The sequence below is a fragment of the Prionailurus viverrinus genome, chromosome C1, assembly GCF_022837055.1.
Source record: "Prionailurus viverrinus isolate Anna chromosome C1, UM_Priviv_1.0, whole genome shotgun sequence".
Classification (NCBI taxonomy): Eukaryota; Metazoa; Chordata; class Mammalia; order Carnivora; family Felidae; genus Prionailurus; species Prionailurus viverrinus.
This window is the reverse complement of record NC_062568.1, coordinates 127,202,314-127,274,402: the sequence shown is the minus strand read 5'-3', so window position 1 is coordinate 127,274,402 and position 72,089 is coordinate 127,202,314. Positions and strand designations below refer to the sequence as shown.

The window sequence follows — 72,089 nt, the reverse complement described above, 5'->3', positions numbered from 1 at the left end:
ATGGGATATTTGGCAGGCTTTAGGGAACTCCATTTAGCTGCTAAGGAAGTTATCGCCAAAGAATACAAACTAGAATAAAACTGTTCCAAACCTTGATTAATTTTTTGTGGTCTGCATAGAGCTGCCTGCTCATTTATCTAATTCCCTGAGCTGAGTCTCCTCTGTGGTTATTTCTTCATTTTTGCAAAGATCACACAGCAAACATGCTCAGATTCCTCTTTCATGCACACACGCACGCAGCCACAATGGCTCACTCAGGCTTTGTGGTCCCTGGTGTGGAGGCAGATGCATGCTGTAGCTCCTTTCAAGCTGAAACTTTTCATGTTTGGAGTTGAGTGATTTTTAGCTTCGAGTGAGTTCTGTGGATTAAAGGAAGTGGTTTGACTTTGGAAACCAGACTTATCTTAGAGTAGGAGACCAAAAGTGGGAGCAATTTCCTTGAAATCTGTTTTTGCAAAGAAAATGCCTTAAATACTAAAGGCAATCTCAGTGGTTTAGACATTTGAATATGAACGTGAGTAAATCAGAAAAAACTGAAATAGAAATTCTTAAACCATAAATATGGGTCTGATAAAGATAATAAGTATAAGGTATTGTAAGTATTAAGTATTGTATGTCAGACACAGTTCTAAGTGCTTTCATATATATTGCTGTATTAAGTTCTGTACAAAACCCCTCAAGTCTCTTCATTCTATACAGAATAAACTCCAAATCCTTACCATGTAGGTTAATATTCATCCACATTTTTAGTATTCTCTCTTGCATATACCATATGTCCCAGACAATAGCAAGACTTGGTATTTTTAAAAAGCTTTTTATTTTCTCCATTGGGCCAGACACTGCTTAGGTACTTCGAACACAAAAAAATAGAAATTACTTTGCACTTTTGAGAAGCTTACTGTATCACTGGGGAAATAGCTATTTCTAGACTTTAGCCTCCATTTCTTCCAGTTGAGTTTATAAAGACCTATGTTGTACCCTCAAATAGTTAACTAGAGAATCAGAGCAATGATACTATATATTTTGATCTTTTCATTCAAATCTTACCTTTCACTTATTACTTGAATGCTTTCCAAGGTACTATTAGGTAGAATACATGCTAAAAAAAATTTAGTTTTTTTTTTTTAAGCTTGTTCATGTTAAGGGAAACAGAGGAATAAGCATATATGGAGAAGCTTTTCCAAATGTAGATGGAGTATTTGCATAAGAGAAAGGAAAGCTACTAGAATTAAACATATGGTTAAAAAAAGACATTGAAAGGATGAAAAAGAATGAAGACTGAGAAAAAGACCCTTTAATCTGTCAAGAAAGAGATCTTCAAGAAAGCATTTTTAGCAGATTAGTAGTAATAGAAGACAGATGTCTAGTAATTACAGAGGAAACAAGTAAGCAGATCCTACCATGTAGTCATTTAAGTAGTTTACAGTGAATGGAATTAGCCCGTAGTAGCTTTAGGAACAATAGACGCTTGTGATGTCCAGACTTCAGAGTTGCCATTAGTTACCTGCATTATCCCTAGGAGGATCCTTGGCTCTGTTTATATTAGTGTATCTACACGAAACATCAGCATTTGAAAAATTTCTTATTTTGATACTGTGAAGTCACTCTGGTCAACAGACAGAGTCTATTTTTAAGGAAATGAACCCTAATGGACCTTTCAAATCATTTTAATAATCCAAAAGCAACTATCTTTGGGGATATGCAAGAGTTTGAAGCAGTCCATAGAAAACCTAGAAGAAATAGGATTATTTTGAAGGCCAGTCTTGGCTCCTTTTTCATGGGTTCATATACCAAAGAGTTCTTTGTACCAATTTTAAGTTACAAATATCATTTTTAATAAAAGTGTTCTCAATTCTTAAAGAATATCATAACTTTAACACTTATTTACTTACCAAACACAGAGAACATGCAGGTTTCGGATAATATCAGGTCTATAACTTGGGCCTCTTTCCTTAATTCAAGCATAGTCTGATTTAGGAGCAGAGCTGGCATGATGACTGAAAGTTCCTTTTTCCTTTATTCTCTCATTTTTGATAGGAGTAAATTAAAATTTAGATCAGAGACCACATTTTTAACATCTGGTCTGCCTTTGTATTTTAAAATTTTGGCAGGGGGAGTTTAATGGACATGTTTGGATATTAGTGAAGAAAAGTTCGATTTTGATGTATAAATGAGAAAAAGAGCAGGCAGTATCACACTGTTTATTTTGCTTAGACAGTTAATTAACTTTGCTTAGATTTCCGAAGATTTTTATTACTACTTAGTAGGAATCATGAAATTTTACTCAATCTTAGGGCATGTAGTCTAATACAGCAATTTCTAGCTTTGAGGATTTAAGGGAATTATAACTTTTTATGAAAGTTAAGAAACGGATACAGCATTATCAAGGCATCATTTTGGCAAGACTAGTGGATAGCTGATGTTCTGTTTAACTCAAAATTATTTACCTTCTCTCTGGTAAAGTGTACCCTGATTTTCTTAGAGGGTCACCTCTTCCTCATGACTACTCCATTTTGTTCAGAGGGTCTGACTCTATCTTTGGGTTTATGAGCAAATGGACCATTGTTAAAATGATTATATATATGTATAAAATTTATATTTATATATATATTTATATATTTGTATATATTTGTATATATATAAAATATATATAGAATGTTATATATAAACACAAAATATATATATTACATATTCTATGTGCCAATAAATTCTGTTTAGCTTAAACTAGTTAGAGTGAGGTTTTACATATGTGCAACAGAGGGAGTTGAGACAGATATAGCAAGAAAGACCATTTCGAAATACAAACAGCTACCATTTTTATCACAGTCACTTAAATTTTTTAAATACATTTTATTTATTTTACTTTCTAGAAAGCATGTAAGTAGGGTGCAGAGGGGTGCTGAGAGAGAGAGAGAAGGCAAGTGAACATCTCACCACAGCACACCTAGGGATGGCTGGTCCATTAGGATGGTAACAGATCTGAGACTCGAGAGCAGGGTTAAGTTTCGCTTCTGTGAGTAAGTATTGTATTTTATCATGGAGTTACTTAAATTATCTTTATCTTTACCCCTCAGTTTTTAACGTGAGCAAGTGATTTCTGTATAGCTACCTCATATTCTATTTGTGAGGGGAAAAGTCGGCTAATTTATAGAAGAATGTTCCAAAGTTTCTAATCACCATAGTGCATAGTTATTACTTACCTATGATTATGACTTGAGAGCTAGAGAAGTTTTAATCTCTAGTGACTGGCAAACTAAGCTGTGTCTCTGCTTTTGTGCAGAAGTTTTCAAAGATTAAGACATTCATACCAGTCACTACAATATATGGTTTCAATTTTTTTGCTAATATTTTGGGTTCAGTTTTGCTTTGATATAAAACGCACATCCATTGAGAATGTTGGAGTTAAATAAAATATTTTTCAAGAATGTTCACATTGTGTGAAGAAATGAACATCTGTTTTATAGGCTAATTATGTGACGTGGAAGGCTTTTTGTTGTTCATAGCTATGGTTTGAAGGATTGGTCAACGAGCCATATCATAAACACTGTTAAAATGGGATTTTGGTGGATGAATAAATCAAGTTCTTTTCTATATTCTCAGCAGATTTTTTTAAAGAGCCCTGTTTTTAAATGAATTTTGTAACCAGAATAAAACAACTGACTTGAAATAATTTCAGCAGATTAAAAAGTCTGATTTAGTGAAGCCCAGTGCTTCTTTAAGAGGGGACTATTCTCTTTGATTTTTGTTATTTTCAGTTCTGGACAATAAACTGAGTTTCTGTGAATTTGGGGCCAATGGAGAGATATGGGGTATGTTTCTGTGAAAGAAAACCTTCATAGTGGAAAATTTGCATCACATCCAATCACATTTGGCAGAAGAAAGAGGAGAAATAGGAAAACACACAAAGCCGTTGCTCAGAGGGGTCTCCAGGCCACCAAGCCCCCTCTTTCCCTGAAGGGACACGGTGTGTCAGTTTACATTGTCGGCTTACTGGCAGCTTGTCATTCAGATTCGTGTTTCTCCTTCTCCTCTCAACTTGCCTTAGAAGTTGCCTATTGTAGGGACCAGAAGTAATGGGCCATTTTGCACAGTTTATAGGAGCAAAGTGAAAGCAGCAATTTCTCCTTCAGAAAGCTACTGAAATGTCACCTGCAGTGAGCATATGTTTGGCAACAAGAAGGTCATGTACTTGGCCATTTAAACAGTATGATCAAAACAAAAGAGTCATAGGTTTTTGGAAGGGCTACAACTTTATTGGAGGTATTATGACTCGGCCCAAATATGTCAGCACCTTTTTTAGGCTGGCAATCAGGTGGACACTACTTCAATATTTTTCCGAATTGAACTGATCCACTGATTATACCTGTGCTGAATGTCTTCCATAGCTGTGGCTTTGCTAGATAACATCGATTTACCTGCTTCTAAAAAATACGGTAAATGAAGCACGTGGACTCTGGAGCCTGACTGTCCTGAGGCTCAAGTCCTGGTCTGTCATTAGTTAGCGGTAGGACTTTGGGAAACTTACCTAACTTCCCTGTGCCCCTGTTTCCTTACGTGTAAAATAGGGGTAAAATTTGGTTGTGAGGATTAAATAAATTAACATAGGTTTAAGTGCCTGGCATATTGTAAGCATTCTATCAGTATAATTATTACTTTAAATTATGATCATGATCCTTTTGTTTGTTTTACTAAGAGAGAGTGTGCACACTAGTGGGGGAGAAGGGTAGAGTGAGGGAGAGAGAGAGAGAATCCCAAGCAGGATCCTGTCAGCACAGAGCCCGAGATGGGGCTTGTTCCGATGACACTGGGATCATGACCTGAGCCAAAATCAAGAGTTGGATGCTCAACCGACTGAGCCACCTAGGCACCCCTAAACTTTGATACTTTACTCAATCCTTTTTTTTTTGGCTGACCCAGAAAAAATAATGGTATTGCAAAATTGATTCTGAAATACTTATTGACCATTAGTTCTTGAATATCTGTGGTGATGTCTGACATAAGGATGTGTGTGACAAAGAATAAACATTGGCAGCTTTCAAGAGACCTTTGCAATTTGTTTTGACTGGATCAGTTAACAAGCAAGCAAAACATGTATAGCACTTGATGCTATCTATATTGAAGGCACTAGGCAAGGCATTGGAAGGTCAAATAAGTTGAGTCCTTTTTGGATGATTTGAAGCACCTTGAATCTTAGGGTCACATTTCTGTGCATCTAGGTTTAACATAACATCTGGTTTCTAAGACAGTGCCTGACACATAGTAAACATTTGTTGAGTAACTATCATTTTAATTTACAAAGTAGTTTCACATATAACATCTCATCAAGAGTTTCTCAAGCTTGGAACTATTGACTCTTCTTGGCCAGATAGTTCTTTGTTGTGGAGGGCTGTCCTGTGCTTATAGGAAGTTTGGTAAAATCCCTGGTCTCTGCCCACTAGATGTAGCCTTCCACTTCACCTCAACTATGATAACCAAAAATAACTGCAGACTTTATGAAACCTCCTCTGGGGGTCAAAATTACCCTCATTTGAGAACCACTGATTGTCATTTTATCCTCAAGCTTTCTTATGGGAGTGATGATCATTATTAGGTTTCTAGTTTACAGCTAAGCAAACTAAATTTTAGTGTTTAAGTGGCTTATGCAGTATCCTTTGGCTAGTGATCTATAGAGCCACAGCTTGAACTTGGAAGGGGTTTTGACTGAATCCTATGCCCTTCTGACTTAAATGATTGTACACAGCATAAAGGTAAATTCGATTGAAGCAGGTAGAGTTTACATGGTTCAGTAGCATTCAAAGGCCACCTGGCTGAGGTGGGTCTTTCTGGTGTAGGGACCATATAGCAACTCTTCAGCTAGGTTTCCATTCTCAGGGTCATCTTTGGCAAGAATAAAAATAGCCACAGTGATTGCTACCCTGTAGTATAAGTAAAGTAGACAGAATGTCCCCTTTGGGAGTATCCCCAGAAACAAAGTGTCTGTCTTGTTTAGAGAGATGGGAAGAATAGCTTACTTAAGTTTTCTTGGTGATGGACACAGCTTGTTGATATGAAAGGACATTCTGATTGTTTGTATTTATAGTAGTCTAATTTCCTTTCCTTTCTCTTAGAGAACAAAATATTCAAATCTTTCCTGGGGGAGGGAGTAAGGTAAGGAAAAGAGCACCTGCTGTCTAGAGTTTGGTCTAAATCATTTGTGCAGACCAACCTGTGAAATACAATTGCTGCCTCTTCCAGGTGGGTTGTACAGACACAAGAGATCTAAATTTTACATAACTGTGAAAATAAATTAGGGCTTCTCCAGATGATGCTCCCTGAACTATAAATCTCCTTTGCAGTTTCAAATTCTATCTAAACAACTTGGCATTAAAATTCATTCAGTATGATAAGCTGGGCTACAGCAGGTGTAAGCAATGATCACGATTCATATAAAGAGGCCAGAGAGAAAGAGAGAAAGTGGGAACAACAGACATGGAGTGAGGAAGCTGAAGAGAGAGTTGGAGGATACCATGAAAATGAACGCATGAAAATGATTTATATGAAGAATTTGGTTAAAAAGAGAGAGCTCTCTGTTTTTAAAATCAGATCTGTTTATATGCATCACTGTGAACCTAAAGACACTCAAGACAGATTTTAACTAAGAAAGTAGACAGTGACAGAACATGATTCGACAGGTTTATTATTTCCAGAGTTATTAACATTATCAATAAAACATTTATTACATCAACACCAAAATCAAGGTAGTTAAAGCAAAGATGGAACTCAAAGCGTTCAAACCAAGGCTTTGCCATCATGACATATAACTTTATGAACTTAGACCAATGGTTCTCAGATTTTAGCTTAACATGAATTATATGGAGGACTTGTATAAACATATCACCAGGCTTCAACCCAGAGTTTGATTCAATAGGTCTGGGGTGATGACACAGGATTTGCCTTTATGACAACTCTCCTGTGAAGCAGATGACAAGGAGGCCATACTTTTCCAATCCTGGGCTTAGGTCGTCATCGGACCTACACAAACGTTGTTCTCCTTGCACATAGAATGTGACTGAAGACTATCTACCACCACAATATTTCTGTGTGGGGAAGTCTTTTAAAAGTATAAATTAAAAACAAAATTCTTTCAGCTGCAATCTAGGACTATTCCACTGGTTTGACTTATTTTAGTGGGAACGTAATCAGATTATTCTAGCACACCAAGCCTAGCAGCGATAATTTTATTTTTTAAAGTTTTAATTAATTTTGAGAGAGAGGCATGTGTGCAAGGAGGGGAGGGGCAGAGACCGAGGTTGAGAGGGAGAATCCCAAGCAGGATCCTTGCTGTGAGTGCAGAGCCTTACGTGGGGCTCTGTCTCACAAATCATGAGGTTATGACCTGAGCCCAAATCGAGAGTCCAACACGTAACCACTGAGCCACCCAGGGACCCCACCAAAATGGATTTAAATTTATTTTGGGGGAACAGAATATTGGCTCTCAGACCTTTTAAGATAGCACACCTCTGGCTATGTTTTCCTTTTGCTTCCTGATTACTTTTGACAGTTAGAAAATGGGAAACACTTTTGTAACAGACAGAATATGGAAATAACCCTTCCACAGATTATTGATAATCCATTTTCAACTTCTCAGAATTCTAGAATTCTAGATAGCACTAGCAAGTGCTATCCCTCTATATAGTGTTAAGTTTTATACTCATATAGTAACTTATAAGCTCCCTTTACAAATGACCCACAGAGACCCTTAATTGAGAGAGAGTAGCTAACCTGAATTATATGCATTTCCAGAAGACAAATATGTTACTAATTAAAACGTAATGGTGATTTGAGTAATTTGTAATCTCCTCCATCCTTTATGTAGTTACATAAACAAGAAGACACACTTCAGACATCTGGGAAATTAAATTATTATTCACAAATTAGGAAGAATTCCTACATGTTTAAACAAACATATTGAGTCATGCTATGTTCTAGGCACTATGCCAGTTGCTGGGGAAACACATTTAAATGAATAATTGATTCTAGTTTTTAAGAAGCTTACAATGTATGAAGAAGACAACTTACAAATAACTAATTATGTATAATAAATACAAAGTGAAAACTGCTGCAATGGGAATACATACAAAAAAGTATGAGAACAGATAAAAGGGAGTAAACAATAGAGTATGAATGGGAAACTGTTTCTAGAAAAAAAAAATGCCTCATAAGTTACCAAAGAAGCTTCTAAAACTGTTTAGCTGTTTAAAACCATAAAAACTATATCTTCAATAGAGCTAATTAGCAGAAATAAACTGCCAGAAATTTCTAAGATTCTTGCTTTACATATTATTCAGACCCGAGTAAGTATACTCATACTCTATTATCTTTCCATACATCCTTACATATTCTGAATGGTTCTAAGTGGTTCACTGTATTTGAAATAATGATCATTTGCTGATGAGTAAAAGGATATCCTGAGGCTGATAATCATTTACTATTATGTTTTACTACTGTTCCTCAAATACATATATCAAAGTGCTTGTTTTCTTTTAATCATAGATATTTTTGAATCTGGGTTTAATAAAACACTGAGGTTGGAAGAGAAAGGTTATAGTGTCACCGAATGTGAGAGCTGGGACTCAGTTTCAGATCTCTTAATATGAGTGACATTTCTGCTACATGATATTGCTTCCCTTTGAAAGCTGAAATGGAGCTGTGTTTTGAACCTACTGAAGGAGGAGTAGGTTTCAGGTGAGGAGTTTCCTCGGCTTGGAGTGGCAATTGTGTTGGTGAGTGGGTCTGGGTAGGGGTACATGGAAAAGTGGAATTTAAGTTAAACAGTGAACCCCAGAATTCCTTTTAAGAGAATAAAGATTTTAAAAAATGTTTTACATGTGTATATATGTTATGTCCTTCCTGATAAGAGTCATCCCTGTGTCTGTGGTTTCCTGGACATAGCAGTAGGGTCTTTTCTGTTTTATTGACCAAGATGGAAATTACTTGTTATTGGCTGAATTGGATCTCCTCAAAATTCATAGCTGAAGCCTTCACCTCCAATGTAACTGTATTTGGAGATGGGGTCTTGAAGGTTAAATGAGGTTCTAAGGTTTGGGCCCTAATCTGATAAGACTGGTATCCTTGCAAAGAGAGGAAGAGACCTCAGATATCTCTGCACACAGAGAAAAGGCCACGTGCGAACACAGCAAGATAGCAGCCGTTTGCAAGCCAAAGAGAGAGGCATCACCAAAAGACAGCCCTATTGTCACCTTGTTCTTGGATGTCTGGCCTCCAGAACTGTGGGAAAATAAATTTCTGTTATTGACCCAGTCTGTGATATTTTATTATGGCAGCTGGAGCTAATACCTTACTTAACAGTAAGAAATCGCATATCTTGATTCTATCCCTTTGACCTTATTGGTCTCAAAATCTATACATCATGTAACAAGATGAAACTGGAAGTTACATTTTTTCCAAATGGATTTTTCTAAAATATTACTTTTGAAAGGATGTATAAGCTCATTGTCTGAAAGGTTAGAAAGCAATGGTCAGAAAATGCCTTGTGACAAAGATGGAGTGATTCTATATCCTAATTTAATACGATGATGGACTGTTTGCCCTTGAAGATGTCTAAATATTCATTTAAATCTACAGATTACTTCCTGGTATATTTTAACTTTGCTCAATACGCTTCTTAAATTCATGTGTGGCATGTACTGTGACTAATGCAAACAGAGCAGCCATCAGATCCATTTCATTAATAGAAGATTAGGTGGAGATTCTGAAAATTTCCCATGAAACTTTGCACGATTTATTCCTTAATTAAAAGCAAACAGTGTTGCTTTCTGGGATTAGACCACCTAATTATGTCAGAAAAAAGAGGGACTATGTTGATAAAGGAGTGTTTGGGTAAAAATGAAAACATAACCAAAATTTGCCCCAAATGAATGCCGTTCAAGAAAGTGTGATGCAGAAATGACAACCAGAAGCATTTTTGAATAATCTGTGGTTCTTCTAACTCCTGAAAAAATAAGATCTCCAGTGCTCTAGCAGCAGGTAGGGGTTGAGCTGCTAAGACTTAGGCAAGAGTGCAGAGACTTAGAGACTCTGGCTCGAGACTATAGAGAACAATCGGGGTTTGTTCCCACCTCCACTGCTAACTCACCACATAACCCCAGGCAAGTGAGTTAATCTTTCTGTGACTTCATTTGCGCCTTTGTCAAATGGAAATAATAACACCTACTTCATGGGAGTATTCGGAAGTTTAATTAAATTAGTGCTTTCAGCTTCTTAAATGAAAGTTGCTATAGAAATGCAAAGTGCAATTATTGAAGTCATTTTTTTCCCTTTTCTTGTGTGGAACATGATGATTGAAACACATTTATTTTAATTGGCAAATTGACTAATTGCCTAAAGGAACCTTCCCTCATGGCATGTAATACATGTGACAATAGGTCATACTTCTTTATAATAAATTGGATCATAATCTAATTCTTAATTTAACCATAAAAAATCTAATCTGTGTCAAAACAGTTACTTCAAAAATCAGTTAATAGGTAAAAAATTTTACACTTTGAGGTGGTAGCAGTGGAATCTGGCTTATAGTCTAGTCTAGAAATGTGGTGTTTGTGTCTCCCATACCACTATTTGGATTGGTTGAATTTGCCAGCTCTTTTTCTGGTGAATTGATTAATTTTTGCTTCGTGGTTTAAACAAAGAAATGGTGGTGCTTAAGAAAAAAAGGATGCCAACTCTTTGAGGAGAGGAAATTTCTACCAGAAAACTATTTGTGTATATATAGTCTTGTCTGGGGTATGACCATGTGGGCAAGTGGCTCACTGATGGAAAAGAAGTCAAGGAATTGAGAGGCACCAGTATTGGAAGATTATCTAGAGTGGCAGTGTTGGAGACAGTGATGATAAGCCAGGGCGCAAAATTCTGAAAACAAGGAGTGGGACCTGAGGGTCTACAGATGATTCTATAAAGAGGTGTAATGAGTAGTGAGGTGTGATAAGAGACTTAAAACTGAGTCGTGGCACCAATTCCCACTTGGGCACTTAGTTCCCAAGAACTAGGACTGCAGGCAGGTTTCAGTTAGATCAAGAAGGCAAAGGGAACATGGAGAGCAGAGGTTAGAAAGGTTTTGCTTAGATGGATTTTGAATACTAGAGGACACTTAGTGGGAGTGAGAAGTCTTAAAATTCTGAGATTTCTGAACCATATAGAGGTTAGACTTGATGACCACAGTTGTGAACATTGCATAGTGGGGTGGGGGGTAGGCAGGGAGTCCTCCCCAGGGGTGTGTAGAGTTCTCTGGCCTCCCTTTCCCTCTTCACCATTAAACACAAGGAGGATAGGGGAGGGAAAAACTTTGTTCTTAGCAAGAAAAGCCCTCTTGGCTGCCAGTGAGACTGGTGATGAGTACAAACACAGTCCAGACTACCCTTTTATTGATTTTGCTTTATTTCCAATATGTTTTGATACCTAAATATCAGTCTTGTTATGTTTTTTTTTAATTAGCATTATTAATATACCTTATAAAAATTGTGAATTTTTGTTGCATGGTCATTTTTTATGCTTAGAAAACCTGTCTCATGCAGGTGAGTACCTTAGGCCTTTTTAATATATATATATTTTTAATTTTTTTTTCAACGTTTATTTATTTATTTATTTTTTTGGGACAGAGAGAGACAGAGCATGAACGGGGGAGGGGCAGAGAGAGAGGGACACACAGAATCGGAAACAGGCTCCAGGCTCTGAGCCATCAGCCCAGAGCCCGACGCGGGGCTCGAACTCACGGACCGCGAGATCGTGACCTGGCTGAAGTTGGACACTTAACCGACTGTGCCACCCAGGCGCCCAGTACCTTAGGCTTTGATGAATGAGGAGTCAGTGGTGGCTAGTATATAGATGACATTCAATAAAAGTGAAATCATCTTGACACAGCCTGCCTGTTAATGACAGAAAGGTAGAAGCAGGCCTCTCTGGGGGGGACTAAAACAATATGATTCTTCTGAGGCTCAAATTCTGCAGTCTGGCCACTTGAATATCTGTAAGTTGCTGGTAAAATGAGACTTTACGACTCCTGTGTCTTGGTGGAGAGAGTAAGTTAGAGAGAGAAAAATCTACATCTACATGAACTGAAGACTCTATATGTTTGACTTAAGAATTTGGGAAGTCAATAAAGTGAACATACCATTTATATGTAGAGGATAACTTTATGGGACTTAAATTTTCTTATCCCCTTTTTAACACTACAGTACTTTTGTGGCATTTAGGAAAAACAGAACTTACACAGAATGAGAATCAGGAAATGTCCCAGTATATCTAGTTTAATCGGAATAAAACCTATGTCATATACACCACTGCAAATGTTATCCCTTCTTTACCTGACTATATTCTCTTCCTTGAGACCATTACATCACTCTCACAAGGCATTTATCTTTTCTTGTTGAAGCAGTGGGTGTAGGCAGAACTCTGAAGGATGTTCTGGGGAGACTCTAAAGGCAAGTTACTTTTGACTGCAACAGATGTTGCTGATTTTTAGGGAAATGCTGACTTTATATTGTGAATCTCTATCTCTCTTAGGAAAAAATAAGGAATTTCCAATGGCCTGCTAGCTGTAAGAACAGAAGGGCTAAACAGCCTAGCTATAAAAATGGAACACTAAAATTCTGCAAGGAAAAAAAAATGAAGACATCTTAATGCTTATTAGGAAGCAAATTTCTCTCTCAGTAGTTCGTTAATTTGGTAAAGGCTCCACGAATATGATTAAAGAAAGAGGTAGAAATTTAACCCTTAATTCAAAATACTTGTCCCTATTATTTAAAACAAAAGTAAATATAAAGGCTGATCGTAGAAGTGCAGACAGACATGATCTTCCCTGCTGTTAGTCTAGTGTTATTAGTAGTAACAATTGTTGTAGTAGGAGTTGTTACGGAAAGTCTAATAAGCATACTGTTCTACTGTTACCTCATAGGTAAAAACATGGGGTATTTGGCTTGTGTTATTGCAGACTCGAGACTTGGAATTTCTCTTAACCAGTTAATCACTGTGTTTAAACCAACAAATATTTGATCTTATGGATATAAATATAAAAAAATTGAAAGCAATTCACAAGTTATTGAGGAAATAAGCAGCTACTATCATGTTGAAATATACAATCTGAAGTTCTGAGTGAGATAATTGTTGATATTTTTAGACAATTGGTGGTTTCGTTCATTCAACAGTTACTTATTGGGAAACCACTTTATTCCAGGTACTGATTTAAGCACTGCAGATAAAAACAGGTGTAAGACAACCATAATCCCAGCCGTGATGGAGTTTACTTGCTGTTTGGCACTATATGAAAATTAGAGGAAATAAGCAGATACAGGGCATGAAATTGAATCTTGCAGCTGAGTCAGAAGCAACAGCATTTAAGGAAGTGAGGAATGTCTACTTCCTGTTCTTAAGAAATTCAGAGCACACCTAGCCAAGTACTATGGACTGCAAAGTTCATAATAGGGCCTAAGTTGGCCTTTAATTTCTGCATCCACGGTAACTAGTACCTAGTTACCTAGTTAACTGAGAATAAACTTGTGTATAACCTAAACTTCTTGTTTTATTATTAAAAGCTTTTTTTTAGGGGTGCCTGGGTGGCTCAGTTGTTTAAACATCTGACTCCTTGCTTTCGGCTGATGTCATGATCTCCCTGTTAATGAGATTGAGCCACGCGTCAAGTTTCTCGTGGACAGTGAGGAGCCTGCTTGGATTCTCTCTCCTTTCTCTGCCCTGCTTCCACTCTCATGCATATGTGTGCACGCTCTCTCTCAAAATAAACACTAAAAAAAGTGCTTATTTTTTTTTATCTTACCCTATTGCCTGCTTTCTTTCCTTCCTTCATTAAACATTCGGATTTGAACTCCCTTGTTTGGGAGGAGTTGAAATACTCAGGTTCCAAGAAGCTTTCATTGGGTATAAGTTTCAAAATCAGTCTAAAGGACATCCCAGGGAGGTTAAGGCTCCCAAAGAGGAATTTCAACACAGTTCAAACCAATTTATGCTATAATAAATACTCAAATTTCCTTTCCTTCTATTTCTCAGGAGCACTAGAAATTATATCCTTCCTCCAGGGTAACATACCCAGTGGGAATTCATTCAGTGACATGTTGGTTCAACTATGGGGTTTATTGGAGGAGAGTTGATAGCATCATTAGTCAGCTTCTACAGAGATTTGGTCTAACAAAACAGCTCAAACATATTTGGGAAAGTAATTAATTGGACTGTAGGGTCAAGAGCAAGGTCTTAAGTCTGTTTGTTTTATAAACATATAAGCTAGTCCTTCCCTTAAATTTATTTCACCAATACCACTATATACTTCTGCAGAGACAAAAACCACATGTTTCCTTGAAAATTTCTGATGCCTATTTTCTATTTTTTTCTTTTTTTAGTTGAAGTATAGTTGGTACACAATATTACATTACTTTCAGGTGTACAATGTAGTGATTTGACAAGTCCATACATTATGCTGTGCTCATCACAAGTGTAGTTAACATCTGTCACCCTACAACACTATTATAATAGCACTGACTATATTCCCTATGCTGTATCTTTTATCACTGTGGCTTTTTCCATAATTGGAAGCATGTAGCTCCCACTTTACCTCACCAATTTTGCCAGCCCCTCTACTCATTCTCTGGCAGCTACCAGCTTTCTATATTTATGGGTCTGTTTCTGCTGTTTTTTTTTTCTCTTCGTTTTTTTTTCTTAGATTTTACATATAAGTGAAATCATGTAGTATCTGTCTTTCTCTGTCTCATTTCACTTAGCATTTCATTATACCCTCTAGGTCCATCTATGTTGTTGCAAATGGCAAGATCTTATTTTTTATTACTGAGTAATGTTTCATTGTTTATGTTCACCCCCCATCTTCTTCGTTTATTAGTCTATGAATGGACACTTGATTGCTTCCATATCTTGGCTATTGTAAATTATGCTGCAGTATACATAGAGGAGCATATATGTTTTTGAATTAGTGTTTTCATTTTCTTTGGCCATATGCCCAGTAGTGGAATTACTGGATTATATGGTATTTCTATTTTTAATGTTTCAAGGAACCTCTATGCTATTTTTTTTTTTACAGTGGGTGCAATAATTTACATTCCCCTAAACAATGAGTACATGAGGGTTCCTTTTTTTTTCCACTTGTTACTACTTATCTTTTTGATTTTATCCATTCTGATAGGTAAAGTGATATCTCATTGTGGTTTTAATTTGCTTTTTGCTGATGTTTAGTGATGCTGAGTATCGTTTCACATGTCTGTTGGCCATCTATGTCTTCTTTGGAGAAATGCCTTTTCAGGTCTTTCCCTTTTTTTAACAGATTTTTTTTTTTGGTGTTGTGTAAGTTCTTTATATATTTTGGATATTAACCCCTTATCAGATATATCATTTGCAAATAGTACCTTTCATTTTGATGATAGTTTCCATTGCTGTGGAAAAGCATTTAATTTTGATACAGTCCCAATAGTTTATTTTTGCTTTTGTTTCCCTTGCCTCAGAAAAGTGCTTCTGTGGCCAATTACAAAGAAATTATTGCCTATGTTTTCTTCCAGGAGTTTTATGGTTTCATGTCTCATATTTAGGTCTTTAATCTATTTTGAGTTTATTTTTGTTTATGGTATAAGAAAGTGGTCCAGTTTCATTCTTTTGCACGTAGCTGTCTAGTTTTCCCAGCACCATTTATTGAAGAGACTTTTTTCTATTGTATATTCTTGTCTCTTTGTTGTAGATCAATTGACTGCATAAGTGTGGTTTTATCTCTGGGCTTTCTGTCTTATGCCACTGATCTATGTGTCTGTTTTTGTGCCAGTGCCATACTGTTTTGATTATTATAGCTTTGTAGTATGGCTTGAAATGTGTGTTCTCTCCTACTATCTAATATTGATGCTCCTTATGGAATTATTTGGGCTGAGTGGGCTTTATCTTGGGCTGAGAAACATAAATAAATTCAGAATGTGGATATAAGCTTACAGGAAAGAAAAGTTATGTATGTGGTTAAGGAGGGGCGCTTTATGACTGGACTAGAGAAGTATGTTAGGTAACAATAGAAAATAAAGTCAGAAATGTCAGGTGTATTAAGTCAGAACAGCCTGAAATTGATGCAATGGGAAGCAGAAAACTGTGTTGTGCTAATGAACAGGGAGTGTCATAATACTTCGTCAAGATGAGCCTGACAGAAGAATGCAGATTAGATTTTGTAAGGACAGGTTGGAGATAGAGCTATCTATCTGACAGTAGAATTTTGCAGTACCTTTTATAGATAGAAGATGAGACCTTGTATCACTGTGGCACTGGGGTGAGTCAGTAAGATGGAGGAAAAAGTCTTTTTAAAGAAGAAACAACTGATTTTTGTATTTTAGTGAGTTTGAACATAGGGACTGAAAGTGATGGAAGAATTAATGTCTAAAACAGTGATATATTGGTGAAATGTAATGGTTTGACTGGTCAAACCAGCAACATAGAGAACCTAAAATTTACCAGGGAGTAGCAGGCTAATATAGATGCGATGTATGACCTCAAGAAACTTATAGTCCAGGGTGGGAAGCAGACAAGGAAATGAATAATTTATTTGTAGGAAATGTGCTATAATCAAGGCAAGTACAAGGTAATAATGACAGTGTAGAAAGAGATCAGATAGCATAGCTTAGGGAATAATTAGGAAAACTTTCTAGGAGAAGCAACTCTTAAGCTTATCTTTGAAACACAGGCAGGAATTAATCACATTAGAAAGACACTACATGTAGTGCTGTAAGAAGCAGGAATAGCAGGAGAGGAATGATGAGAAGTGAAACCTAAGTGTTTCTATGTTGAGCATTATAGGTGGTTGTATTGTTGTGTTAAGGAGAGTAGACTTTATCCATCAGGGAAGCTATTGTATGAAAGATTAGCTCACTTATGGATATGTTGTCTTTAAGGTAATGGAGCATTTGTGTATAGGTATCATGTAGATAGCTTGAGATCCTCAACTTGGAAACATGAAATGGATTTGGAAGTCATTCAGTAATAGCTGAAACCATGTGAGAAGATAAGTTCTAAAAAGGAGTGTAAAGAGGAAAGAACCATGGGTTTTTAAGTGATTTGTAGAAGGGGGGTATCCCTAGATAGGTAGCAAGTTTTAGTTTTGGAAACTGAGTTAGTAAACTTTTCATTTTTATCTCTTTTCCTTCTTGTATTTTCCCTTTGAGTTTGAGCTATACAAGGATCTGAGTCCCAGTTCCTACACAGCCTTTATGGATCATTTAGAATAACAGATTAGGGGAAAGTTAGAGCTAAAAGGAACCTTGGGGACCATCCAGTTAAGTGGTTTTCATACTTTTTTTTTTTAAACATCAGAAAACATTTTCTTACAGTAAAGCTAATAACATAGGAACATTTTAAATGGTAAAAGTGAAGTTGCTTTTATTGGAAGTGGTAGGGAATGTGGTTCATTTTCCCACCTCAATTAAGGTTGTCTGTTTTTTTTTTTTTTTTGGTGTGGTAGACTCCAAAGAAGTCCATAGAAACCTCCAGCTCTAAAGGACAGCGTTTGAAAACCTCAGTGCTTTCCCGTACAGAAACCAAAAAATTTTTCAAAGGCGTACAGTTACACCTACTTTAGAACTAATATTCTGCCTCTCAAAGAGAGAATAACTCATCTTTACTAATGTTCCTTAGAATCACAGGCACATTAATGCACATAAGGTTTCTTGTTGGTGCATCCTTTGAAAACATAGGATAAGGAAGGGGGGGTAGCATTGAGAAGGGAGGAATGTCTCCTTTACTTTTCCCTGGCCTGGTAGCATTTACTCTTTTGAGAAAATCTTGTTTTGCCAAAGACAAAGTATACTTCTAAGAGAAGTCTTTACTTACAGAGGAAATAAAGGCAAAATAAATCATAAGTTGGGTAGGTGAAAATGTAAATGCTTTTTCCTTTAAAAAATGAATGTGAAGGAGAGAAATAATACAGAAATAACTATAGTAGCCCTCTAAGGTATTTTGTCCTATAATAAAATTCTATATCATGGAGAGAACAATTGACCTGAGAGTAAATGAAGCTATTTTTACCTTTTTTGTACTTCCTGTGTTTAAAAGCCTAATTTAGTAAGAGATGGGAATTTATTTACAATACAGTACATTTGGAAAAGTTAATTTCTCATGATGTTCTTAGAATGGAACCAAGTGGTTCGTGTTTTTAGGTATGAGAAGATATTCCATCTTCTTTGGTTGTTAACGTTTATTGTGGGATTATTCGGTGTTAGACACTGTGAAGATGTATAAGGGAAATAATTGCCCCTACACTTGAGAAGACCACACTAACTTGGAGGAAACAAATAATGTTATGCTATAATTTCAATAATACAAGATGAATACTTTGGGAGCACAAAAGAATGAATTTTTTTATAGACTTCAGATATAAAGTAATATTTTAAGTGAATTGTGAATGATAAGAATGTAATGAAAGAGTAGGAGGTCAGTCATGAATGTGGATTATGAAAGAAGGTATAAACTTTACTCTTTAGTCTGTTAGTTAGAAGGTGAGGGGCTTGCTTGGTCATGGAGCATTTCATAGAGCCATAGCTGATTGGAAGTGCCCTTGGCCAAAGCAAAAAGTAAAACTGGAGAGGAATCAGAGGTCAGTATTCAAAAGAAGCATTTCCAAACAGGGTACTGAATTCTGAGTCTAGAAATGGAGATGAGAGGGTGGATTGAAGAGAGCTAGGAAACAATGAGTGAACAGAACAAATTGGGAGGTAATCGTTGAGAACAAAACTGAAATAGGCATTGATTTAGATTTTAGACATGTTTAAGTTTTATCGTATTTTATTTATGGAAATGTTATATGAGTGAAGGTACATGTAAAGAGCCAAAGATATAAGAAGGGAGGCTGAGGATGGGATGATATTTTTGTTAACTGAGGTTAAGAAGGAAAAGCAGAGTTGGGGGGGGGCAGGCGAAGGAAAGCTAAGTATTTTGGTTTGGAACATATTTAGTGTAGAGTGGAATATCTGTGGAGAAACATAAACATTGAAACGTAAATGCTTTGTTACTTGTAAAATAAGGATAATAACGTTAGCCCTCCCTTTTCTATAAGGATGTTGTAAAGCCTTACATGAAAAATAGAAATGAAATTGCCTTGAAAAACAGAAAGCAAAGCAATGGACAATGGAAAGGGTTCTTTTGGTTATGGTTTTTTATTTACTTTTTAATTTTTTAGTGAACATCTTAAAAGAAGGGCAAGAAAAGCTAATTGCAAATTAATTACACATTTTAGCCACTTTGATGGGCCAAACTTTACCTGAAGGGCAGAAATATCATATAAATATAAGAACTCATTACTTATATAGAGACATGTTTGGTTTCTTTTTCAGCGCATACTTCGTATTCCAAGAGTAGTTTCTAATGGAGTTTAATAAAGACACTGGAGAGAGAATAAAAATACTTTTTTTATTATTTTGGTTCACATTGAAGTTGAAGCTAATGAATGTCTTAAGCTCTTGGGGGAGGGGAAGAGAAACTTCACTGACAGAATTGGCACTGACTCTATTTGTCATGACTTTATAAATGTGACTGAAGTTTTTTTTTTTTTTAATAAAAAATCCTTTTATTTTTTATAGCTGTAGATTGCATGCATATCTATTACAATAACGTCTGAACCAAAGCAAGTGTTAGAACCTTTCTTTTTTGCTATTTCTGTGTTGCTGCAGTTGCTAATTTCAGAAGAGGAGTTTGCAGTTAAATTTGATGAAGCACACCACATCTGCTCAATTTCAGTCAGATTCTAATGGGGCTGCCAAGAGGCTGCGTTAGAATTAAAAAGAATGTTTTCCTGACTCAAATAGTTATAGGAGCCTTATAATAGACACTCTGGGTCACTGAATCTGGCAAGAAGGTGCCCTAAAGACTGGATTGTAGAAAAATAGTAAGATTTGTAAAATATTAAATCCCTTTAGAGTTCTTACAGAGAACAACTGAATATTGAGTTCTGAGGAAAAAAAATAGTGATATTAGGATGTTGATAAAAGCAAGTTTTCCTCTCTGCTGAAATTCTTGGATTACAATACAGATAACAGACATTCAGTGCTTGTCATAAAGATGTTAATAAATTTGGGATTAAATTAGATTGCATTGACATAGTGGTGATCTTTTGGGTCATGGTTCTTTGAGAATATGATGAAAGTTGTAAATCCTCTACATGAAAGAATGTATAGCCACATATAAACAAATTTAGCACATGTTTTCAGGGTTCATCCATCCCCAGAAGTGTATCCTTAAACTCGGAGTTAAAAAAACAAACAAACAAAAAAACCTTCTGTAATAGAGAAATATTAAGAAATATTTGATCTATGGATAAACAGGAACATAAGGAAGAGGTTACATTTTGTATGGGGATGGGATTGTGACATTCCATTCTTTGACTGAATTTACCATGATAGGCTGCTTCTAAGAGAGATCTCTCTTCACTATTCCTCATTACATCACTTCCTACCCACCTCTGCCCTAGTAAACATCCACTCACTTTTATGACTTAAAGTATTTATTTCCTTCACAACAACTAGTACAATCAGAACTTATTTTTCATCGCAGCCTGTTCTAACTAAAATTTAAGCACATGAAGACTTTGTTGACAACTGTATTGTCTAGCACATAGTTTTGTTCAGGAATTATTTTTCAAATAAACGAATAATGCAGTATTAACTAGTTGGAAAGCCCATAAACTATATATTGGTAATATATATGAATTCATGTGAAGTTAAGAGTGATACAGGGGCACCTGGGTGGCTCAGTCAGTTGGGCATCCGACTTTGGCTCAGGTCATGATCTCGCCATCTGTGAGTTTGGGCCCACCGTGGGGCTCTGTGCTGACAGCTCAGAGCCTGGAGCCTGCTTGAGATTCTGTGTGTCCCTCTCTCTCTGCCCCTCCCCCACTCACATTCTGTCTCTGTCTCTGTCTCTGAAAATAACCTTAAAAAAAAAAAGTGATACAAAGAGCTTAGCTGGGTGTGTCTTACCAAGCTCAATATGATAAATTTCTCTGACATGCTTAAATTTAAAATGGTTAATGTTTCTTTTAGTCAGTCTGTTTCTTGAGATGTCTTCAAGACCTTTGTCATAAATATTCATTTTTTGGAAATGTCTGCTGATAATGTGATACTTCCAGGTCTGGCTGCAGTAGGGAATGATATATTATGGCAATATTTTAGTTTATTTTCTTTAAGAAAATGGGTGCAAGCTCTTCTAGGCAGACTATGGCACTGGTAGGGATGCAAATTAGTACTGAACTGCATTTGTGTGTATGGTTTATCAAGAAACTTCTTGCAGCACTAAGGTATTCCTGATAACTTCTCCACATTTACCATGCTGCTTCACATCTGTAACTAGGATTAATGTTTTAAGATGGTTGTAGTTATGAAAGGTATTGTGTACTTTTGGCAGGGTACAATTCTATGTCGTTATATCGTTTCCAAGTTGTGTTTAATAATAATTTATACTTGTAAAGCTTATATGGCAATCAATAAACTGAGCTTCAAAGGGGTTAAGTTTTCTGCCATCTGGTTTGACATTTTGGAGACAAAGCAGGCTCTAAACAGGATTAAAATTCCTCTAAGCATAATGGAATTGTTCAATCCAAAGGGGTAAACTGTATAACATAATTTTAAGATGGGAATCAGATAAATCAGCTTGGTAAAGTCATTTTGGGAGGCTTTCTTTCTGATTGGTTAAAGGGTAGAACAATTTTCTATTCAATAGACTGTCATCAGTTGAATTCATTATTGTATAGAAAAATAGCTAAAAGAATTTGAAGTTGGTTTTTCTCCCATATGCTAATGTTTTCATTGTATTTTTTTCCAGTGTAAGCTCAATTCAAAAGAATATATTTTATAAAGCCCCCAGACTTTCTCTGGAGAGTCACTCATTATGAAAAAATTTTAGTTAAGAGATTTATTTATGCTGAGCTTGCTTAATTGTAGAACCAGAAACCGTTCCATGATCTTAATTTCAGTATGGATACAGCCTACTGAATTGAGTGATATTTAGTGCCTCTGAGCCTTTTGAGAAATGACTATTTCTAGCTATGAGCAGTCAGAGATTAAGGCTTGGTGTCATCCTATAACAGCTAAATTTTAACTTAATGCTCCCTGCCTATAGTGAGAGGTAGACCACTTTATAGTAGTTCTTCTTGTGGTCGACTTACCGTGTGGTGATGGAGACGGCAAAGTAACTATCTGTAAATGTCCATTGTTTTATAGTGCCTTAGGAACTCAAGGTGTACATAAAGGATATAATCATACCTTCCTTGTCAAGTCAGCAAGATGCCATTTTAAAATTCTGTTTACAAAAGTATCTGATAGATATTTTTAGAAGGCATAGCTTTTAGAAACTCTGAAATGTCTATATCTTTCATATTGATTCTAACTCAAAGGGATACTTTAAATTTTGCTATCAATTACATTCAAATTTAGCATTTGCAGAAATGATTTGGTAATCCTGAATGGTAGGGAGACCAGTAGGATTTTTCTTTTTAATTTGTTTTTTGGGGAAAAAAAGGAAAATAAAGGATTATAATATGTAACACTTACCTTAGTAGGAAATACCTTTTATTTTTAGGAGAACATAAGAAAAACTTTATATAGTTACATTAAAAAATAATTCTTCTGTTGGAAAAATTTGTACTTGTAAGTTTGGTAGATATTTTCCGGTATAAAGACCATTTTCTTAGGAATAAATTATTTCTGAAGACAGTGTTGCATTAGAAGGAGTACTATGGATTGCAAAAATGAAATGACTGAGTATGGTGATAAAATCCAAAGATTGTGAGTTTACGGTAAATCTTATCCAATTATAATGTTATATTTAGGCATCTACCATTATTTTCTTTTATCCTACATATTGATAATATACTAAAACACTATCATTTTATGAACTAATAGATGTAAGTTTAGATAATAAGTGTTGTGATTCAAGTGCCACAAATCCAGATGTCACATAAACTCAATCAGACCATGATTCTGTTGTTACTTGAATGACATGGCAGTTTGTTAATGATCTGATTAATTCAGAAAATACCAGTTGCACAGTTCATTTAGGATTAAGACTTCTGAGCTCAGATTTTTTTACTGATTGGATTATGTAGGTGATTTAAAAATATTATTTCCCTCATAAAATTTGAAATTAAAAAAAGTGATTAGAGTAAGTTCTTATTTCAGGCACAAAACTGATAATTTATTAAGAAAAATGCTTTTGAACTGTAAATGTTTAATGCAAATCACATTTTAAACTCTATGACAATAATAAAATCTGTGCTTGCCCTAGCAGCACATACACTGTAAATTGGATATGGTGATGAAACCTTACATAGAAAACAATAGAGTGCTTTACAAGCTGCACATCTCACAAAAAAGCTGTGATCATCCAGGTTTCAAATGTGTGTGATACTATATTACATCATTAAAAAAAAACAAAAACAAGTAATGAAGACCCAGATATCCATCAGAGGCCATCTCCTTAAAAATTCATTCATTTTTGAAATTGACTTTCTTCATACAAACTCTTGATATACAAAGTACTGGCTGATTATATTTGTGATGTGTATACAATGGCAAGTGAATCCCCTAAATTTTCTAACTCTCAAAAACAAAGGAGAACTCATATAAACATTTTGAAAGAGAAGACAACCTTGCAAAAGGACCCAAGTGGTCACTAAGTCATGCTAACTTTTTGTAGGCAAAAAGGAAAAGAAATCTTTGCTAAACTTTCACAGTCTCGAGAGTGAGTTATTTAATCCTATGACTTTGACAGTGAGATATTTGAGAAGTATGTTTTACTTGTGACATTTGAAATGAATTACTCTTAAGTGTTAGCATTTTTTTTTACACAATGCTTTATCTGAATTATTATATCCTTACTTTAAAAGGAAGTTGTTAGTATGTACGTGTGAAACTAAACATTTACCACAATTTAAGTTATACATTATTTGTTATAGAATATACTTTTTAAGTTATGAAACCAACCCACACTAGTTTCTGCAAAACTGACTTAGGTAAGTATTCTTAATATATGGAAAGTACGTCTAAACTCAGTGAAATGTGTAATAAATACTGATTATGTTTTTGGAGTTATTAACATAAAATATTACTAAAGCTTTCTTTTTTGGTTACATTATTTTGCACACATAGCGAATCAGGGTAACAAAGGGTTGCTTTCTCATCTTGTTTTCTGAATTGTTTTTTTGTACATTTAAACCGCACAGACAACTTCCAAGTCCTGCTATTTTTTTTTCCACACTGATATTGCCAGTAACCCTCTACAGCTCATAATGTAAATCTAGATGACATCACAGGAAGTTTCTTTCTAAGAGTCTTTTTTATGTGCTTCATGTACTTTTAGATTCCCGACACAAGTTGCAAGTTGTGTGTAAAAACTTAAGTTACAACACTATATATTAGGAAGAACAAAATTTGTTTAGTTGAATAATAAATGAGTAAAATCCAGTCAAATCCAAATTTTCTGACTCTGTTGCATTTTTTGCGAGCGACAATAAGGGTTGCTTTCAGTGAAGTGAACAGAGTAACTCATCCTTACGGAATCAGTTTTAGCATTCAGTGTTAGTGGTCTGATAAACCTTGGGTAATATAAATATTCTACGTAAGGGATTTAGTTTGATTTTTTTTCTTCTGGTTTATAGTTTTAAATAAAGGGTTAAGTTGAAGATGTTTCCTTCTTGACCACACTTGAAAATTGGCCCATAATAATTACTGAGATTAAACTTCAGTGTATTTTATAAAAAATATTACTTACTTTCACAGAAGTGAAGAGATACAATTGCACAATGGTGGTTGCAATGGTAGAAATACATATTGCCAATAAAATGTTAGCAAGAGATTTAAAAATGACTGTACAGCACCGCATCAGAGAATTCTAGAACAGCAAAATGAGTACTATAATTTTTCCATATAAATAAAATCCTTAAATCTTTTTTAGAAATGGGAGGAAAGTGCTTTTTTTCCCCTAATTCCCACCAAAATATTTCCTGATGTAGAGCAAAAGACAGTAAAAAATGACGATTAAAAAAAAAACATTCATGCATTTAAGCCATCATTAGTCTCTGACTCTAATATAAGGCAGATCATTAATCTTTTGCAAAACTATGACTTTAGCCATTTAAACTCTTTTTAGTGATTTTCATGACAAGGACATGATAGGCCCTGTAAATTTAGGAGTTAAGATGTGTTTCCAACAGGCTGATTTAGACAGGCTCAGCTGTATTTTTGAAAAACCAACTTGATAATAAAAAAATGCTTTGGAGAAATGATGAGAAGTTCTAATAAAGGAACAACAGAAGGGATTCTATAGAGTTTATCACAAATTACACTGTTTAGATAAATGAAAATAAATTACATTTGCTTATGTGTCATCCTCAGTCTTAATGATGTGGAAAAGTGTGACATTGAACAGGACCTGGTGACCGTTGTTCCAGGCATAAAGAGCTCTATCTCTTGCATTGTAGTCAAGCATGGATATGTGAAAGTATTGGTTATGAAAAGGAATGTCCGTGTACTCATATGTAGAGGTTTTGGTGGAATATGAGTAATACACCTTGGCTCCAGTTAAGTGGGAGTTGGTGACATATAGTGTCCCACAAATCATAAAAGATTCCCCTGCACTTCTTTTAGGATAGCCAGTGCTCCAGCTCTTCATCACCTCCAGGGTATCTTGGTTAAGTTGACTGATGACAATATTGCCTGCATTCTGGTTAGTTGCATACACAGCCCACAACCCAATTTCATCAGCCATTAGGTCGATATCAGAGAATCCACCCCATGTATAGGGGTAAACATTGTGAAAACCAGCATACTCCAGACTTCGTTGGGCAAGCACTCGCCCCATATCAAAGCTGTATTTGATGATGATGTTACTCTGATACTTGTTAAAATAGAGTGAGCCGTTGTAGACAACATGGTTAGTTCCCGCCCATTTGAAAGGGAGGTTGTATGTCCTTGATTCAGCCCCACTGACAAAGTCTGCAATTGATTTGTACTCACGAACAATTTTATTGTTAGTATAACTGTCCATGTACCAGACCTGAGGAAAAGGGGGGAAAAAATAAAAGGAGTGACTAAACTCTGTAATTTTCTGAGAATTCCAAAATAAAGACAGAGTCAACATATATTAATATCCCTGTTCTCAGGATCTGGAAACCACATCATCTTACTGGTGACCTCTTACAATGTGATAGTACTACAGGCAAAAATAGTGGCATTTTCCATGTGGAAAGTAAACAACTGACTTTACTGCTTTGAAGTTGATTTTTCTTTTTGCCCTTTTTATTTATTTGACCATTCAGTGCATATGACCGAGTGAACTAAACACGTGTCAATGCAAATCACATCACTTTGTTCAGTTTTACAATCCGTGCAATGTGATAACTGCAAAAAATACCAACTGCAGCAAATTTATTCCATCTTTTGCTCTGAAAAATATATGGTCTAGTTTTACACATTTAATTCATTTCTCCTTTATTGATACCATAGAAACTTCTAGTAATCCTTGTTCACTGGATCGCCTTATAAGTACAACTACTCTTTAGTGAAACTATTTTACTAATTTAGCTACTAATCTCATTTGGATGTAACCCTTGAGAATGTTAATGTAAACTGAATTCTGTAATAGACTGTAAGTAGAGCTGTGGTAGGTTTCCAGTATGTTGATTTGCCTAATACAGACATTGTGAGCTTATGAAAATGCACCCCAAAAGTTTCAGTGCTATTGACCTTAAAATTACCTTTAGAATCCAGAGATGCTTCACCTTGTTTAGCAAATTGGTTAGCTCTTGAGTTTGTCATTTAGTGTTATTTTTTTTCTTACGCTAAGGAACAGGTTTTAGAAGGAGTATATAGAAAATTTTGTATACTTGTAATAAGCACTTTTTCCTAGCATAAAACAGACTATTAGAGGAATTAGACTTACTTGTGAATTGTAAGATGGAACATTTTACCAAAATAAGGTTGCTGTAGATATGCTAATGTTATCAAACTAAGAATACTTGCAAACAGTGTAACACTTTTCAAGTTGAAACTAATATTCCTGAAGAAAACAAATAGTTCAATCGATATAAAGTGCAAATAAAACATAATCCTAAGCAAAGACATTTGTGGAAGCAACATACTCGGTTATTTTTTTCAGATGCTAAAGGATCTGTCATCCAAGCACCAAATCGGGTTCCAGATGTCTTGACTGTAATTGGGCCTGTGATTTTCATCAATTTGCCACATGCTGAAATTAGAAAAACATAAACATGTTGGGTGAACATGAACAATGATTGCAACACACATACTTAAACCACAGTCAAACTCCAACCACACTCATACGATTTTCAAGAGTAAGAAAGGGATCCTGAAACAAAGCAAAACCATGAGATTAATATCACATATTCTGAATTAATGATCGTTCATGTAGGGTACTGTGCATTTAACTATAATTTGAACCATGAGTACTTGGCTTTTTCAGGGCTCTAAATCTCAAGAATGGGTGTTTTATTTATTTATTTATTTATTTTTTAAATTTTTTTTCAACGTTTATTTATTTTTGGGACAGAGAGAGACACAGCATGAACGGGGGAGGGGCAGAGAGAGAGGGAGACACAGATACGGAAACAGGCTCCAGGCTCTGAGCCATCAGCCCAGAGCCTGACGCGGGGCTCGAACTCACAAACCGCGAGATCGTGACCTGGCTGAAGTCGGACGCTTAACCGACTGCGCCACCCAGGCGCCCCAAGAATGGGTGTTTTAAAATGGGAAATGATTTGTACAATCTGGAAAGAAATAGTGAGGAAAGCCATTGTCTTTATACCACTTTAGCAGCTGCTTCATCTTAATAAAGAAGTCAGAAAAAATAAACAAATTTACCACGGGCCTGTTTAGCTGATCACCTGCTCTCCTATCCCTCCTCCACCCCATGCCTTGAGATCTTGGACAATTTATACAGGCCAGAAAGAACTCTGTAAGCTGATTTAAAGTTTGTGTTGGTGAATGAGCAGCTCCTTTGGAAGATATATTTATAGAATATACAATAAAAATTCAGTCTACCTGAAAGAGGTAGAGTTTTGAAGGGTATGCCTTGTGCAGATGGCAGGGCCTGATACAGCAGCCATTGAAGGTGCAAACAAACACAAAATCACAAAAAACTCAAGCCCTCCAGATCCTGTAGGCACATGCAGTGAAAGATAGAGTATCAATCAATGTAATACACGTGAAAAATTAATGACTTTCTGAGAAAAATTATATTTTTATCACCCTAAGTGTAAGATTTTAGGAAAGCTTCAGACCTCATAAATGCCAAAACATAAACCAAACAGAAACCCAGGCATTTTAAAAAGACTTTAAATAGCAAAAAATTAAAAGTGACCTTTACATATTGTGAAGGGCAATAGGAATGCCTATCGATGTTGACCTTTAGTCTAAAAGAATATCCTATCCATTTACACCCCCTTTATGGTTTTTTTTTTTACCTACTTTTTCTTTGTTCTGTTTGTTCAGGGTTTCTTCCACCCTTCTCTGCCTATCCTTGGAATTTATATTTCTAGTTAGTTCCTATTCCCATGTATTTGGAAGATAACAGATTGCTGGGGCCCCTAGGTGGCTCATTCAGTTAATGACTGACTCTTGATCTCCGCTCAGGTCCTGATCTCACAATTCATGAGATCCAGCCCCTTGTTGGGCTCTGTGCTGACAGTGTGGGACCTGTCTGGGATTCTCTTTCTCTGCCCCTCCCCAGCTCTCTCTCTTTCTCCCTCAAAAATAAACAAACTTCAAGGAAAAAAAAAAAGATTCCTAAAGCAAATCAAGGACATAACTAACTCTCTAGCTTGGAGTTTATTTTGACTCTTTTTTCTCTATATATGCTTCTGGTAAGAATAATTAGTAACTGGCAGTATACTAAGCTGTTCAGGTAGGAAGATGATGAGTGATAACATTATATTTTGTATTATTTCAGTGATAACTGCAAATTTAATAATCTCTAACACTTAATGAAACCTGAATGGAATACATTTTTTTCTCCTTTTGTGAAAGAAATTAGATATGATGGCATTTTTATATACTTCATATAAATGAATTTAGTTTCCTTATACATGATAAACTAGGCAGATAATTAAACAGATTTTATGACTTTATATTGAATAGCAAATTGTTGGGTTAAACCTGTTTAGACTGTATCAACTCGATGTAAACATAGGAACAGTATATGGGTAAGTGGTATCAGTTTGAACTAGACAAAAACAAATACATTCTGAATGAATCTTGTTGAGTATGTTCTCTTAAAGCACAGTAAATGAAAGTAATATGATCTTTAATGATGTCCTATGTAACTATTTCTAAGTTCATGGATGATAAGTGCATGAAAATCTCAAGTGAATTAGAATTGGAAGATATCCCATCTCCTGGAAAAGCACCACAGAACATATTTGCCCCCTTAGGCATGAATAATGAATTCTTATTAAACAAAATAGAAGTAGATAAATCAGGTAAAATATGAAAGTAACTCTGGCTTAAATATGATGGACTAATAAATGTTTTCATCTCCTTTCTTGTCTAAGATCTAATTAAAATGATAATAAAGGAGAAACACACGGGTGGAAAAAAGCCCAAAGCAGAGAGAATGGTATAAGAGACAGTGGAGAAGAAACTTCAACCAATTTCTAAAAGGCAGAAGGTGATGGAGAGTGGTAATTAAAGATGTAGGATAAGATAAGATGCATTAGTGTCCAGGCAGAGGAGGCAAGTGCTAAGAAGGGAGCTGCTTTGCTTTGAAGAAGAGAAAGGACTCAAACGGTTCCTGTGAGGGTATTGGTGATATCGGGCCCTGAAAGCAGGCCACCACTGAAAGCATGCCTGAAGAGCAGTTGATCCTGTCTTCATCCCTAGATCCAGGACCCCAGGTGGCAGTTTTAAAAAATCTACAAATCTGTGTTAAATACTTGAAAAGGATTAGGGCAACTAATGTAGGCATTGGAGCTCCAGAATGAAGGCTCTTGCATTCTGACATTGGTAGTCTCCTACCTTACTCACTAGGGAATAGAGTGACAAGCCCTACCTAAATACAGTTTCCAAGTAGATTTATTGTTCAGATCTTTAAAAATGAATGGATAAGCAAAGGTAAGCACGCGTTTTCAAAAAGCTTACAACAAGAAAGACTAAAAGTGCAGAGAAAACAGACCCCATAAGAAGAGAGATAATACAGAGAGAAGAGATCCTAGTATCTGTAGAGTTTTGCATACTGGAAACTGTTCACTGTAAAAGGAAAACACAAAAGAGCTACTGGCAATTAAAAATAGTACATTTTAAAAAATAGGTTGGAAGATAAACATCGGTCTCAAATCAAAAAGATAGACAATACAGAAAAAATATGGATGCATGTAGAATCAACCCAGAAGCTCCTACATCGGAAGGCCAAGTTTTTAGAATGAAAGGAGAGAGGAAAAGTAAATTATCAAAGAAATTATACAGGATATTTCTCTAGTTACCAAACCTAAAAACAGGTATCCTCTGCCCTTCAAAAGTTTGTGTTACCCCTAGAAGTGAGAATGGCATCACCAAACTCCCTGGGAGTTCATACTACCATATGGTTCCCTGGGAACCACACTTGGCATCTTACCATCAAGCTGCCATAGCTTTGAACTATGTCTAAGAGCATCCGTACTTTACCTGGGTTTATTTTGAGCATCTGTTAGCAAGATGTGCCCTAAGGGATCAGAAAAACCTGAGAGATTATTTTTTTGGGTCTGGAAATGCTTAGAAATTTCCATATACATTAATACTAATTACTTCTTTACTTTCTACCATTTTGGCTTTGGAAAGTTTTCATAGGAATTCTGTAGTAATCTGAGATAGTGGGGGAAACCTTTGTTCAGATTAAAAGGTCATGCCATAGGGGCGCGCCTGGGTGGCTCAGTCAGTTAAGCATCTGACTTTGGCTCAGGTCATGATATCTATATTTGTGGGTTAAAGCCCCGCGTCGGGCTCTGTGCTGACACCTTGGAGCCTGGAGCCTGCTTCAGATTCTGGGTGTCTCTCTCTCTCTCTTTCTCTCTGTCCCTCCCCACCACATGCTCTGTCTGTCTCTTTCTTAAAAATAAACCTTAAAAATTTTTTTTAAAAAAAGGTCATGCCCTAATGAATGGAAAAAGATTTACTCTTAAAAAAATTACTGAAATTTTAGATTAATAATAGAGAAGACACTGGAACTTTTTCAGAGAAAGAATGGGAATTGGTCACGTGCAAACAGATGGGAATTAGACTGGCATTGGGCTTAGCGATACTGGATGCTGGAAGACAATAATCAGTATATTCAAGGACAAAAAAATCAGAGGAAAATAGAATAAGGATCTGGTCTCACATGAAAACTTTCCAAAAGTTTACCTACAATGTACTTTTTCTTAAGAAGTTACCTGAGGATATACTGTAACAAAATAAACAGTAAGCCAAGATAGGGCAAGGCATGAGATCAGGAAAACAGTAACTTCTTGCCCAAGAAGGACAGCTGTGCAGTAGACCTGGAGAGAGATTAGTCCAGAACAAACATCTGCAGGAAGGAGGTCTCAGAGAGAAGAGGAATTGATACAGAAATATTGGGTGAGATCCTCTAAGAAAAGGTGGGTATAGTAAAGGCAATTACTGAAGTACATACGTAAAAGGAAAATTTATTTGAACTTAACTATAGTAATTTTCACTTTTGAATGGCACGGATATGACCTTGGACTTTTAGAGAAAAGGAATATATCAGAGTCTACCACTGAGCTCCAGAAGAACAACATGAGCATGGTCATAATAATGACATAAATAACAAATAATAAAACTCATGTTTGGCTTGTAGAATCAGCCCATGAACTAACTACAGAATACTTAATAAATATTTCATCTATTCTGTGATTATAGAAACGACAAAATGTTTCCAACCATGATAACCCAGAAGAATAAACTTCACACTATGAAAGAACTAAAAATTAGGAAAAGAGATGAAAGAAAGAATGGAGATGTAATTCACATCATACTTAAAAATAGGGTGTTAAGAGCTTTCCTGTAGTTGTTGAAAAAACAATAAAGTTTTAAATAGGAGGCTTGAAGTTACAAAGTTGCTAAGGGTTGAACTGTGAATAGTCCTAAAAGCATATAATGAGGAGACAAGGAAGTGGTTTAGGCTAAGTGACTTAAGTCTGCATTTTGCAGAGCAAAAGTCAGTAAATGTTGTCCAAAATTGATTAAAAAAAAAAAAAAGGAAAAATAAACATAGCATTAGAGGTTTGGATTTCACCACCTGAAGCCCTAAAGTTAAACTGAAATGTGGTTGCTCCTGGAGAAAGGAGGCTTGCTTTTTATTCTAAGCATATAATTTTCTAGTCATGTCCATACAGTAATTAAATTATAATTTTAAAAGTTAAAACAGTTGTAAAAACTTAATATTAGGCATTAAATTTAAAAAAGTAAAAATCACATCTATATATATTCTATTGAAAAATAATTTCCAGGTTTTTAAATGCCTTGCTTCCATGCAAGTTCAGGAAGTAGATGGAAACTGAAGATATAAATAGTCTCCAGAAATGAAACCTGTTATTATTCGGATTTTTAATTAGGCTTTAATCCTGTAAGGACCAGATTGAAATTGTGTTTTTTAAACTTGCATCTCCTTCTCACAATGGACATGGCAACCTTTCCCTCTAATTAGTTCAATCCTAAAAAATTAGGATCCTTACCAGGAATTACATTCATCAGTTATTTCGTAGAGAGGTTAAAAGTTAATAGGTGATTACATTTGTTAGTACATGTGTAGGAGCTGTACTAAGAGGTATTATGCATGTAATTCAAGGAGAAATGGTGTGCATTTTATTTCAAACTAATGACTATGACCTAGGAAAAACATGACCCACTTTGCACAGGAGTCTAAAATTTCTTGGAAAATATCTTGGTTTTATTTTTTAACAGTTTTTATTGGAAGTTGTATATAAGATTACTTTTTTCCTGTACCTCTCAATTGTTTCTTCCTTATATTTGCCCTCTTCCTTTCTTACTTGGTAAGATTTAGCTTTATTATGTTCGAGAATCTTTATCCACTTTTAGTGTACCAATAAGCACCTTGCTAGTGTGAGTGCCCACACGGATAGTTGTGCCATTTGCCTCTCCCACTGTACTCATTCAGTGTAGGTTATATATTTCTTCCTGTGAATCTGCACTACTTTGCCAATTTGCTGACCTTATGTAGTATCTTCATACAACCTGCACCTTATCATCTCTTTGTAAGGGCATGGGTTGAACATGTACTTCTCTCTGAGCTTTTGGAAAGAGGGGAAGACATCGTCTTCCTGCTGATGTGTGAAGGTGCACTGAAATGCCTTTTACAGTTCCTGCTGTAGTCAGAAGTCACAAAGGGATTCAATTTCATTTTGGCCACTGGCATTCAGTGATGGCCACAAAAGGGAAGAGTGAAAAGTATCTTTTAAAGATGAATGAACTTTTGAAAAAAAAAATACCTGAAATCTCAGAAGTCAGTTAAAACTTATCTGGATATAGATCAGTATAATGTCTCAGTATGAAACATGAACATAATGGAATGTTCATTTCCATAACACCTTATATCCAGAGGAAATGGCCAAGTGAAAACACAGTAAGAAGTTACACTGATCTCAAATTGTATTAATACTGAAAGTGAATGGAGAATTTATAGTTACGGAGTTTGACTTAACATTTTAGATGGCCAGACTATATCATTAAAACTCAGAGTGAGATTTTCAACCTTTATCAGCAAGGTCACCTCCCCTAACATAGGTCTACTGCCTGATGACTGAAGCACAGTTTAGACAAAGCAGGACAGTCAATATACGCCTCAGATATGTGTGTATTTCATATGCTGATTCATTTTATGGGTGTGAATGAGCCTCTGGACTCAGTTTATGTAACATAGCTTTAATATGAATTGAGTTGGATAGATAAAACCTGTATAAGAACTATATTTGGAACTAGGAATCATGCCAAGAATCTCATATAATCAACCTTTCCCAAAACTGACAGCACTTGGGGTGTCTGGGCCTCTGTGGTGTCTGGATTTACCCAGCATTGTATCCATATGGCAGAAGGATACTGCTGAGCCTAGATCCCTTAGATGAGGAATTAAGATAGAATTTACACCAGGACTTAAAAGCTTCTGACACATAAATTAAAAATGATTTGGCTTTCTTCTTGTAGCAATGGACATTTTATCTAAATACATTAGAGAATAAAATTAATATTTAATATTTATTTATTTATTTGAGAGAGAGATAGAGCAAGAGTGGGGGAGAGGGGCAGAGAGAGATTGAATAGAATCTCCATCCCACAACCCTGGGATCATGACCTGAGCCGAAATCAAGAGTAAAATGCTCAACGACTGAGCCATGCAGGCACCCCCAATATTTAATATTTAAATGTAAAATAATTATTCATTTAACAACCATTTCCTGAGAGCTTAAGTACCAATACTGTGCTAGGTGCTGGGGATATACGGGGAATAGGGAGACAAAATAGGGCCATATGTTGTAGCTTCTCAAAATACCATTGCTTATCCTTCCCATTTCTTATTTTATTATTTTTCTTTTTTCAATCAACAGACAAGGAAAGTTAAAGAAGTTATTTTAGACTAAAACTACATTGAGAGGAAAAGGATGTAGCATCAAGTGCACTGAATATCTGTTGATATTAAATAAGAATTCTAGAAAGCCAGCCCTGAGTACTAAAATTGATAATGGCACTGTTTCCATTAAGATAATCCTCCTTGAAATTTATCTCATTTTAAACCACATTTACTTTTAGTTTCCTACAAAACATACTTGTTAACTGTCAAACAAGCAAGTTCAGTTAATTTCCCATGTTTAATTTTCTATTAAAAAAATGTGAGGGTCTAAAAGGACACATTTAGCAATTGTATTGATTAGACCTATTTGGTCTTACATATGTGTCTTATTGGTAGTTGTCTGTGTGAAGGAAACTTATCTCTATTATTTAGTAAATCAATACAATTTTGTAAACTTTGACATTTCAGTGAATTGTTTTTAAGTTAGAGATAAACCGTTTTTTTTTTAATGTTCTAATGTTTGTTTTTGAGAGAGAGAGACAGAACATAAGCAGGGGAGGGGCAGAGAGAGAGGGAGACACAGAATTCAAAGCAGGCTTCAGACTCTGAGCTGTCAGCACAAAGCCCAACTCAGGGTTTGAACCCATGAACTGTGAGATCATGACCTGAGCCGAAGCCGGATGCTTAACTGGCTGAGCCACCCATGTGCTCTCAGATATAAACCAATTTAAAAATATGCATGTGAAACCATGTAAGCTCTGGTTCCAAATAAAGATATTTTATATATAAGTCTCTGGCCAGAGATATTCCTGTGAACATTTATGAACTTTGTGTTTTACATTCTTTGATTCTTCTATGTGACTCCTCTCTCCATCATTTTCCTCCATGTCAGTCACCTATTAGCTATCTCCCATCTGCCCAGTGACTCACAGTGTGCAGTGCCAGCCTCTATATTCCTGGTGCCACCTGCATTTGACCTGGGTCCACTGTAACTTCCCATCGCACAGTGATATTCTTTGAGTAAATGAAATTTTATAGCATTAATCTACAAAGCACACTTCAAGCGAAAAATTAAAACCCTAAAGTTACAAACATTTTAAAATAATAGCTTAAATGAGTCATTTATTTACTCATTCATTTCATTAGTCATTCATTTATCAAGCTGAGATTTAATGATCATGGAGCACTGTTCCTATGTACTAGAATGTCAATGGTAAAAAAGAAAGGACACATTTTTTTTTCTGGTTAAGCTTCCATTTTGATGGGAAGAAAGAGGGGACAAAAGAAAGAAGCAAATAAGGAATATATCAGGTAGGAAAAATTTTAGTGCAGATATTTAAATAGAATAATTTGATAGTGACTCTGGGGCTGTTTTAGATAGGATGAGTAGGGAGGACCTTTCAGAAAGGGTGATACTTAATCTGAGATCTAATTGACAAGAAGCCCTGAAACCATAAGTTGAAGGAAAGGCCATTCAGACAGTGGATCAGCTAGGAGAAGGCAGCATCTTAAAACTGGGGGTATGAATTAAGGAGTCTGACTGTCTAGATTTGGAACCTGATTCTATCACTTACTCTCCAGGGATCTTTTACAGTTTTTAACATCCTAGTGTCAAATGGATAACAACAGAATAGTATCTATTTCACAGGGTTATTGGTAAGTTTAAATTATACACACACACACACACACACACACGTGAAGATACACACGTGTGTGTGTGTGTGTGTGTGTGTGTGTGTGTGTACAACTTTAAAAAATGTTATTCTTACTGTTTTTGCAGAGGCTCTATATCTGGGCATACTTGGTGAGCAAGAGAAGCAGAAATTAAAAAAAAGGCCAGTGTGTCTAGGGCACACTTGGAAAAGTAGAAGAGGTTGGAGAGGTGTTCCAAAAAATAAACTTGTAAAATCAGAGTATTTGTATTTTATTCAAGCTATGATGGGAAGCTATCAGAGTTGTAAGAAGATGGGGGGAGTGAGAGAATGTGAGCTACATCTAAAAAAGATCACTCTAGCTAGTATAATGGAAATTAATTATAGAGGGAATACAGTATAGGCAGAAAAGACCAATTAAGAGATTGGCTCATTTGTCCAGGTGAGAGATGATGGAAGTGGTGACGGGGATAGAAAATAGTAGATGGCTTGGGTTATGGTTTTTTGGGGATCAAGTTGATATGACTGGCTTCAGAAGAGATGCTAGGATGTAAAGTGAAAAGAGAAACTGAAGAAAACCTTAAATTAAAAAGATAGTCCAAGATAACATCCAAATTTTGGCTTGTTCAGCTGGGAAGATTGTAGTGCCGTTTCTCACGTGAAGTGATTAAAGAAGAAATGGGTTTGAGACAGAAGATCAAGAATTCAGATTAAGTTGTTCATGATTAGTATGCGTGCCAGTGGAGGTGTAAAGAAGAAAATATAAAAATCTAGGGAGCAGAGACACCCTTTGAGACACAGTTTTGACAGTCTAGTGAAAGGCAGAGGCTAAATACTGCCTCAGAGGGAGGGTATATGCAGAAAAGACAAAAGACATTTAGAACAGAGCTCTGGGGCATTGCAACCCAGCAAAAGAGCCCCAAAGAAGCTACAAATGGGACTTAAAAATAGTGTCATGTTAAGGGAAGAAAAGACAACCTTTTAAGAAGGATGAAGTTCTGACTTGGGGGAAATACCACTGAGATATCTAATAAAAATAAGATAACAAAAATGACCATGGAAGTTAGTAACAAGAAGTCACTGGTGATGACAAGAATCAAATGAAGACAGTGTTAAGAACAGAAGCTGGATCACAATTGGTTTTGAAGACTGTAAATCAAAGCTGCACTATTGAAGATTCTTTCAAAGGAGAAGCAACAGGGAGATGGGGGTGGAGAAATATTGGGCCATGGGAACTTTTTATTGTGCTGGTGCTACTGTTTATTCCTAAAGGCAAACAAACTTTTCTTAATCTAGTAGAGAGGGAGAAACTGAGATGGAAAAGAGAATAAACAGATGAACCCCATGAGTGGATGGTGGTTTAATCTATTTAGGCACCATGAGTAACCATGCTCTGTCCTTCTATACTTTTTTTTTTTTTTTTGGTTGGGGGAGGTGTCTGTGTTTTTACTTCTACAAATTCCCAGAAAATTTCCAAGGAAATGTTGTTTGTGTAGTATATTCCATTCAGGTTAGAATACTGAGGTGGGTGTTAGGAAATCTGGTTCCTGATCCAAGCTGCAGCATTAAATCTCATGTAAAATTGGATAATGCACTTAATCTGTGGAGTGAAGTTTCCTCATCTCCAAAATGGAAGTTCTAAGGCTTGCCATTTTGTTATTCTAATTAAGGGAACTTTGGACATGGAATGCACAGAGGTTTTTTTATATGTTGCTGAGAAGAAGGTGGTATTGATGGTCGTGGTAAAACACATACACACCATCAGGGTGATCATGGTTGTTGCCATCATCATCTACTCTTGGGAAGCAAAAAAAGCAGGGCTCTCACTGTTGATTTCTTCCCAGTTGAAGTTTATCTTCCAAATAGTTACCTGATTCCAAGCTAAAATTCATCCAAAAATTAAGGTTCAGGAATTTATAAACAATGGCTGGTTTTTTAGATATAATTTTATGGATCTTAGTGTTAAGTAAACAAAGGTATTTTCAGATTCTGATGGAGTGCAGAAATTGTAAAAGTAAAATAAACAATAGAAGTCATTTATAGTTCTTGGCTCCCATAGACTAGTTTTTGTTCAAATAAATCATTATCTTTCTTATTTCATTCTCACTTTTCATGAGGACAAAGCCAGACAGAAAGGATAATTTCCCCCAAATGCCTGGAAGACAAATGTTCCTCTAAAAGTGGATGGCAAAGAAGAAAGTTAAGAGTTTTGCCTCACTGATTTTTATCCTGCTGTGCTTTTCCGTCTACAGTGAGATACATGAAAATATTAGCATTTTGTAATATATTGAATGTGTATGGTTATGTATGGTCACAAAATATGCAAATAACTGAGGAAAGTGACTGTTTTATTTTCTGATGACTTGTAGATCTTAAACTTTTTATAATCAGTTGCGATCCGTATTTATCAATCAGTGGCTTGGGGAAAGCTATCATTTGGGATTCAGCAGATCTGTTGCTTGGATCAACGAAGCATAAAAACCATCTGTCTTTTGTTTATTTCTTTAATATATAATTGTATTTTTAATATCCTGGACTAACAGTTTCTGGATTTAAATCCTAAGGCTATGCCCATGTAAATAAATTAAATGGAGTAGTGAATATATTTATGACATTATGTTGTTTCTTTTTACGTAAGGCCATTGGGGAACTCATTTAGCAAGTAGTAGATATGATTTGATCTTTAAAGTCTATTAAAGCTACTTAAAATAAGTTTGTCCCTACTTTACATAGTAAATTCAGTAAAGTATAGTAAAACCTGTGTGTATTACTTAAACTTTTATTTGCATATTTAATCCTACCCTTATACTGCTGAGAGAAAGGTGGTGATCATGATGGATATAATCGATGTGGTATCGGAGACGGCACTAGAATGAATTTTCAGTGGTGTCTAATAAAAAAGATCAGGAATAATATATTTCTAAATACTTTAACTTTTCCAAAATTAACAGTTGTAAACTTATTAATTATAATTGGCGTTTTATGCATGTGTATGATTCTGTATAGTGATAAATATACTCAATAGGTAGTTGAGGAAAGTGACCATTTTATTTGTCTTGATTTGTTTCACGAAATATTTTTAAAATTGTGTCAACTTTTTGTGGAAGAGAGTTTATACTATGAACATAGGTTTAAGGAGAAGCCTATGTAACATCCAGATTGAATGAAGAACTAATTGTATTCTGAAATCCCAAATAAATTGGCAGTTGATGCTTGCCTCTGAAAGCACAGTTTTTATATCCTTGAACGTCTTATAATCTAGTTATAATTTAGGGCAATGTAGGACATAAAAAGGAAGATAAATAAAAAATAAGTTCATGGTAAAATATACCTATTACCCAAAAATGTGCTAAAATAACTAGGTTCTGGGATTCTGGAAGAATGTGTCATCACCAAGTACATGGGTAGGAGCAATTGCATTCTGTGTTACAATCTAGAATTTTAGGGAGTGTAGGGCTGTCCTTGGTGAATGACTCATTTGAAGATCTCAATTTAATCCATGCGGTTATTTTTGTTAATTTCCCCTATTAAATTTCCAAGTTAAATCTCACAGTTTGACTTTTCTGTTAATTCCTGCTTTCACTGAGATTTTCAATGTCACTTGTTTTAAGTGCTAGGTAGACCACAGTTTCATGTGTTTTATAGTGAAATGTTGCATTGCCATGAAGAAAGAACAGATGGCAACAGAAACAAAGGTGAAAAAAGGATTTGCTTTTGTTGTCTTTTTTCCCCCAAAAGATTTCTGGTTTTGTAAAAGATACAGATGTTTTATATATTTGACATGTCCTCATTTATTTGTCGAAAGTAACATAAAGCTTTTTGCTTTGAAAATATTTGCTCTCAAACTCTCTGTAGACACTAATTTTTACCCATTATGTTATGGGTGTTTTATGATACTTTATTCAGCTGGAATAAGACCTAGATGGCCCCTGACCTCTCAGAGAAAGGACAACTTGTCTTTAAGGCGGTAAAGATTAAAAAAATTTAAAAAAATGGCACATTTTTTCAGAAAATTTCCAAGTTTCATGAGAAGTGGGACAGGGGAATGTTGAAGACTATGCCAGGAGAATCCAGCCACATAAAGGAGCAGTCGGAGAGGGCTCCACAGAAAAGTTGGTGTCTCATGTAAAATGCAAAATCGTTAGAATTTGGATAGGTAAAGTGGAAGAGCATTCCATGAAAGGGGAGAAGAAGGTCAGTGTCTGGATAAGAAAGCACGTGTGACTGAGGAACTGAAAGATTGGGATGGTTAAAACTTACAGTAAATTGAATACATAGGGAAAACTTGTGAGAAAAGGGCTAGAGAGTTAGGCAGAAGCCATGTCATCAAAACAGACCATGAAAAGCTATTTGGATTTAATTTTTAAAGAAAATCACTTAAACATAGGTGTAATATGACAAGATTTGCATTTGGAAAAGACTACTCTGAACACCTACTGTGGTGGAGAGGGAATAACTGCAGGTAAAGGGGAGTGGGTAGGATGCCATTGTGGCAATGCAACTGAGAGCATGAGGAAGGCCTGTCTGGATTAGGGTGGTAGAAGTGAGGAAGCAGGAAAGAGGTGTTTTTGAGAGATTGGTTGGAGAGAGGAATGATGTGTGAGTGTATGTAGGTGAGGTTTAGGGAAGAATGAAAAAGGACTCTCTGGCTCCTTGCTTTCTACATCAAGGAAGAAAGCTGGGGAAGAAATCTGCCTTTGAACTCAGAAGGGCTTGGATTTAAATATGTTGCCTCTAACATGCACTTTTGGTAAAATAATTTAAACTGAGTATAAATTGCCAGTAATATTGCCTAACCCAGAGTTCTTGCAGCAGTTAGACTTAAAACATTTAGAACAGCTGGCCATACTGCTAGTCAAGCAGTATCTCTCAGTACTGCTGTAGTGAGCTACTTCTGTGCTCCTTGTCGCCAATGAAATGCAGGCTTCTTGACTGTAGAGGGAGACAGTCTGCCTCTCATCTTTGTATCACCAAATACCTACCGAAGTAGCAGCACATATCGGAGAGTCAATAGATACTTGCTGAATGAGCAAATAAGACTATTAACACATAGACAATTTGGTTTCCCTTTTAAAATTTAATTTTTCATAAACATGACAAAGACAGTAACCAAATGTCATTATTTCTGACCTAAAGTTTTGAGTGCTATGGATATTTCTGTTGAACGTGAAGCCTCAAAACTGTTAGTGTTAATAGAAAGATGGCATCCTGTGCTTCACTAGATGGCACCACACCATTGTCCTAAAGTAGAACTAACTTGAGGGAGTAGGGGGGCAGAGGGCTGATTGTAATCCACATTAAACACCTGTTGATGATCTCAGGGTGTGTGTGTGAGCTTTAGGTGTGCTTTTTCCATCAGATTCTCACATGCGTATAATTATATTTTGCATGTCTAAGAATGGGATACTTATAAGATTAAGCACAGGGGACTTTATTCAGTCTCTCATAGGAGAAAATTAAGCGCTTAAGAAAGAACATTACTTCATTCAGGCCCCTAGAGTGCATTACTGTTGAAGCCCTCCCCTCCCCCCGTAATTTCTACTTTCTACTCTCTCTCTTTCTACTTTAACTCTCTAGTAGTAATAAGCTGAATGGTATCCTAGTGCTCTCAATGACTTGTGATTCCTTCAGCACCTTATTTACTATTTAAGAGTAACTTAGACCTTGCAGGCAATGAAGCTAGTTTGTCTTTTAGTATCTTAAAATTTATGTGATCTACAGTGTGACATTTTCCCTAAAAGCAAATTCATTGAAAAGGTGAGTGGAAATGTATTCATCATTGTTGAAATTTTATTCTGTTTCCCCAATCCATTTCTGCCCTCTGCTAATTGGTTGTTTGTGTTGAAAGGCTTTTGTGAAGAATGAAGATGCCGCTGATAGATGAGCCTTCCTGCTCTTCTTACTATATTGGGGATACTATAATTATCCAATGTCCCACTGCAGATCCAAAAGCAACTGGATTTTAGATGCTTTTGGAACACTCAACCCCTGATGTTTGTTTTTTCTTTACATGTCCTGTTAATGGTCCTGATGTTGATTAATACCTGTTTTCTGAGTCAATGTGATCTGATATGTTGATAATTAGGCATTTAGTTATGAGTTGATAGTAGGTATGGTGTTAAAAGATGATTTGATCCAATCTTTATTAATTTCCAGCAAGTATAAATACTAAGTAGTATTAATCAAACTAGATCTTAAGACACCACTCACAATCATGTTTGTTTTTCTTCTGGAAATATATGTATGAGATACTCCCTTTCAAACTGGAATAACTTTTAAGTGGACAATATGAAGATTACTTCATTTTTCAAGGACCATGTGACTTCATACTTCATAGCATTAGGGCTGTCTGTCTCTACCTGAACATGTTTTTTACTTTGTAATTAACGATTATGATCCAGTTGATAAATATCATAAATATCCTCATTGCTTAAGATACTCTCAGTAGGTAGGTTTGCTATTGGACATAAAAATGGTGTGACATAGAAAAGTATCCAGTTCTTGGGACAAAAAGCATAAATGACTTACAGTCATTGTTTGAGCCACTGGTCTCTACTAGGTAAGTAGGGATCTGAGGGCTGCTAATAATCCAGGAAAGAGTTTATAACATCTGAAAATTACTTCCAGTCTCTTGTAAGGTCATATCAATTCAAATAGCAACCATCTCATGAAGAAAGTTGAATACTGTTTCCTGGTGTCTAATATTTGTGTTAGTTGCTGGATTTTGTTTTTGATTAGTTAAAATAAAACAAAATATTAACTAGTTAATGCAGTTAATTTGACAGTCACATTCTTTCAAACTTTGTTGTTTATGAAGGAAATAAAAAGAACCTTTGTTGTTAAAAAAATCTATATATTGTGGATTGCAGTCCTAAGGTTTAAGGACACCATAGAAACATTATCCATGGTTCAGTAAGGAGGAATAGGATGAATTTGTGTCCACTTAAATCAAAACCATTTTCCCCAAATATCATTTTCAATATTGAAGGAGGCTGTGTGTAGGAGTTACGTGTAGACTAAAAAACAAGCAGAATTATGAAAGAGCTGAGAGTTGTGTAGATTTCATTTCCTAACTGTGGTAGACATTATTTCCAGCTGAGTCAACTCAGAATGTATGTTAGAAGTGAAATTCATTTCTAAAATTGAATACATTCCAAGAATATTCCATGCCAGTCCCTCAAAAACCTGACTGGCACCCTTTAAGGTTCAAGGTGTTTACTAGCTAGAACTATTCTATTGCCTGTCCTTCTTTTAGTTGACTGCATGTATACTTAGCAGATAACTGGTGTCAGTATACAAAGTTGATGGCTTTGGTTTATTGTGAGATGCTAGGAACAACCAAGTGAATTGATTCTCAGGCTCTAGAGCGATTCATCTGTAACAACCAGTCCTCTTCCAAAGCAAGTAAAGCCCTACACAGACCAGTCCTATGCACTGTCATTTACAGAAAATAGATATTTTTTTAATTAAAAATTTTTTTAAATGTTTAAGACAGAGATACAGCATGAACAGGGGAGGGGCAGAGAGAGAGGGAGACACAGAATCTGAAACAGGCTGTGAGCTGTCAGCATAGAGCCTGGTGTGGGGTTCCAACCCACAAATTGTGAGATCATGACCTGAGCCAAAGTCAGACGCTTAACCAACTGAGCCACCCAGTGCCCCCAGAAAATCTTTAATCAAATATTTTCTGAGCTAATAAAAATGCATCTGGATATTTTTTTTGTAACCCCCAAAGTAACTTAGATATTGAGGGCACTCAAACAAGTCTTGCCTTGAGATTTTCTTCTTATCTAGTTTGGTGGAGACTTCATCTGGCAAACTATGTAACATGTACAGTGAGCCAAAGGTATTTCATGATTTAAAAATAAAATACAACTTGGGGCGCTTGGGTGGCTCAGTTGGTTAAGTGTCTGACTTGATTTTGGCTCAGGTAATTATCTCGGGGTTTATGAGTTTGAGCCCCGCCTCAGGCTCTGTGCTGACAGGGTGGAGCCTGCTTGGGATTCTATCCCTCTTTCTTCCCTTCCCGCTTCCCAAAATAAATAAATAAACATTAAAAAATATATAGCAGAATTCACTTATGTCAGTAATATTTACCTAGTGTATATTAGCTGTAAATTTCATAACAATTATAAAAGAACAACATATAAGGAAATATTTAAGTGACACGTCAAATAAATAACTTTTGCTTAGCTTAGTCTTAGTAAGTCCTATACCACCTGATTGAAATATGTGGCTAAGAAAGCTTTTTTTTCAAATAAGACTTGAAATAGCTAATATCTATTATTTGAAATTTATAAATTGTTACTATATGACTCCTTGTAGAATTAATTTATACAGCAAATACTCATTGAGTAATTTTTCTTTGTTAGGCAGTTTTCTAGGCATTGGGGAATATCCGATTTAGAGCGAGTATCATAGACATTGTTCTTGTTCCCATGGAACAAAAATCTAGGAAGATAGCCATCCAGTTACACATGCAATGATAATGAAGCATGAAAAGCGCAATCATTGGTGACCTATCGGGGTCTGGGAGCACCTAGCTGGGGCACATAGTATACATCGGGAGAGCAGTGAGGGAGTGTGGCAAGACATGACATTTAAACTGAGACCTGAAGAATGAATGGGAGTTTGTCTCATATGGCAAGTGTGTTGACACAGAAAGGATAAGCAGGGGGAAAATTTTTTCAGGAGAAGGGACAGCATCACAACACCTCCCTGCAATGAGAAAGTAGAGAACACACATGACTGGGATGTAGCGTGTGAGGGGAGGAGTGGCAGGACGTAAGGTGGGAGAAGTAGGGAGTGCCGCATAAGCTGTGGACTGTATCACAGGATGTAAGGGAGTCTAGGAGATTTTCCGCAGTGCAAGGTAATTTCAGATTGAGGCTTCAAAAAATCCTTTTGGCAATAATGTGAACAATGTGTGAAGGGGTGCAAGAATGGGAGTCATGGAATCCACTGGAGTCATGATTGTTAGTAAACTAGTTAAGGTGAAAAAGTGGGCCTTGACTGATGAGGAATAAAGATCTGAGGGTTCCTGTGTTAAGCTTTAGGGCTTACGTTAATTGTCTTCTGAGTAATTTTGTTGGAATCTCTTGGAAACCCTGGGATAATGGTAGTGGGGCCTCTAATGTGGTGATTCCCCACATTTTTAACTGTACTGAATGCAACTTTTTATATCTTCACTCTTTTTTTCACTTGAATTGCATTTGTAAAATAGTTTTTAAAATATTTGTCAGCCATTCAAATTTCAAATGTTTACATTTATTCTCTGGAGATGTCTTTAATAGAAATTGATGATCTTTTCCAAATTCTTTACTCCTCTTTTTAGTTTATTTTCTATTTGAGAAAAGTTTTTCTTTGCTTTTGGAGAATACTTTCCTGTGGTCATTGACTTGCCCTCTTTGTCATGTTACTTCATGTCGGCAACTAAAATAATATTCCTAAATGAACTTAATAATTCATCTTTATTCAATTTGTGTCCACATATTTATTTTGCATTAAGTTAGAGACTAGTCCCAGGATGATTTCATCTGAAAAATTACTACCTCATGAATAAAATGGAAGAGTTTGTGAATTTAGACCAGGTTGAACCATTAGGAGTCAAGAGCTAGAGTCCATATCTCATGTTACATACTTGGCCCTTTGCAAAGTAGTGAATATGTATTTGAGTAAGTGTCTCCCTTTTATTTCTTGTGTGGATCAGAACAGCCAAATGATGGCCACTGTCTATAATAGAGGAATTGCTTTTGTTTGATTTAATCACTGCTGTTTCATATTTGGTCCCAGGGTAACTTTTTTCCTAGCCTCTAACTTTCTCCACTACCAAAAATGCCTCTCCTCCCCTCTAGCCAAGCAATGATTGACCATCCCATATTATCATATAGCCAATAGAATTGTGTTATTTCAAGTCACCAAATGGTAACAGGGTGCTCTGAAAATTAGGCAACCTTTAAATAATACTGATTACATAGGCATGCTTAAGTCATTGAGGAATACTTACTTTACACTTAGAAAGCAGGCATCGGTTTCCCTGTAATAGGTATTCATGACTATTTGCAGAGCGTAGGAATGCAGTTTTCATTGAAACCACTTAAAAACACAACATGTTGTTGTACTCACTCAGCTTTTTCATGCAGTCACGAAGCCTGGTCTCTAGGCTAAGCACCCTCTGGTGCAGTTCCTCGTAGTCATAGGCACCGATTTCCTCTTGAATCCCAGTGAGGACGGCAGACAGATTCCGGATTTCCTCTTTAAACTGGGTGATTAACTTGGCATCTGTTTTGTACTGTTCTAGGACTGGGATCAAGGGCAGGAGTTCATCCATCTTCTCTTTCAACTCCTGCAAAAAGCAGGCAGCTGTTTTTGAGAGTCATTTAAACAGATCAAGCAGCTACATGCTTTTTAATATGATACCTAAAGGGGATTATTAGAACAGATTTAAAATTCCTTTTTCTGAAAATTAGAAGAAAAATTTTACTGATGTATAATCAGGATGTAACGTTACGTTAGTTTCAGGTATACAACAAAATGATTCAATATTTGTATATCAAAGTAGATCAAAATCGTACTGATTTTTGGTTGAAATTAAGTACTGTGAAAATGTAAGTGGCTACTGTGATTATTAGTAGCAAACCCATTTATCTCAGTACTAGAACCTCTCTTTAAATGGTTAGGTGCTTTTCTATTAAATTGATCCTTATCATAATTACAAAAACTTCTTACAGTAGCATTTAAGAGTTTGTGTTATTTCACTTTCTAGGAGCATTTTATAAAGCGAACAATGCAGTATTTGTTTAGCAAATAAAATCAGGATCCATCTTCGATTATGAATTACTAGAAACAGGTCAAATATCCTATGTCAACTCTAATTACCCAATGACTAATTATCTCTGTTATGGGGGTACTTAGAAGAAATTTTGGATCCTAGAACAACAGCTTTTCTGTAACACTTAGAATGTTTCCATCTCCTTCCAGAGTGCTCAGGTATTCCTCACGCTTCTTAATATCCATCTTACCACAGTATCATTAGGAAGGTAAGTTCAGCAAGCATAATAAATCATGAAAAGCTTCTCAAATCTCAAAGAAATGCATATTGCTGTTTACCATTTTGAATTATTACCCACACTCTGACTCCATTTGCCTTAGCATAGATAATTTAGAGCTCTTTAAGGAAGGCAGAGTTGCTTACCCAGGAAGTGAATTAACTCTCTTAACTCTTTCAGGGACCAAAGTGCTCACAGTTTATGTAACACAGGACCTAGTCGTACAGAGTTGTTCGAAACTGCAAAGTTGGTTTTCATCTGGAGAACAAGAAGCGTATTTGGCAACATGGTGTCTCTCATTCCTAGCATCATGGAACTGAGCCCCACCTGCAGTTTTTACTTTCAAGGTCTAGGTGTGTCACCTTTTCTTCTTTTCCTTTCATTTGGTGGTGGTGGTCAGTGAAAATATTTCATGAGTGTGATTCAGTTGTGAGTTTTTTTTACAGATGGTCTCATTTGTGGAAAGAGCTGTCACTGTGAGGATCATTTGAGAATAATCCATACGTGCTGTCAGGAACCATGTTGTACACTAACTAATTTAAGGAGCTGAAAATTGCATTTTAAAATTACATTTGGAAGATGTTATTACTATAAACGCATTAAAATAGCAGGAGCTCCCATTGCTGCCCTGATTTATGGGCTTAGGTTTCTTGTGGGGAAATTTCCACTCGTTCTGTAAGCTCAGAATTTTTTGAATTTGTATATATGCCCATGTTGAGTGGGAGGGACAAAGTCTTAATAATGAGAAATATTTCATAAATATCACAATGAAAAGGTGGAATTGCATAGCTTTACTCATTTTGGTGGCTCATTTTGAAATAAACTTATTAGTTTGAGCATTCTGTGGCATCCCAAAAGAAAAACACAATTGCTTCATTATGATTTTAATAAGAGTTCTGTTGGTAGCCTTTGCTGAATATTATAGCAACAGTTACTATGAAGAGTTTTATGTTACACTGTGGGAATACTGAAAAGAGAGCAATTCAGTGTCACAATTTTGGTGACTTTTTCTTCCCCCTGAACCAAAAAAACAAACAAACAAAATAAAACTAGGTAATTGTATTTTTTTGGATCTTTTCAAAAATTCATAATTGGATTATTGATAACGAGTTTTGAAACCCTGGATGCTAGTCAGGGAACAGTGGAAAGTTTGACCAGTATACATGTCAAATACTTAAAAGGTTAAAGGAGAATAGCATAGATCTTTACTTATTAATTTCTTCGAGAATTTCACCTTCTGCTGTGTTGTTCTTACAGTAGCAAAAGTTGTAGCCAGACTATTTTGCCCAACCGTGATCTCTTCATATAAGAATGATAGTCTCAAGTATGATACCTACAACAAGATTTCCGTCTTAAACAGTATAGAAGAGGGTGGCTGGGTGGCTTCGTCAGTTGAGTGTCAGACACTTGATTTAAGCTCAGCTCAGGTTATGATTCCAGAGTGGTGGGATTGAGCCCCGCATTGGGCTCTGCGCTGACTGAGGAGCCTGCTTAAGATATTCTCATTCTCTTTCTCTCTCTCTCTCTCTCATGCATTCTCCTTCCACATCTCTACGCCACTCATGCTCTCTCTCAAAGAAGTATAGAAGACAAAATCTCACTATTTTTGATAAGTTGAAAATAGTTTACCAGAGGAAGATTTTCTTCAGTCTAAAAGGATTCTTTGATGTTAAAGTGACTTTTGGAATGTTCTAGTTCTTCTTAAATATGGCACCTCAGCACATAGTGCCAAATCTGACTGGATATATAAATCTGACTGAGCTGTCAGGCTCAGGGAATACATAAATTCAGCAAACACATTGAGCATGTCATTATTATCATTAAATTTCATCTGTAATCTACTCAGAGGCAATACAGCACTGGCATTAGGAGGTTTACCTCTAGAGCTGGACTTTGTGGTTCTGATGCATGTTAGATATACAAGGCTGAAAAAATTACATCAGTTTCTTCATCTGAATGATGGAGATAAATATAGAACCTACTTTATAGTATTGTTGAGAGGATTAAATTAGTTACTATGTACTTAGGTTTGTCAAAACTGTTGAATATAATTCTTGAGAAAAATAGTAAGATTGCTATTTGGATTTTTGCGTATAACTCAAGTATCTACTTGGATTACATGTAAAATCAAAATCATTACTTCATATGGTGCTGCCTGAAAATTAAGTTTTCTTACTGGCAGCCTGCCTGCTACTAGGCAAACTTCTAGAAAAGGCCAATTATTGCCTTGACTTTGTCTCAGCTTTGTATCTTTCTGTTTCAATGTTCTTTCAAGAGTTCCCACAGATGCACATGTTTCATCCCGCTTCCAACCCTGCCAGGCCTGGCATCCTAAAACTGTCCCTTGGCATCGCAGAGTTCGGCACTGTCCATCTGAGCTTGAATAATTTTTACTCCGCGCCCGACACCCTGAGCACCTCTCCTTGTGTCCTTCCTTTCTGGGAGTGCTCCCCCTATGCTGTCAGTGCCAGCTTACCATTTCCTGCTTTGTTGATGGCCTTGGCATTGGGCTCATGTTACCCCTCCACAGTCTACACCCTAACCCTGAACACTGAGAATCTTCTGATCTTCTGTTTTTCTCATATCCTCTGTGATTCAGGTGGTTGTTTGGTGTGTGTTTTGGGGGGGACTGGTCCAAACTGCTTTCTTAAAAATTGCCAAATTTTATAACTTTTCCCCGATGTTCTCTAAATTAAATTAAATAAAATTACTCTTTGTGCTGCTAAGTAATATTTATGCTTCTATTTGCTGTCAATTTCATGTGCCTTGTTTTAGTTGTCTTTTATAGAAGAGAGATCCTTATATATCCAGCAGAGGGCCCAGCACTGCCTTGTGCACAGTGCATGCTCAATAAATATTGGTTAGCATTAACTTATTTGCTCCTCAGCCTTATTTTTTGTTTTGTTTTTTTTTATTTTTTGCTGTTTACCATTCCCCCATAAATTCTGGACTCATCCAGTTCACTCATTCTCTCATTTCCAGTTGTGTTTACATTTATTGTATCTTCTAAGTCTTGCTCTAATTCTAATTTCTTAACCTACTAGCTTTGTTTTTCAATTTAAACTTCATGATTCATCACTTGAGCCTCATCTCCTGTCAGTACCCTCAACTTTCTTACTCCTCTGTTCCTTCTGTTGTACCTCTCTGGTAAAACTTTATGTATTTATGTATGTTTATTATTTATTTTTGAGAGAGAGACAGAGTGAGCAGGTGATGGGTAGAGAGAGAGGGAGACACAGAATCCAAAGCAGGCTGCAGACTCCGAGCTGTCAGCACAGAGCCTGAACCAGAGCTCGAACTCAGGAACCACGAGATCATGACCTGAGCCCACGTTGGACGCTTAACTGACTGAGCCATCCAGGCACCCCTCTCTAGTATAACTTTAAAACTGATTCAGTGAAGAAACTGCTTCCTGTACATCCCTACTCAGTCTCCTGAGCACCAATGAAGACAATTACACAGCCATGAAAACATCTGCCGTATCAAAATGTGCTGTGCAGAGATCCTGTTACATCCTAGCTCCCTGCCCTCAAGATTCTGTGTGAAAAGCACTTCTGATGCTTAAACTCAGGCCCACTCCCTCACCATTAGCAGTGAATCTCACTCATGACAGAAGGGAGGGAAAACAAACCATTATGTTAATAAAACCACAGGATGTCCTATAAATGATGTGCTGTCCCTTTGGAGGCAGATAATTTGTTTTAATAGAGATTCAAATGGTAGTATCATAGTCAGATTCTTAAAATCTATGGCACTGTCACACATAGGTATGAAAAGTCCACATAGCATGCTTAAAAACACTATTCCTCTATTTTCAGTGTTTCCGGATAATTGCCAAAAATAACTTTAAAGTCTAAGAGAAGACTTTGTATAAAATTAGGAAACAGCCCTCTTTATTTTTGTATGATATTAATAATGGTATTGTTGCCTCTGTTAATAATTTATATTCTCTGTCTCCTCATATTAGCAGGGCATTAAGTCATCAGAAAAAACTTTGATAAATTTAGTTATTTTCCTTGAGATTTCCCCTTGTCTTAGATATTGAATGGCCTGTAAATCTATCCAGAAACTCCACCAAACTCTAGGAGGATAATGCTCTTTTTATAGCAAGTCTTCTATGCATTCCTACCAGCTAATGGTCAGTTTCAGTGGAGAGATGATTGATGTCCCCAGTGAGTCTTTAACCTTGCACATATGGGCAGATGCACAGTTATTTCTAGCTGATTGCCATGCTGGCTGTCCATTGCACTCAGTGTCTGATTTGGATTGACAAGATTGCAGAAGTCAAACCTACTTGAAAATGCTTGGTCATTAGTGTCTTCCGATCATCTTCAATCTGCCGAAACTTGGCCTTCAGCCCTTTCATTTGGGTTTCCATTTTTAGAACATATTGGAAATCTCTCTGAGTTCTCAAGTTTAAGACTTCAATAGACTGGGACATGTTCTGAACCTGTTAAACAAGAACATTTGGCTATACATTATTGTCTATTTACAGGTATATGCAATCACTACTGAAGTAGCAAAAATGACAAAGAACTGTAAGTGCCAAATCCGTATTTGTATCCCCACATGATAGGTTTTCAAGACAATTCTTTATGATAAACATTCAAAAAATTCAGCAAGGGAAAATTAAACTGACGCAAGAAATAATAATAAAGTTGACATCCTAGGATTAGAGAGAAATAAATAACTTCAAATAAGAATTTAATCAGAAAAGTAAATTTGAAATATGGAATTTTCATTCTAGGACTTTGCAAGCTTATGATGTTAAATGTTAAAATAATTTGTTTCTATAAGTACTAACTCTGATTTCTTCAAGATGTGGGATGTTTAGCAACTGTGGATGATAGTGACATGTCCAACAGAATTAGAACACATTCATTCCTGTATGGTTTCTTTGACATCCTAAGTTCTCCCAATGGTGAGATTGAATTGACCGAGAAGCATGGTGGCAATTCTGGGACACCTCCAAGCTTGGAGAGCATACTGTTTAAGAGACCTGGAAAATAGCAGCTCTGTCAAATGGTTGGTAGGTAGGCAGTAAACACAGATTAAGCTGATGGTACCTTGTAGGTTTATTGGGCCCTAGGCTATGTAGAAGTAGGAAATGGATGACCTATAAAAATGAGGAAAGAAACATGCTCTAATTTTTGTGTCAGCAAAAACCTCAAAACAAAGTGAAAACCTCTAATAGTTGGAGAGCTGTTAGATGAATCGTGGAATGGAGTATGAATACGCTATTTTAAAGGATAGGCTAGATTTTTATATCTTGGTACTCAAAGTATTGTGTACAGAGCAAGTTTGACATCACTTGGGAAACTTAAAAATATAGAATTTTGGGGCCTATGCCACAGCTACTGAGTCAGAATCTGCATTTTATCAGAATCCCCAAGTGATTCCTGTGTTTATTAAATTTTGCTCAACATGGAGAAATTTCCTTGAGAAAAGTGAGAAGAGCTTGTGTGTGTGTGTGTGTGTGTGTGTGTGTGTGTGTGTGTGTGTAACATACACATAAAAGAAAATGGGGCAGTAGGTGATGGGTGTTGAAGAGGGCATCTTTTGGGATGAGCACTGTGTGTTGTATGGAAACTAATTTGACAAAAAAATTCATATAATAAAAAAAAAGAAAATGGGGCATATGAACAAAAAATCATGGTGGAGAAAGGTATTAAAGATTAGAAGAATACATACTGGGTTGTTTTCCTTTTTTAATGTTATTTAGTTAGAGAGTGAGTGAGCAGGGAAGGCACACAGAAACAATCTCCACACTGAGGGTGCAGAGCCCAATGCAGGGTTAGATCTCACGAACCGTGAGATCGTGACCTGCACTGAAATCAAGAGTTGAATGCTTAACTAACTGAGCCACCCAGGCATCCCTGGGTTGTTAGTTTTCTGTGAAATGTGGGTAAGAGGAGAAGTAATAAATATTGTAGAAAGGAGTCCCTGTTAAACAGAATATATATAAATCTGCCTAGAATTATATGTTTTATTTTTAAGAAATGGAAACAATTATATGTTTTATTTTTAAGAAATGGAAACACGAAAGCACCAAAAAAAATTGTGGTGGACTTTGAGATGAATTTTACTTTGTTTCATAGATTTTTATTCATTATTCTATTGTATTTTTTTTTTTAATTTTAAAAAAAAATTTTTTTTTTTCAACGTTTATTTATTTTTGGGACAGCGAGAGACAGAGCATGAACGGGGGAGGGGCAGAGAGAGAGAGGGAGACACAGAATCGGAAACAGGCTCCAGGCTCTGAGCCATCAGCCCAGAGCCTGACGCGGGGCTCGAACTCCCGGACCGCGAGATCGTGACCTGGCTGAAGTCGGACGCTTAACCGACTGCGCCACCCAGGCGCCCCGTATTTATTTTTAAATATGTATTATGCAATAAGTAAAAAAATTTTTTCATTGCAACAATTGTGAGTTGAAAATAAGGAAGGAGTGATTTATTCAGACACAAATTTTTGTCGTCAGGTATGTCACAAAGCTCAGTGGACTAGCTAGCTATGAAGAGCCCATTGTTGGTACATTCCTCAGCTTGGAACATTCCAAGAAGGCAGAGCATTCTGCTGCATTGGCTTGCATACTTCGTCTATTTTTCTTTTTAAAGAAGGTTATCTTTTCCTGTTTTTTTTTCTGCCGTTTTGATCCATAGTCCTGCCCTTTATAAATCCTGTATTCTCAAGACATGTGATAGCCTAGCTTATATTAAAACTAATTGTGTAATATATGTTGGGTGGGAGCACAGAAGTGACTGCCCTTCTGTGAGCTCCAAAGGTTAGAAGCTGCATCTTATTCATACTTTTTATTCCCAACACCCTACGCAGAACCAGGCACAGAATAATTGTTCAATAAATACCTGTTGGTTAAAATTATCTTATGCTTCCAATACTTGTAATAAGTGATTAGTATTTTTTAAATTTGAGAGAAAGAGCATGCACAGTGCGTGAGAGCTCATGAGTGGGGGTGGGGTGGGGAGAGAGGGAGAATCCCACGCAGGAACCACACTCTGAGTGCAGAACCCGATGCCAGAACTCGAACTCACGATCCATGAGATCATGATCTGAGCCCAAATCAAGAGTTGGACACTTAACCAACTGAGCCACCCAGGCACTCCAGTTACTAGTATTTTAAGGAAAGTTCCTTCCTTCCGTCACTGTGACACTGTAGCAGTACGTGACTCCCAGATATTTCTTAATTTGCTATCATTCCTACTTAGAAAGCTTCATTCTTTTAAATCTTCAGTGGAGCACAAAATTACTGAGACAGCATTGAAACCTGGAGATGTAACTGCATCTTGGATAAATGTAATGCTTTCAAAATAATTTTGAACTTCATTACAGTTAAGTATGAATAAAGAAAAGCCATTTGTATTAAAGAAACCATCTACACATTTGAATATGGCATTCATCTCTGAAGCTGCCCATCACTGGCATGACTGATACTTTCCTAGGAATGCCGTGGGTTGGGCAGAGTCCATACAAGTAGAAAATGATAGGCAAGTGAAATATTCTGTACAAAATTAAAACAGCCTCTTATCTTGCCTCTGCCCTATTAAGGTAATTTTCAACTTATTTGTGTTGTGGCAAATGCACTGGGAGAATTGTGGCCTTCTATATTGTAGAAATAGGCATAATTATAAGAGCTGCACTTGGGATAATGGATTGAGACGGAGCTGTCTAATTGGAGAGGATTTGGGTCTGGGCTGTCTTTCGCTTTGTCTGATGACTATACCTAGGAATGTTTAGTTTTCCACTGTTTACAGAGACCCTCCCACCCCCAGGATCAATTTCCTGATGATACCCGATACTAGATCCCTATAGTTACACTTGTAGAAAGGAGACCCATCTGCTGTGGTTCCTCTTTGACTCTGTTTATCTCTGATGTTTTACAGTTTAGTTTTTCATATGTGTCCCTGTGCTTAGACCCTTCTCTACATCGTTCAGCAAGCTCATTGTCTCCCTTCATTAATAATTTTTTAAACTAATTATCTTGGATCTTTGTATAAATAAAATGTTTGAGGCCTCTCTGAACTTAACAAGTTAACTTAAATTTTCACTCTAATTCATAATTAAGGTAGAGATTACTTGGGGGAAAAAAAGACTACAGTTCAGTATGTTTGGATAGCCTTGACCTTAACAAAACTAAATAGAAATTCTTTGCTGTAGGTCTTCACAGAACCTTTAGTATTAAACTGTGTGGTAGAAATCTTCAAGAGTGAAGTATCATGAATAGAGTTTCTTAAAATCATTTTACTAGGAGGATGTCACTGGTATCCTATTCCAAAAATCACACTTTGGGAGAAACTGTCCTAGACATGCAGGACATCTTCAACTGTACAGAGAAGCTACACAGCTAATAAACTTTTTAATTATTGAAAAAAAATTCATTTAACGTTTTTATTTAGTTTTGAGAGTGAGAGAGAGACAGACAGACGCACCCAGCATGAGTGGGGGAGGGGCAGAGAGAGAGGGAGACACAGAGTCCAAAGCAGGCTCCAGGCTCTGAGCTGTCAGCAGAGAGCCCAGTGCGGGCCTCGAACCCGTGAACCACGAGAGCATGACCTCAGCCAAAGTTGGACGCTTAACCGACTGAGCCACCTAGGTGCCCCAGCTAACAGGCTTTTAAAAAAAATGTTAATTTGTTTTGAGAGAGAGAGAGAGAGTGAGAGCACAGAGGAGGGGCAGAGAAAGAATCCCAAGCTGACAGCACAGAGCCACACATGGGGCTTGAAATCATGAAATGGTGAGATCATGACCTGAGCAGAAACCGAGAGTCAGATGCTTAACTGATGGAGCCACCTGTGCCCTGCTAACAAACGTTTTTTTAAATGAACAGTTGTAGTTTGGGCATATTAAGACCTGAAATATTGGGAAAACAATTGTAATTCTTTAAATATTAAGTAATGTAGATATGGTTAAAAATATTTGACAGAACATTGCTTAAATTAGTATGGGTACCACCTGTGACATTCTGGATGACACTAGCATGGTGTTGAGAAAACACAGAACTGATCTGGTAAGCCCCATAATACACTGGTTGAGTGACACTGGTAGGTTCTTTAACCTCAAAAAGCAGTTTCTTTTTACGTAAACTTAGAAGGGCAGGTTCCTCAGCTGTGAGGATTGAATGGAGTGGATACAGATATGGGAAATACTGTTATCAATATTATTGTTAAAAACATTTCCTTAGGGGCACCTGGGTGGTTCAGTTGGTTAAGTATCCGACTCGATTTCAGCTCAGGTCATGATCTCACGGTTCAGTTTGTGAGTTCAAGCCCTGCATTGGGCTCTGCGCTGACAGCGAGGAGTCTGCTTGGGATTCTCTTTCTCTCATGTGCACGCTTTCTCTCTAAATAAATAAATAGATAAATAAATAGATAAATAAATAGATAAATAAATAGATAAATAAATAGATAAATAAATAGATAAATAAATAGATAAATAAATAGATAAATAAATAGATAAATCTTTAAAAACATTTCCTTGTTATGTGACTAAATTAGTTCTTTGGTTAATGGTGAGTGGGCGGCCTAAACTCATGCTCCGGTTTTCCATCCGGTGCCTTGGATATTTGTGGAACTATAGAGAAGTCAATAAGAAAAACTGGCTCAGTCTGAATAAGGAGTGCTTATTTCAGATGGTTTTTTTTTTTTTGGGGGGGGGGTCATTGCAGCAAATCAGTGCTACTCCCTTCTTCAGCCCGCTCCAAGTAATGTACATAATTTACTATTACTATTCCCTCCTATTTACTATTCCCTTTACTATTCCCTCCTATAATACTCTCAAATGGTAAATTTAATAAACCTAACTTGTAGAGACCTAGATTTTGTTAATAAATTTTGTGGGGTTTTTTGTTAATTAGATACAATGACTTTTTAAAGGTGTGATTTTTTCTAGAATTTCTTTAAATCATTAAACACATTGCATATTAGATGGGGTGGTCGTATCAGTGATGGCTTGTGGTCAACCTCCTTGGTTGTATTTTTTTTCCTTCTTCATCCTACACTAATTCCCGGTTTTATCATAGTTCTGGAGTACATTTCACTTTGGACCTGTAGAGGGTATTATCCACCTTCTAACACTTTATTTGAACTTTCTCAACTGATTTCAGAAGAAATGTGTTTGGTTTTTTTTCCAACAAGTTCAGAAGAGATGTCTGAATCTGTATGGGGGGAGGTATGGATATGTAATGCTATATTGAAAAACAATAACAAAAATAAGGGTAGAGTATCTAAGAATGTTTCTCACCATAGTTGATATAGAAAAAAGATGCTTTTGCACAGAAAAAGAATATAGGATCAGAAAGTCTATAATTTGAGGGGAAATATTTAATAGAAAAGCAAATTTAATAGAAAAGCAAAATTGGATTTAAAAGATTAAATCTTTTTACTAATGTAATATCCCTAGTAACCAAACAATATTAAACTATATATTTGGAGTTTTTTTCATAGAAATAAAGAAAACCAAGATTGGTAAGGTATACCCAAGAAAAATCACAGTTCATTTGTCATGATTTCTAATAGCTGAGAGGCACATTAGCTAGAGTCGTTAACTTGAATGAAAATGACATTTGCTTTTGTCTGGGGGACAGATATTGAAGGACCAGGGAAGATAGGATCTTATAAAAAGAGACATAAGAAGAGAGAATCGATAGATTGATGATAGCTCTGAGGAGAGGGGGAGGGAAACAGGACTAATCATTTTATAAAAACAAGAAAAAAGCTTTCTTAAAATTTTAGAGCATCAATAGACTTCCAAATAATGTACATGGAGGAAATTTATTTTCATTATATGGCAGTAGAAGAAAGTTATTGTTGCTAAGCTTGAAATTGCATAAAGTAGGCATGTCTATATTAACAAATTTGATGCTTTCATTTTTCTGGCTTCTCTTAACTTTCCTTAAAAAGTTCTTATTCAATGCCATCATTGTATGAATGATCATAGAAATGATATTGCACTGAGTGAATGGTTGAGCACGATGTTCTCTAAAAGCACATACTACCTAATTTATCTTATTATCCCTGAAGGTACTTAAAATTCCCACATGTTGCCGTCTTACCATCAGTCTGGCCACCCAGCTGTCCTACTATATTCAGAGCCCAACACAGTGAAATTCTGAATGAGAATAATTGAAAGAACCATTCATTGTTTTTTTTTCCTCCTCAAACTAAACATAAATAATGTTTCATGAGCTGACTTTTATCTGTAAAAAAGAATAAATCAAGGGCATTCTGCATTTGATTGTTATGGATCAGCTTAAGTAAATTATACGGAGAGATTGCTGTTGAATGAAATTGAAGAGCTTAATGTTCAAAGGAATGACTTAGAGAATGATGATAAATACTTGAAATTATTCATTATCTGTTCAGATAGCTTGCATATTGCATTCCATTATTTTAACTTCCTTGCAAGGTTGTTAATGTGATTCAAATGCATGAGCTCAAACAGCCTAGTGTGATCCTGGGAATTGAGGATAAATTTCTGGCATAGGAATAAGACTTTTTGCCTTTTTTTCCCCTTAAGAAGAGACCAACTGGATATTAAGGCATATGATAGATATCCAGTCTTAAGATTGAGAAAAATAAAAAGTAATACAAATAAACAGTAGAGCAGGAATCTTGAGGTACTCCTTTCAAGGAAGGAAAAAAAAGTTTGAGAAAGGGGGACAAAAATTGGAAGGACCTTCCTCATTATTGCCTGCTTTCCTGCATTTCCTTTTCAAGGAACGGTAGATAAAAAAAAAAAAATGCAGGACAGGACACGTACCTTTTCCAGAAGTTGGCGAAGCTGCCTGCTTTTGGCATCCCTGGAACACAGGTTTTGTTCTGGAGCCACCACTGTGCAAATGCATCGTCCATCAGGGTCTTGTGCTGAACTGTACACTTGCCACCCTTCTTTGGGACTAATCTGGGTCTGAGGAAACCAATAGCAAACACACAACACGGACCCCCATTACAGGATAAAGAGAATGTGGGTTTGTAACATTTTAAACAAAGGATCCTCTTTGATAAAGTTTCTGTTTTTATTCTTTAAAAAGAAAGATTAAACGACTTCTACAACTTCTATAGGCAGCATAAGTTCATTCAGTTACACCTTCCTTATCTGTCCCCAGGATAGTTTTTCTTTTCTTTAAAATATTTATTTTTGAGAGAGAGTGTGTGCGCACAAGGAAGGGGGGGGGGAGAGAGAGAGAGAGAGAGAGAGAAAATATCCCAAGCAGACTCCACACTCAGCACGGAGCCTGATGTAGGGCTCAGTTTCACAACTATGAGTTCATGACCTGAGCTGAAATCAAGAGTTAACCCACTGAGCTACCCAGGGACCCTGAATTTTTCTTTCAATGGGCTATATTAGTAACTATTTATTGACCCTACAACATTTCCTAATGCTTTTTGTCATATTTGGACATTGCAGTGCAATTTAGAAGCATCTGATAACCACTTAATCACATATCACCAGTCTCTCTACATAAGATCTGTTAGCTTGTCTTTCTCAACAGTAAATGATAGTAGTGTGTGTATGTGTATGTATATATATATACATATGTACATATGTATATATATATACATATACATACACACACACATACACATTTCTGATTATTATTCACTTGTGATATTCTGAAGCAAAGCCCTATCCCAGGGCGCTTCCCATGTATTGAAGAGCCAATTATTAATAAAGTTGGAAAAGTAGCAGGTAAGAATACAGGGTAAAATGATTAGATCAGCATGGTTTTGCAAAGGATGCAGAGTCCCAGAGAGGTTAAAGAATATTTTGACATGGTCTGCAAAATCCATCTTCCCAAATTACTTCTGTGTACTTATCACCCTACTTCCCTAGAACTGTAGCTTAAAGTGGCCTTCCCATCTAGGAATGAGGCAGCTTAAAGTCTGCCTCCTATTTATGTTTCTAGTTTCACCTCCTGTATCTTCCTATAGGAAACTTCTTTACAACAAATTGGTCCATGTGTGTCCTGAAAGTATGTTACCTTGATTCATTTCTTTATATGCTACTCATTTTGTTTCTCCTTATTGGAATACCTCTTTCATAAACATTCAACTTAACTAAACCCTTATGGTTTCTACCTATTCTGTGTTATTCATTAGGCATTTCATGTGTATTGTCTAGTATTGCTATTTGCCTTTCGTATGTCTTATTTCAATGCTTAGTTTATATTCATCTACTAGACATATTAGATATTTTCTATCGTATTAAGTATATTTTTATCAGGTACAAAGATAAGTTTCCTCTTTTTTATCTAGTTACTTTTCAGGAAGAGTTTGCTTTAAGTGTTTATTTTGAGAGAGAGAGATGGGGAGGAGCAGAGAGAGAGAGAGAGAGAGAGAGAGAGAGAGAGAGAGAGAGGAAGAGAGAGAATTTCAAGCAGACTCTGTGCTGTCAGCTTGATGTCATGAACCATGAGATCATGACCTGAGCTGAAATCAAGAGTCAGACGCTTAACCGATTGAGCCACCCAGGTGCTGCTAAACATCCACTCTCCATTGTATAAGGAGAAGTCATTGTGGATGCCATGATGTACTGCCCAGAGAGGCACTCATTCATTCCTCCAGCTGCTAAGATTATTAGTGGCTTGGCTTTCAGTTAAGTTTCTCTTTGGGGATTGTCTAGGCTGAAGAATGTTGCTTACTCAAGGTCAGGCTCTATTCCAAGGGACAACTCACATGCATTGACTTGATGATGCAGCAGTACAATGAAGCACCCTAAGAAGCAGGAATTACTATTTCCATTTCACAGAAGAGGAAATTGGTTAACATGCTTGGGAACAGTTAGCTTGTAGAAGCCAGGCAGTATGTTCCAGAGAAGGACTGTCCAATGGAAATAAAGTAATTTTTACTTTTTTAAGCCTATTAGAAAAGTTAAAATTACTATCTTCGAAATTGTGCATTTTATACTTATGACTTCAATTTGAATTAGCCACATCTTAAATGCTCAATAGCTATATGTAGCCTCTTCACTGGACAGTGCAGCTCTAGAGTCTTGCTTTTAATTATGCTATGGCCATATCAGTATGATGCTGAACATCCAGATAATTGTTTTCAAGGGTCAGTCATGGATATTGAAAAAACTACCTAACTGATGTTGTAGACAAACCATCCAGTTTGATCCGAATTTGTTTTTCCTGTGGAAATAATCAGATAAATCAATGGGCCTTTTCCTAGCTAAGCTCTGGCTTGCTTCTACAGCTGGGATCTGAAATTTGTCAGCCTTTCTCTCTGTCCTTCTATGTTTTCCAGGGATTCAGCAGATAGGTATTTCTTGTATGATCAGGAGAAGAAGGAGATGAATTTAGTTTAGAAAATAAGGTATTTCATGAATCAGGTTGGAGGTGTGAGGCTGAGGAGGGTGAGAGAAAGCCTGAGGGTTGGGAGCTGAGATGAGGCTAGGAACCAAGAGGTGAAGGGAGGCCAGCAGAGGACTGTCTTGCAAAATGCTCAGTGTTACTGGGCTTGGATATTTGCCCATAGACTGGAGTGTTTTACCAGATTAAAGCAAACCCTTTAAAGGACTAAACCAAGCTGACTTCCCTCTCCACAGATCTGCTATAGTGTGTGAGATCTTCTGTCTCTGGAGTTCACACCAGAACAGATATAATCTCCAACTTATTCTGTCCCAGGTCATTGCATACCATCCACCAACACACAGCTCTTTTTCTTTTCAAGGGCTTTGGCAATAATCACTACAGGGTGCTAATACGCCTTCCAACAACAATCATGAACAAATACTGGGGAAGCTATATGTTATAAACTCAGGAAACTCATAAAGATGTCATAGTCCTTGTCCTTGATCTATAATGAGAAGCAGTTGGTGCCAGTGCTCTTTTTAATCTCCCTTTTCATATAATTCATGGAAGTGTCCTATGCTGCCTTTTATTTCTGAAGCATTGGATTCATTACCATTTCTTTTTCATTCTCCTACTCCTTCTAACATTTATGCCTGAATATCCAGTTAGGATAGAAATGGGTACTTAGAGTTATTATCAGAATCAGAAAGCATCTTAAAGATTATCATATTATCCTTTTTGTATTAAGGAAGAAAAATGCAGAGATTACAGAATGGAGATGGGAATAGTTTAGCAGAGTAGTTTCAGTGATAAAATTAAAGGTTTAAGCTACATAACGGTATGGGATTAATATATCTAGACATGGGTCCTATAGTTTCACCTAGGTTTCACCTAACATTGGACACAAATCTCCAACATGTAAGAAAATTAAGTCTTGTTACTAGGATAAATTTAGCTTTTGGATAAAGGACCAGGGGTCACCCAATTATAATATTATCTCTTGAACAGCAGTGCAAACACTGATTATTAAACCTGGCAGCATTAATATTGGTGTTCACTTGCCAAGTGTTTGGCTAACTAGTGAGGAGCTTATCATGACAGGGCAACGTGTCAGTTGCTTTCTGGAATGAGGGAAACAGGAAAGGTGAAGAGGGTTTGATGTTCATTTAGCATTCTCCCTGAAGTGTCAGCTTAATAAAAGTGGACTCCAGCCTTGTTTGTACTTCCAATTGTCTTCTTGTAAGAATCAGTGAAAAGAGCCTTGACCTTATCTACTACAGAGTTAGTTTGAATGATCCCAACTACAACAAGTTACCTCTTTGGCAAGACAAAGGTAACTCAAAAGAGAAAAAAACTAATATAAAAGATGAGTGCCTGACAGTCCTATGGGTTTTGATAGAGACCTCTGTGTCAGGGTCAGTGATAAATAAAGGAAGTTTTATGAGTATCTCTGGTGCTCTCTAGGGCGTCCATACTGGCATTGAAAAGAGGCTCAAAATAAAACCAACCAAGACCTCAGGTGGAAGGAAATATTTGGACAGCTTTTGGATACCAATGGAAAAAGACCTCCCATTTTAACTTGTAATAGCAATTATTCCAGTGTCTGTAAAACTCCCGTAATAGTAATAGCAAACATTTATGGAGTTTGAGCCATTACTTGGCAGTTTGCATGTACTGTTGCCTTTGAATATTACAACTTTATGGATGAGGTTATGTTATACTGCCCATTTTAGAGGTGAGGAAACCAAGACAGTAACGAACTTGTTCAAGGTCATGCAGGGGATAATCAGAGCTGGGATTTGTACTTCGATGTCAGAGACTGAAAGTTTAACCACCACCCTGCCCACCAGTTGTCTGAAATTCCCTTTTATAACTGGTAAAGATAACCCTGGAAGCATTTTCTGAACTGCTATGAAGGCCAGTACTTGGACCTGGAGGGTGCATGTGGTTTATTACTATCCAAAGCATTGCTAATCACAGTGGTTACTGATGCAGCTCTCTTTGAACCTTTTGTGTTAATTAGAAGAACTAAATGAACTATTTAGCAGTTTTTAATATTGCAGAACTCATGAAATATTTAAGAATGTTCTAAATAGGAGAATTAAAATGATAATTTTAACAATTGGATTTCAAGTCTGGATTCTTTGCTTATAATTTAATTACCAAGCCATGCTTTATAAATATAAAGCTACTAGGTGAGAGTTCTCCCAAAACTCCTGGGTCTTTGTAGCAGAAAAGAAAGATCCTAAGGACTGAGGTAAATGTACAAATAAATACAAATATCTTGCATTTTGACTTGTTTTTATGTTTTTAAAATCCTACCCTTTGTATTAGTCTCACTTTTTTTTTCAATCAACTACTCTTAGATATACACACTATCTTATGAGGAAGGTGAAACTCAACATCAGCAATTTTTTTCAAGTCCTCCATTTAGTAAATGTCATGTATAGGACTCAAACCAGTTTTCTTCCACTTTCAGCCCAGAGCTCTTTACTCTCATCCTGTACAGATGAATGAGTCAGATAGTCTATGTCCATTTACCAATAGCCAGAAAATTTGCTTTGGAGGAAATGCACCCCGGCAGGTGAAGGGCATTATCTAAACAATTAAGTAGCAATTAGCACCTGGAGGAGTTGTTAGCAGTAACTGCTCAGCAAAACCCAACTGGATATTCCTGTGGCGGACCCTGCAATCATTTCTTAGGGTCCAGGTGGAAAGGCAGGCAAGGGACAGAATTCTGATCCTTTTAAGAGAACCAAATCAGCTAGTGGAACATTGCTAGTCTTATGTTTTATCTTGAGTTTCTAGACATTTCATAAAAGTACAGACTGAGGCAAAAAAAAAATAAGGAATCTACTTATTGAGAGTGGTGTGTAAGGTAAGGGAAAATAAAGCAGCAAAAAAATCCATTTGTTAGACGCTATTCAATTTAGAGTGGAGATGCCTAAGTGATGAAACCCCTTATAAATTTTTGTCTGAGGATAGGTTTGGTCTCAGAGTGAAATGTGGCTTAGCATGCTAATGGCTTTCTTTGTGAAGAGAGGAGAAATGTGAGGAAAGGAATGAGAGATGTTGACAGACCACGCTGAAAGAAGCTGTGCTCTGGAGGATGTGTTAATAAAGATGTCACTGCATAGCAGCAGTTTTCTTCCTATCTCTTATATGAGACTAGTTGGAACTGAAATCAGAAATGCATATTCTGTAGGAGAGTCGTGATTTTCACCTCTTTAAAAGCTGTCTTTATAACAAGAAGTATAACAAAACAGAATAAAAAATGGGAAGACTCCTTCCTGAACCCTTGGAAAACCACTAATGGTCTGGTAATCCTGGAGAGCAAGCTGGTTAAGAGGTGGTGACCAGGGAAAGGTCACTCAGCATGCTGCCCCTCCTTCTGGGGCTTGTCCTAGAGGTTGTCCCCAGGGCTGTGCCCAGTTTTCTTTGGTGCAGGACTACCTGAGTTCAGTTCATGGCTCCACCACTCAAACTTTCTGTGCTTTGGTGTCCCTTAGGGAAATGAAGATAGGCTTTATTACTATCTGGTGGGGCTGTTGTAAAGATTAAATGCGTTAATACTTGTAAATCACTTGAAATAGTGCCTGGCCCATTGGCAAAACCAAGTCTTAGCTAACATTATTTGTCTGCATGACTGGTCTATTTTCAGGCAAACTTCAGTGCCTGAAACAGTATCAGTGCTCCCCAATAAAGTGGTATTTTCTTAAACATAAATGCATATTCTTCACTCAAAGAAACCTCAAGCCTCTAAGAAAAGTAACCATTAAAACAAAGCAACAACAACAAAAACTCGACAAACAAAAAACAAAGATAAAAGTTTAGATTGGTTGGACACCTCATGTTCTGGAATAAAGAGACTTAGTGCTGGGAAGGACTCAGAGGTTGTATCTGGTCCTGTGTCTTTCCACTCTCATGCTTCTGTCTGTTATCGTAGTTCCATTCGAGCTCTGCATGGCAAGAATTTTGCTGCTCTCTAGGCAGCCCCTTCCACTGGGGGAAACCCAAGGGGCTTGACCTGAATGTCTGTCTTTGTAATTTTTCCCTCTTGGCCCTATTTGTGCTTTAGGTACTTAAACAAGAATAAATCTACTCAATAAATAAGCCCATGTCACAGTTCTTGTCCAAAAAGCAATTATCTCTTTCTCTGTGGCTCTCAAGATTTGCAGTTCTGTTCTCTCATCCACCTCCCACTCTTTAATTTGTTTAGTTGTCCTTTCACAAAAGGGATATTGCCTAAGGATTTGAGGAAGAAAAGCAGTCTGTAAAATACAGAAGTCTGGTGTCTTCAGACTGAAAAAGGACAGTGAGCTGAGAATAAGATATTTAGAAAAGTATAGGGAGTTTGCATCAGGGTATTCTACTCATTTTAAGGAACTTAAAACTGACTAACTCATTAAAGTGGTTATTTATGAAGAAAAGTCAGCTAGATGTTTGAAACTGTAGCAAAACAGATCTCTTCTGCCCACAGGTTCCCTTTGAGGCCTCTTGCCACCACAGGAGCACAGCTGACTGGGGACAGCTGGTGTCTGCTGAATGTCCTCTGCTGGTCTAATTGCTCTTTTCCAGGTTCTTCGTGGTGTGGAGTCCACAGCAGTGGGGGGGAGGTGGATTTCTCAGAAGCTCAGCCTCAAGGGCCAGTTCTCTGCATCAGAGAGAAGTGCCAGAGGGAGCCTGAGCTTTCTCACCTCTGCAGACACCAGCTTCTCCAAAGGCTGATGGGCCCAGTGATAAATTGGAAGGAAAAAAGAAAGGAAAGAAGAAAGCAAACAGGGCTACAGAGGAGAATAAAGAAATGTTTCAAGATTCTAACAAAAACAAGAGGGAGCATATTCCTTTAATAAGGAGCTGTATTTAACTACTTATTAACAAAAACATCCTGGAAATTTAAAAACCTCTGAGCTTTTGAGACCATCAAATGGACACTATTTCAGAGACACTTGCTATAAATAGATTTAATTGCATTTAATTATTAAAACCCGCTTTTTTTTCCCAGCTTTTTTGAAACTACCCTTCTAAAGATTTGATATTTGTGTAAATCTCTACTTTTTACCATCTCCACATCCCATAAGCACCCACAAAACAAATTTTAAGACATCTTTTTTTTTATGTTTACACAATTGCAAGCTCATCCCACTCAGACTGTATAAAGTGAGAACATAGATCAAGAATGTTGAAAGGTGCAGGACATCCTAACCAAACCTACGATGAAGGGTACGGTTAACCATTCTGTCTAAGGGAGGTGGAGTCCAGGATTATGGGAAACCACCTGAGCAGAGCAGAAAGAGCCTACTGTGACACCAGGGCCAGGAGGGGCAGGGACTCATGAAGAAGGAGACCATTTCTCTGAACAGGACTGTGGCCAGGTGACTTGCGTCCACCTTTGCCTCTGTCATTCACCAGCTGGGGGAAATCTGTTCAGTCCCACATTTTGGGTCATTCTTCCCACTTGCGGCATGAGGCTGTTGGATTAGCTCATTCATACTTCCAGTTCAGCTTTTGAGTGCTATAAGATTTCTCTGGAGGAATCTCATCTAGGACAAGGGATTGATTGTGTGGGGAAGGAGCCGATGGTAGAAGCCCAATAAATGCCTCCCCCCATCCTTTATTATTTGACCCATGACCTGCTTTACAAATTGGATTTCCACTTCAGGTTTGCTCAACAAATACTTGTTCAGCATATATTACATTTAATTCTGGGGGGAAAAAAGACACTGCTGCCAAAAATGATGTGACGATAACTGGCCTGGATGGTTTCAGAAATCCTTTCCCGCATTAACATTTTATGATCTTAATCTAGGAAATACAGATTCATTCATTTTTCACCATGGGAATTGTAAGGTATGAGCAATTATCTTGAATAATTAAGGTAAGGAAATGTCATAGACCATTGTTCTTCTATAAAGTATGCTACGTCTATAAAGCATTTAAAAAAAAGTTTGCAAGCTGATTTCTTCTTTTTAGTGAAGAGTATAAACTTTCCGGATTTTTTTTTCTTTTTTTGGCACTCAAAGGAAAATTTGATTGTATCAGAACCAGACTATAGCAATGCTTTACATTTTTCAAACAACAGATTACTAATCAGGAAGTAAAGAAACTGAATTAACTGTAACCTTACATGATAACTAGAAGTCCTAAAAGAATGATGCATATTGTTAGAAATTTGATTCTCCTCCATTAACAATAGGAAGTAACAAAACCAGTGTGCATTATACACAAAAAAATATACATATCAGAACCAAGTTACCAAGTTTGGAATATGACTCATTTATGAATTTCTTAGATTCATTTTCTGAAAGAATTAATTCAACTAAGGTGCTGAGAATTGTAAGGTTCTTGAACATTGAGAATATTGGGCACAGTATATATTATATAATGTAAATTGATTTTATAATGGTTTATTGATGACCTATCATGCTTTCTTTGTAACTGGAAATCTTTTTACATTCCTCCTGCCATACATACATCATACAGGTAAGGAGGGGAAACTCAACCATAGAGGTGCTGAGGTGACATAAGTGACCTAAGGGAGGTAAACATAAAAGTGGGTCAAAGTGTGCCTCATATGTGCTCTGCTGGTACCCTAAGCACTGGGTGAATCTAGTAAATTATATAATTAATTTGATTTGACTCTCCTCAGTTAATTGCACATTGATAGATTAGTTATTAGTAATGCAAATAACTCTTGAAAATGTAGGGTTACCATTATTTTAGTATCTGAGTTTTTAGTACTAATAATCCAGTAGTAAAAAAAAATAAAAATAAAAAGACAAAGAGCTCCAAATACTATTTTCTGCATCCTTTATTTGATAGCAGGGAAATTATTTTCCAAGGATATTTCTTCTGTTTCAATTTGTAACTTCTGTCTGAAAAACCTTTTGTTAGAAAGGTTTTAGAGTATTGCTAAGTAAACCATGGTTCAAATTACCAGAAAAGACTTTGCTATATTGTGGGAAGGGCTAAAAAGACATTAATTTTAGGTAAACAAAGACTATAGGAGCTAGACTTATGATAGGAGGTCTTTATAAAAAAAAAAAAAACAATAAAGGGAGATGATCTTATCAAGTGAGTTATATATTGCTTGTGTTTCTTAGCTCTCTTAAAGTCTTTTTGGCAGGCTTTAAATTGCTGAGGTTTTTTTATTTGTGTTTAAAAGAAGTTGATTTCTCAGACTAAAGGCATTGCAAACAGTCACAAGAATTGAATTCCAAGGAAAGAGACTGCTATAGTAAAATTAGATTACATAGAATGTATTCTATTAGGGGAATTTTACACACATTAAAAGAAGTAAAAAAATAAAAAACAAAACATATTTCTTAAAGAATCCTTCCAAACCTCAGATTAATATAGTTAAATTAAAGCTTATCATTCTTGAGAATTTAATGACTCTAATATTTCCTTTCACAGCTAATTTCTCAGACAGTCCATTTATTTTTTTGGTGTAACTTTAAAGTGTTCACAAAGAAATATCCATGACTAAAGTTAGCACATAAATATTGTATCATTGAAGCTGCCCTGTAAATAGAGAAGCATAATCTCAGCCTTTGCAGTTTACAGAATCAAGCCCACTGATTTAATGCACTTACTTCCCAAGATGGCCAAACCCACTGGAGTGACTTACTAAGGTATCTGGCGTCGACATCCTCGTGGTGTTCAGTCCTACCAAGGATGGGAGAGTTTGGGACATCCAGTTTGAGATCATTGCCATGGTACTAAGCACAGCGCCAAGCTTCAGCAGTGGAGGACTCATTGCTGTGGAGCTAATGAGTTTTCATAGTGACTGATTAAGATCCCGGTGCTGGGCTGGCAGCGGGAGGCGTGACTGCAGCACGCCTCATCTACAGCATGAAAAGAGATCAACTTTCCCAGCTTTAATCAGTAGGGAGAGCTCACAGAACCTCTTTCCCCCACCCTCGTGGGAAGTGCCCTGCGCTTCCTTTTCCTTTGCTGGTTCATCAAATGAAATATTGTTGGTAGGGCTTGGTTGTTAATTATCAGAGCAAAGGTTGGAGGGAGAGGGAAACTTGAGCTCTTCCTGCTCCACTGTAGGCAGTTACCATCAACAGAGTCTGTTTCCTCTGGGGTTTTTGTGAATATAATCAGCTGCTCTTAATCCTTCATAAAAAATACACCTTTAGATGGAGGTCTGCCAAAGTGCACATTTCAAATATCAAACTTGATATCTACAGATTTCTCCCAGCATAGACAGAGTACTTTTATGCAGAGCATGAAAACAAAGTCTGCAATTTCCAAGATGATCAGTTATTGAGAGTAAGAGGTTTTTTTTTTTTTTTTTTTTTTTGGTTTTGTTTTTAGCAGTAACCTAAAATTAGCTTTGTTGCCTCTTAATAAAAAAAAAAAAAGTCAAAGATTAATAGCTACTGCCTATAGAGAACATTACCCTAGGCAGCTTACTTGTGAATAGACAGAAAATGCAGCCTTAGAGGAAAGCTTCTGTTATGGAAATTTCATATGTTCCCAGTTTTGCTTTTAAGAATGAGTGCTTCCTAGTTGCTCAGACACAGGACAAACCCAGTTAACTCTATTTTTACCTTATGAGGAATGAAAGATACCAGAAGTCTGTGTCATGAGAGAACATGTGACTTATTAAAAAAGATCACAGAACTTGGATTCAGAGTCTGCGGGTCTAGTCCTATTCTCCTCTGGTTAGTTGAGTGACTGGGCAGTGACTTAGATTCTTTGGCTTACAGTTTTTGAGTTTGGACTCCATGCTCTCCAAGGCCCGTTCCAGCTTTAAAATTCAATGATCTGTTTATTAGAGTTCCATTGGCAAATGTGTATATTAAATTTGGGCCTTAGGGGTAGTTTTATTATTATCATTATTATTATTATTATTTTACAAATACTACGAATCACCCATATATAAATCTCAGGTCCTGAATGGAATAAATCAGAGGTCTTTGTCTTGTGTGTGTTTTAAAATAAAAAATGTAGAGAGAGGCATGAAGGGAAAAATGAATGAAAATTAAATGAAAAGGAACCTGTTATAAGACGGAAACATATTATTTTGATTCCTTAGGAGAATTCTGGAATTGTTTGTAGCTGGAATTCTCAGCCAAAAATATATATTTTTCATAAGCAGTTTTGGCAGGAGAAATAAAGAAAATGTCTAATAAAATTGAAAGAGATACATATTTACACAGGTGTGTATGCCCTTTATTCTCAAAAAGAGCTTTAAACTAAGATGAATATTGAGACACTTTTCAAATCTTCCTTGCTTCTATTACTAGGAATCTAGGCTCTTTTTTTTCCTTCAAAATATATCCAAATGATATTAGTTGACTCATATTTTTTTAACCACAGGCCTAGAAAACCAAGTATTACTGTGTCTTTCAAAAATCGTATCATATGAGAAATCAACAAGGATAAAAGTAAATTAGTTTATATATTACACTTAGCTTTGAATAGGGTATTCATACAAAGGACTGAAATTTTACATTAGTATTAGAATGTGGCAATAACAAAAAGCAAAGTGGACTTACAAATGTAATTATTAGAAAAATACACCTGGAACAATACCTGATTTAGGAGAGGAAGTGTCTTTTCAAGAGTTTAATTTCCAAAATTGAAAACTAATACATGCAATTGCTGGATAACTTAAGATGCAACATAGCAGATGGTAATTACAGTTATTAATGAACTATGAGTCAACAAAATAATAGCATCTTTAGAAGAATATAGGATTGAATATTGGGGGAACCAGTGCTCTTATTTGCAAATTTTTAAGAAAGGAAGAGGGGCACCTGGGTAGCTCAGTTGGTTAAGCATTTGACTCTTGATTGCTGCTCAGGTCATGATCTCACAGTTCATGAGATTGTGCCCTGTGTCAGGTGCTGACAGAGTGGAGCCTGCTTGGGACTCTTTCTCTCCCTCTCTCTCTGCTTCTTCCCTGTTTGCACATCAGTGCATGCGTGCACTCTCTCTCAAACATTTTTTTTCAAAAAGGAATAAAGAAAAACACAAAACAAATGGAATGCTTCTTGTAATTCCCCATAGATGCAAGTAATTAAGGAATAGAAACAGAACAAGAGTGAAAATTTATGATTCAATGGTGTTTATCGACAACATCAAATCTATAATGTGTTGTTTTTAGAACAGGTTTAAATGGCACACATTGAAATAAAAATGCTTAAGTTACAGTGATTATTAGTTGTGGGAAATAAAAATAGCTACTCTTTGTAAAGAACTAAATAGTTTGCTGTGCTCTCATAATCTAGTGAAGTGATTATCATTATAATTTCCATTTTGGAAGTTGACTTCTAGTTAGCAGATGTGGGAAGTGATTTTTCCATGTCACAACCTATTTTAAGGGAAAGAAACTCCACAGTTACAGAAGTTCCATAAGAATAGTGTGAAAGGTGGTGAGGGAACAAGTAGCAAGAGTGAGTCTGGAAATGTTAGCAGTGACCAGCTCCCAGACCTTCAGGGTCGTCCAAAGATATTTGTGAGTTATCTTCTCTGTA

The 72,089-nt window shown here is 36.4% G+C and overlaps 1 protein-coding gene and 1 pseudogene across 1 annotated transcript; both read right to left on the bottom strand.

Annotated features, from left to right (window-relative positions):
* Positions 1 to 25,395: 25,395 nt before the first annotated feature.
* Positions 25,396 to 59,202, bottom strand: OLFM3 (olfactomedin 3). Its single transcript, XM_047871350.1, has 5 exons — positions 59,061 to 59,202; positions 51,582 to 51,737; positions 46,365 to 46,584; positions 27,158 to 27,264; positions 25,396 to 26,073 (listed from the first exon to the last, which is right to left on the bottom strand). Exons 2-5 carry the CDS (start codon positions 51,726 to 51,728, stop codon positions 25,396 to 25,398), a joined length of 1,152 nt encoding a protein of 383 aa, XP_047727306.1. The 5' UTR covers positions 51,729 to 51,737; positions 59,061 to 59,202.
* LOC125172792 (60S ribosomal protein L26-like) lies at positions 32,960 to 33,423 on the bottom strand (annotated as a pseudogene).
* Positions 59,203 to 72,089: the final 12,887 nt, after the last annotated feature.

What these genes read in the sequence shown, in the direction of transcription:
- OLFM3 (XM_047871350.1), bottom strand. Translation starts at nt 51,728, where the DNA reads ATGTCCCAGTCTATTGAAGTCTTAAACTTGAGAACTCAGAGAGATTTC. An exon ending in TAATGACCAAGCATTTTCAA is followed by an intron (nt 46,585 to 51,581) that starts GTAGGTTTGACT and finishes TGCTTTTTGCAG; the next exon opens with GAGTTGAAAGAGAAGATGGA. An exon ending in CATCTGAAAAAAATAACCGA is followed by an intron (nt 26,074 to 27,157) that starts GTATGTTGCTTC and finishes CCTTTTCCTCAG; the next exon opens with GTCTGGTACATGGACAGTTA.